The sequence below is a fragment of the Physcomitrium patens genome, chromosome 4 (genome assembly GCF_059467195.1).
Source record: "Physcomitrium patens ecotype Gransden chromosome 4, ASM5946719v1, whole genome shotgun sequence".
Classification (NCBI taxonomy): Eukaryota; Viridiplantae; Streptophyta; class Bryopsida; order Funariales; family Funariaceae; genus Physcomitrium; species Physcomitrium patens.
In genome coordinates, this window is record NC_143413.1 from 11,456,818 (window position 1) to 11,519,786 (window position 62,969).

A 62,969-nucleotide genomic window follows, 5' to 3' on the forward strand; every position below is an offset into this window, starting at 1 on the left:
CAATCTACTTGAAGGTTATATTTTTTTAACTACAATAAACCTAAAATAATTGGATTAGAAGGAGATCTAATAATATTAAATACCAAAAAGCTATTATGACCATTGGTTATTATTTTTGTAAGAAAGGTTTTGTGAGTAATATCTCTAGAAGACAATGGACGACCATCTATGATTTCTACATGAATAAATTTAGTTTTCTTCATTAAAGATATGCTAAGTCTTTTAGCAAATTCTTCTACTAAAAAATATGCTAAGGCTTTTGAATCTAATAAGGTAGAGGCTTTATAATATTCAAGTCTTAAAATAATATTTAATGTAAAACAAAGAAAGAATTCTGAGGAGAGAATAGGATCTTCATTAAGTATTGTATAAGATTCTAGCCACATAGTTCCTATTATAGATAGATAAATTTGTTTTTGAATATATTATATTTTTTATATTCATACTCTTCATTTTATAATTATATTGATTCTTTAAATAATATTGAATAGTATACTTAGATTCTCCACAATATATGAATAATCATTTTTGATCGTAACGAGTCTTTTTTTGCTCAATAAAAGATTTGAAACATACCTCATCAATTTGCATATCTTCTACTTTCAAATATATGTATTGAAGAAGTATTGGTGTTTCCATTGAATTATAGAAATATTGGGGTCTACTTATCTATCTCTTATATCAAAATTCAAAAAATTGATTGTCATACTTTATAGCAAAGTCAATTGTTTGATTCAATGTTTGAGGATTAGATAAGTTGAACATTAATTTTTTTACCTCATATTATAATCCATAAAAAAATTGGCTAATATGTGCAGCATCACCTCACTTGATATCAGTTACAAATTATTAAAATTGTAAAGCATATAATATTACGGATTGATTGCCTTATTGCAAAATATGGATCTTATTAGTAGCAACATGAGTTGTATCATATTTTCCATACATGGATTGAAACTCCGCCAAAAAAGCCTTCAAATTATCTATTATTGGATCTTGTCATTTAAGAAAAGATCAAAACCACGATAATACTAAACTTAAAAGAAGTGTATTAAAGAATCTAACTTATAATCTTAGAGTTGGATAGTTTTGGGATTGAAGTTCAATCACAAATTGTACTTAATTGATAAATCTTTGAAACTTATATCTTGTGCCATCAAACTTCTTAGGTAGGATAATTCTTAGTTTTTTAGTATGGAAAGATGTTCCACTATAGGAAAAAAGACATGATTTGGTGTAGATATTGAAGCAGCTCCAATCATATCTATATCTTCACTTCTTGCTATTCTTATTGCTTCTTGTGGTGGTAAACTTAGTTAATGCATTGCAAGCATTAAGTCTCTCAATTGCTCTTTCATTTGTGTAATTGCACTCTTCATTTCAACAAGATCTGCCATGATGATACTTAGAAAGAAAAAAATATATCTAATTTTGCTCAAGTCCTGTAAAAGAGAGAACTAGATATCAAAGAAGATACTAAGAATAATATCAATTTAAAAGAGAATAATTTGCAACTTCTAATATGCTTATGTCTTATCAAGAGAAAGGAGTAATCAACTTTTAATCAAGAAAAGACAAGGCCGTGATATTAAAAGTGTACTCTTGTCAATTTTTCAAAAATAAAAACTTAATAAAAGTAAATAAAAAAGTATAATAAAATGAAAATAAAGAATTATGTATATTAAAAGGAAACTAAAATGACTATTACCAAAAGAAAAGAAAAATTAGAGACTCTTGAATCTAGACTAGAAGTAAAAAAGGAATTGACAAGAGTGAAGAGGGCTTCATTCTTCCCTCTATGTAGCTAATTTTTTGGCCAATTTTCTAATCTATCAATCAACTACAAATATGCACAAAGTCAAATACGTGTCTATAAAGCTTCTAAGAAGCTTTGTCACAAGATAATATCAAATCTACTTATATTTATTTTCTACCTATTATTTCTTATCTAGGTAAATATGTATGTATAAAACATCTCGTAACTCAATAAAACATGTGATTCTATAATTGAAACTAAGGTACAAATCTTTACCAACAACAACATGGAAACCAAGCTCATCTTCATCTAAATCAGGTTTACACAACTCCCTTTGTTTTATAGAAAGCAAGTAAGACAAAAAAAAATTGTTAACTACTTTTGCAATGTCACAACTTGCACCAAAGAGAGATCAATGTCTTAGGATGTAAGCATGCATATAAGAGAGAAGGCACATATTTTTTAGCAATTACTATGTAAGACAAGGAACTATAGTTTTAGCTAGAGAAGGCTCTAATTGCTAGAATTTTATCATATTATGGATAAGAATGAAATTGATTAGTGGTCATTATTTGTGCAATAAATAAAGTTCCAACAAGAACATCTACTCCATTAGCATAGAAACGCATGGCTATTAAAGGTGGTTGGTAATGGACTAAAATTATAGCTCTTATTTTTTTCTAAAGAATCCATATATGATTTTGATTCTATAAATAGCCACATATACCACATTGTGAAAAATCCTAGAATTGCATTCCACTAAAGTGATCTTATTGAAGAACAAAACTAGATTCAATCTACTAGCTAGTGAGGAACTTGAATTGTAATGAATTATATATTGAAAAAAAAAGGCAACAATCACAAACACTTAAAAATTGAAAGATTCTAAAATTGAAAAGAAAAAATTAAAATAATAATACACTTTGAAACTATTTCTGAATAGTATTGTAATTAAAAGATATTGCTCAACTTATTGAATAATTTTAAATAAAATTTTATTCAAATCGTTAAAAAATTATATAATTCTTTGTTTTATCATTTTATGATTTATTTGATAAATGATATCTATAATTCCTTATATAAAGTATTATTAGTAGAATATTCTGATGTTTAATATCATTTAAATAAGATTTTAAATTCAATAGAAAAATTATTTAATATAAGTTTGGAATTTTTAAATTTTAAATTTTAAGAAAAATTAAAATAGCAAATCTAAAGAGAAAAAAAAATACCATTTTAAAATATATTATTAATTATAATTTTCATAAAAAAAAATAATTAAAAAAATAATCAACTATTTCAAATTTGACATAAAACTATTGAATTTTCTATTAAAACATCATCTCAAATTCTAATATTTTGAAGTTCTAATTAGCATTTATAAGTAGATTGAAAAAACTTATAAATTGTTAAATCATGCCATAGCTTGAGTTATTCCATTTATCCTACTAAGTTCTTTAAATTCTAAAATTTTAGACCTTGAAATATAAAATAAATAAATACTATTATATTGCAAAAATATTATATTCTAAATTTAAAAATTATAAACTAAAAAACTCAAATTTCTGTATTTTAAATTTTAAATATAAATTCTAAAATCTTTGTCTAAAAACTTATGATTTTTTTTATTTTATATTTTAGTTATTTTTAATTGTTATATAAATCTAATTATTAGATTTACTTGAAAAATAGACTTATTTTATTCATGCATATTTATAATCAATCAATCAATTTGCAGTTTTATTTAGCTATAAATGTTTAATCTTTTTATTTTGATTCATTATGCATAGGAGTCTTTGTTTCATTTGAGTAGGTAACATAATTTTTCTTTCTAAATTTTTTCTAAATTTTTTATTGATATTTATTTTTCTTATTTTTCTTCTTATATGAAAATTTTATCAATATACTTTTCATGTATTTTTATTTAAATATATTTTTAAGATATATATTCTTTAATTAGAAAAAAATCAATTTAAACTAGTTTATAATTTTATTTATCAAAAAATGTATAATTACACCAGTTATAATTTTTATAATTTTTTCTTATATTTAAGATTAAAATAATTATTTCTAGATAATTTATGTAGTTTTTTTTATTTTACTTTCTTAATAGCAATGACAATATAATTGATATGCTTTTGATTTGCTTAAGTCTTCACTAGTCTCAGCAAAGTTATAAAATATTAGATGATGTCATATCTTGAATTATATAACTTATCTAATTATGTATTCAAAATTCATTACTTATATTTTAAAAAGTTAAAAATAAATAAAACATTTTATTCCATTCAATTTATTCAAATATAATTCCAAAATAATGATGGTTCTTAAATATTCTAATTTTTTATTTTTCTTTATTTTAAAAAATAATTATGTGAGTTTTTTAAAAAACTTGGTTGTGAAGATATTATAATTTCAATAAGAATTCGGTTTAAATATTTACAGTATTATTTTTTATGTCCTTATTCCAATTCTAAAGTGATTTTTTAAATCCTTTTTAGAGATGTCTAAAGGATTGGGATAGATCTAAAGTATTTTAGTTATAACTTCTATTTTTTTACTCTTTTTTTCTAATTATTTATAATGTGGTTGTAAATACTCTTGTATATAAAATATAGTAACTTAAAACAGAACTTTATACATATATATATATATATATATATATATATATATATATATATAATCATTGGTATTATATGTGAGATTAGTAAATATTAGGATTTATATAAATTAAAAAACTTCAAACTTAAATTCTTATTAATAAAAAAACTATAATTTTAAATAATAATAATAATAATAATAATAATTTAAATGAAATAAAACTAAATAAATAAATAAAAATATATAAAATCTAAAACATGGTTATGATAGTAATATGTATAAATCCTTATTAATTACTAAATAATATACCAAAAAATCCTCTAAATTCCTTCATTCCAATAACCTGTCTAAGAAATTATATGATTCTAAATTTTTACTATAAATATATTTAAATATTCTTAATATAATTAAGAATATACTTTTATAAGTGAAAGATTGTAATAAGAATGTTTGCACCAAAGAAGTTAATGGTAGCCATCTTCATATAGCACTAATTACCTTAGACGTTAATAATTCATAGCATCTTAAAAGTTAATAAGAAGTAATTTATTACATAAGTAAGTATTTTTGTCTTTATTTTTAAAAAAATTCAAATAAAAATTATTAAACTTAATTAAATTCTATATATCAATGAACTATTAAATAAAATTTTAGATATATAAATGAGCATAATTAATTTTAATCTTTGCCATAGAGATAATAAAGTTTATACCACAATATTTACTAGCTATTATAAACAAGATATAATTTACACCACAACTTTTCTTAGCTGCCATGCTATTAATGTTGTATTATTCAAAAATTCTAAATCTTAAATCTTAAATTTGGTATTAAAAAAATTTAATAATTTAATTTAGAGAGAAAATTACGTCAATATTTATATTTAAATACTTTTATTAGTAATTTATTACTTAAATACAAAAAAATTAAATATATATTTTTTTGGTATAAAGTAGAATATTTTTATTGTAGTGGTTAGAAACAAGTTCATCTATTTTTCTTTGTAAAAATATTTTTAACTATAAAATAAGATTTTTTAAAAGCAACATTTTTTTAATATTTAGTGATATGCAATAAATAAAATTGAACATTTATAGAAGGCCAAATATATAAGATGTGCAATATCAAAGAATATGGTGTAAGTCGTATCAATATATTTTAATTTATAGATATGTTACAAAAAAAAATTAAAAAATTATATAAAAAAATATTTAATTAGAGAGTCTATTTGATCATCTAAATATTTATTAAGATTTAGAAAGGCTTATAAGTAAGAAGAGTCTTGTTAAGTTTAAGTCATTAAATTAAAGTATTAGCAAGTCTTGGAAGCAATTATCATGGTTGATTTAGTATTTTATCTTAATTATAATAATTAGAATTTAGTTATTGAGATCAATATTTAAATTGGTCTTCTACTTATAAATAATATCTATTGAAAGTTCATAAATGTAAGGTGGTAGGTAGAAGAAGCATGAGAAAGAGACCCCATGAATTTTTAGTCATTTATGTTGAAAACAGGATTTATTTTATTGTAATAACAAAATCACCAATATAGGATAAAATTGTCTTAAACTTATATAATAATCTTTAAAATACTATAGGATTTTTTATAATTTTTTTATAATTTATTTAGAAGAAATTTTTTAAAAATTAGAACATGTTTTCAACTCTTTGATAATAATGATTTTTCCATCTCAAGAAACCATGATAAAGAAATAAAAAATAAAATAAAATAAAATACATAAAATAAGTATATATGAATATATAAATGTGCTATCTTAACATAATTGATTCTTTTTATAAATTTTAAAAAAACATTTATGTTTGTTCAAGACAATCTCTTACTGATAAAAATATGCAAGAATTCTTATAGGTGAGGCTCTAAATATTTATTATACCACTCCAAAAAAAAAATTGCATATTATAATAACTTATAAAATATAAAAAATTATTTAATTTATATGTAGTATTCTTTGAGGCTTTAGGCATCCTTCCATCTTTCTTTCTTTGTCTCCTTCTTTTACAACCTTACTAAAAACTTTCCTTTTTTACCATCACCAAATGACATAATAACCAATATATTGTCATTTATATAATTTTGATATGTCTCTGCAACATTTAATTGTTATATATATATATATATATATATATATATATCTGCATAGTTTTTCATCTTTAACATTTCCAATATGATTTTTTTATTTTAGATTTATGTGAGCACACTAATAATATTATTAATTAATTAAAATAAACTATAAATTTAAATTTTTGATTTGCAATCCCACTTGCCTTGGTAATGTCTTGGATGCTCTTTAAAGGAAAATAAATAAAACAAAAAAAATCAAAATAAATAAAAAATAAATTTTTAATTTTTAATTTTTAAAAAATCAATACGTTCTAACGAATGACATATCAGTTTTCTTAAAGTTAAAAACTAAATCCAGAAACCATAAACTCAACAAATACAAAATCATATTAAATGATTTGTAGCCTAATGTTGGTGCACTCAAGGGCGGTGGTGACCTTCTAACAAACAACGATGGATGAACGCTAGCCGAGCAAATACGGATGAACGACAACCGAGACGAAGAGAGATGAATATTAACCGATAAGCCCTGGGCCTTAAAATGCCGGTGTGGGTGGGGACCATCCCCTCCATCGTCTCCCTGCTACATGTGCCCGCCACGGACCCAACGAGGGGGATGGCATCCACGACGCTGTGCTTACGCATGTCGGTGTTTTCCTTCTTCGGCATGTGGGTTGGTGCAGGGACCTAAGCACATCTGGTTGGGTTGGGTCTTATGGAGGAGGGATCTAAAGCGCGCTCTGACGCCCCGCCTGGCTCTTAGTGTGCTGCCGTAAGGTGTGCGACATCTGCGACGTGCTAATATAATATAATTTCATATGGTACGCCGCCGGAAATCCTGATAGGTTCCTGACTACACCCTGGTCTGGATTCTTCACGGAGTACTAAGTGCTCCTGTGTTTATTCCAGAAGGTCTTTCATCTCAAGCAGGGTAACTAGAAACAAGTCTAGGTGGAAAGAGGAACATAGGATTTCACTGCGGATTGATTATTTCTTCTTTCGTCCAGGGACTGTGCTTAGAAGACTGCGACATTTCCAGAGATTCTTCTTCACAGCCATTCTCCACACACGGGAATAGTACAAATTCTCATTGAGAATTTGCGATGAGGCAATGAAAATTCATGAATTCGGTGAGAAAAAGTGCTGGGTGATTCATTTAGACTTACTCGAGCCTAACTTCGAAGAAGTTAACACGCTAGCTGCACGGCCATGGCGGTAGCCTCTTCTCATTTGTGATGCTCAAATCGTCTGCCATACCAATGAGGATTAAAGCAAGCTCTGCGTTTTAATTGAAGATCCTGTTGTACAAAGTGAGGGTCGCCTTTCACTTTCAATTAACTGAGAGATGGTTCCAGCACTCAACCTCATGCTGGTAAAAGGCGGATTGGATCCATCTATAATTCTCCTTGGCAATATACTAGGTGGCGAATTGAAAACAAGTAACCTAGCGATTTTCAGAAACCCGAAACGCATCAGAATACTCGTGAATTAGGTTCTATTTGCTTCGTTTAGAAGTGCTAGATTTACCAGAGAGTCTGTCAAAAAAATAAGCCCAGGTTCATCAGATGCAAATGACGATTTCTGTAAGCCCAACGAGCACAATAAAGGGCTCTGAGACGGTTTGATTCCTCGCTAGTTCATGTCCAACATTAACATAAAAATTATCTGATGGGAGGACCGAGGACAGCCGTATCTGTGGAGGATGGTTTCTGTTACGACGTTGCATCTAGGGCTAGAACACAGAAATTGTCGGTAAAAACCTAGCAGGTTGACGAGTGTTGAAAAAATGATGTCCAACGATGCGAAACTCAAGTGCGCCAAGCGTGAAACTTCCACGAAACTCTACGCAGACTACCGAATTACTCCCACGACACAGCATAGTCTCAGCCTAAGTTGTATACATCCGGCGAGGAGGGCTTACGTCCGACTCCTACAGATCCAGCGCAGATGTATCCGTATATACAGATCCTTCGCCCACTTGGTTCTTCTGAGCACCCTGTAGGGATCACAATTAAAATCCAGTTCTACTGAATCTTCTTCTCCTTGGCAGGAGCCCTAGGAATCTTTTGCAGAACAGCATCATCCAATTTCTTGAAGTGAACATTGGCAGCGTGGAATGCATTCGAGGCATGATGGTCGATTATATCCTCATACTTGTCATAGACAAATGGAACAACGTGCAACAAGATAACGCCTGCCGTCGAAACGCAAAACATTAGTATCGTGAGATACCTGTGGGATGAATAGTTCCACCAGGTCAAATTAAACCAATCAATTTAGAATGAAGTCGACGACATCATAAAACATACCAATCCAGATGAGGGTGAGTAAGTTGAACCACGAAGCGACTGTCGAGACCACCCACAACAAAGTAACAACCTGAACAAGTGGTAACGGCGTCAGACTGAAATAATTGTATGGCAACCTTGGAATCTGAAAAATGGCCACTTAGCAGAGATGTGGAACGAGCAAGAAGACTAGAGCCTACAATAAAGATTAAAGTCAAACAGGTACCTTGAAGAATAGCTTGAAGTCGTTGCCTAATGCAACGTTCCGGGAAAAGCGTAGAGCTTTGTTAAGTTCATCCCGGACACAGCTGGCTGTTCTCATCACGAAGTCATCAGACAAAGAAAATTCTGGAACCGGCGGTCCGGCCCTGAAAGCAGAAAAAATATTGCACAGTTAAATACCGGTTTCTACATGGAATCCTGATCCATTCACACACAATACCAGTAGCTCATCACTGATTGAAAGAAGAAACCCACCGGTTTAAAAGAGATGAAACGTTCGCCCAGACGAAGAGAATAGCGAGAGAAAACATGAAAATATTCGACAAAAGCGTGAGTAGTGTATATCCTGACTTCTCAAGGAGGCACCACAGAAGGGTGGATCCGACCAAAACTGCAACAGAAGTGTTTCTGTCTTTCCACAGGAAAACATCAGCAGCTGCGTGAAACAACAGACGCAAATAGTTACTACGACAAGGTTCCAATAACCGTGCGATGAGGCATTTGTGTCTATCGCTCGAACTCAGCAAAGATTTCAATCCCAGAAGCACCGTCTCAACCCAAACTGGAGGATAAAACAAGGGGCTTGTAGAACCATAGGTCACTTCGGTCTTGAGATAGCTACTTCGCACGTCAATTTCACGCCGTTCTCCAGTGAATACTCAGAACTCTAAGGCTTCATGCAGTCTTACCTCGGCCTCCACCTAATATTTGATGTACGTTTTTATCCTTAGTCAAAAATCGCTTCCCAGGTCCATACTCCGAGGCAGGGGCCGTATTAGAAGCAGGCATTTTATGAACAGTCTGAGTCACAGTGTCCATGTCAGACTCCGCAGTGGAATGAGTGAGATCACTTCGTTCGGACATGGCTGCTGCTTGCATGCGTTCGTCTCACACTGCAGATCTGCTGATTCTAAATCAAAGCCAAAAAAAAGTTCGTGAGTGCATGAAAACACGCAGACCGACAATCCAAGCAACCGACCAGCTTGACAGCTTCCCATGGTGTCAAGCGAAACACCACTACACATTACCGGCTCCCACAGAACACCACGAATTCTTCCGTACTTAAGGACAGCTTCCTCTGCAGGTAGGATCCAGCTTCAACCACGTGTAATAATCATAGACAATACACAAATTACAGCCACGAAGGACCCAGCACTCTCGTAGAAAAATTCTTAACCTGATTGAACTCATCACAACCCAAGCCACCCCAAGAGCTACACCCTTTCTCAAAAAGACAAAAAAAGGCAGAGAGAGGCTCGACCTACACTGCGCGCACCAAAACCCGATGTCATTACCCTCTACCGACCAAACCGTCACGCAACCCAACAAGAAAAAAACGCAACGATATTACTCAGTACCTGATAACAGGGGCATGGAGCTCAGATCCAAGAGAGAAACTACACACGGAACACGAGGCAAAATCTCACCTCGCAGGCTTTACGCGAAGAGGGCGAGAGCGAGATCCAGCAAGAAAGGCAGCCTTGGCGAACCAACACGTTGCTTGACGGCTAGCGTGCAGGTGAAGGAACACGAAGACCGAGAGCGAGAGAGAGAGAGAAAGAGAGAGCAGGAGAGAACGGCGATGACGCCGAAAAACCTAGCCTCCGAGCTAACGGAGAGGTAAGTTGCGGCAAGCAGATCCTTTAAATAGAAACAGAGCTCCATCGCCAACTCCCGCTTCGCAATAGGACCCCACCCCACTACACCTCATGGGCCCTACCGAAGGAGAGAGGTGGGTCCTATCACCGTGCTATGATAGCTTTCGAGGAAGGAGGAGGGACCTTTGCGGACGCTTTCCATTGGAGGGACCGTCCCTTCACGCCGCCGGTTGGAGACGCAGGCACACGTCATATGGCGGCGGGACGGGCGAGACGGTTGCGTCGGGGCAGCCGCGCTGCGGGCTCGGCGGCTGGAGCGGTTGGGGCGACGGAGATTTGAACTTTGAACTGACTCGATCGTTGGGGTGATTGGACGCCGGTCAGTGGATTTATTCTTTCGTGCTGCCCAATGTCCCGCGGGCAGAAAATGTGTGTGTTGCTGGTGGTATGATTTTTCTGGGAGAGGTGAACTTAGGGTTTGTTTTGCAGCTTAGTGGTAAGTTTTGATGCACACCATAAGACCACGGTTTATTTATATATATATATATATATATATATATCAAGTGGTTTAACAGTAATAAATCATAAAATTATAAAATTATAAAATTATTTTTATGTGTGTGCGTGAATGTGGAGAACTATGATATTTTTTCATCCAAGCTACTGGATGCAAATTCACAACAAAAAAAAAACATTCAAAAAATTGCTACCTAAGCTCCAAAAAAGAATAATTTACAATATATTTTAACAAAATTATTAAAATAAATAAATAAAAATAAGTTAGTAGGGAGTTTTTGGAATGGTTTTTTAAAAAACCAAAAGAATGTGGAATGTTTTAGAAAGATATATATATAAATATGCACACACACTCACAAGAACCCAAAAGTTTAAGTCGTGAAAGTATTTACAGCCGATAGCAAGTATCAACTGATTTATTGCAATCATCTTTAAGTTTTTAAAACTTCTAAACTATGTTCAAAAGAATCACAGCTCCAAGAATATTATAGATTAAAACTTGGTAACAAATAAAGTGATGATTGTTGTACTCTGAATTGTACAATACAAGCCTCATTTTTTTTGTTTTCTTCTACCATGTGTGTATGTATATATATATATATATATATATATATTTGTAAACATTATCTATCTCTTATTGATGTTACTTTTCTGAAATATTTATTTTAAAGTTAACTTTCATGACCACTTTGTTTTTTCTACAATATTTCGGAAGTATTAAGTAATTTTTGCAATGCTTTTTTTAATCTCTGACTTTTACTAAATATAAAAAATAGTCTTCATTGGATAATTAGGGTATCATATGGTATGTCCAAGATTTGATTTGAAGCTGGGAAATTTACAAATTCAAATTCGAATTCAAATTAAAGTTTTACAAGCCTTGACATGATAGTCATATTCATGCAAATTTTAAGATATTAAAGCTTTTGTTGCAAAAATGACAGAATTTTACCAACTGATTTTGATTTGATCAAATTTGATAAGCACTAGTACAATGTTCATATTGGATAAAAGTATCATTTTACATTTGGGTGTCTTGTACTTGAGTTTTTAGTCGTGTGAAATGTTTTATATTACTTAGAAACCAATCTAAATTGTCTTTAAAAAGATTGCAATTGTATAAAAGATGATAGTTTTAGTTTGCTAAGCAACATAAATTTGTACATAAGTTATACTAATAAGCAATACTATTACAATGATGAACCATGTTTACTTTGAAAATAATTAACTGGAATTATTGCTTAGCCATCTGAATTATTTTTAAACAGATATTCATAGATGAGATCAGAATGGCGCTAAAAATTAAAATTTAAAATTTAAAGTAGTAATTGTAACTATCCACTTCACAATGAAATTCTAGATGAAAAACACACCTCATTCAGTAACTTAAAAAAAAAAAATAAATAAATAAAAAAAATGGTTTATTTTATTTTGAATTTCGTTCCTTCCCTCAAACAATGCAAAAACTTGATTAAAATTTGCACTCATGTGTATTTTGCCACTCAAAAAAGTGTTTTAAAGAACACAATTCAACTTCAGTCTCATTTAGCAACTCATGTTGTCAGAACCCGATCTGTTTATTCTCTTTGCAAGAATTTACACAAACACATCAAGAACAGAAACATCTTAAATAAGATTTCAACAGACGTCATATATTTGATGTTTATTTTTAGTGAAAATATTTTGTCAAACAATAACACCTACTCAAAAATATGATACGATTATTTTTATGATTAGTTTACAACATGAACTTACTGTGCAAAGTTTGCTGCTGCAAATTCGAACCATGTATTAGTTTAAGGGCTGATACTCCAATGAAATGTGTCAGAAGTGAGACTCAATAGTGATATGTAAACTAAACCAAAAGGTTTTCAGCTATGATTTGTAAAAAAAAAAATCAGTAATAATTTGTAAAAAAAAAAAAAACATCTTTCAATATATTTTGTCATATCTCACAATATACTTAGGATTGATGAATAAAAATTGCATTGATATACTACTTTTGGTAGTAAATACAAGCTTGTGCATGAGATAATGTTAAAAATAGCAATGAATATAAGATTGTTCTTCGAATAATTTAATAAGTAATCACTTATTTGATGTAGGGATGATTTTGTAGTTTTAATTTCTGCAATTTTTTCAGAAATAATATTTTATTCGATAAAAATTAGTTTGAAACACTTTGAAAATTATTATATCATGCATAATTTTCTTTAAAATATTAAATAGATATTCTTACATTGGAAGTTCCTAAATACTAACAATCATTCAATTATCCAGTAATGAACTACTTTTTAATATTATACACTCTCTAGTTTCTCACTAATATATATATATATATATATATATGTGTTTTTGAAATAATAGTTGAAATACCAATGAAAAATTAAAAACATAACATCATTTGCTTGATTTTTAAGTAGCATTCAGTATTATGATTATGTTGAAGATATAAAGGTGGTCCAGTAATAAATAAACGAATTAGTGATGATTAACATTCATTACATGTTTAAAGAATAATTTCACTACAAAATTCATTAATGCTACAAACCAAATATGACTGTTATATGATCATCGGCATCCGAAATTGGAACTTTCCATGTATCCACACTTAAACCATTGTTTGTTGAAGTTATGCTGTCAACTTTTTTCTTTAACACAATCAATGAAGCAGATTTTAACTTCAGTCTATTTGGATTACTTATGTAGAAGTTTCTTTGTGTAAAAGTTTTTGACGATTGCCTTAGATAGGTTGTGCACACACCAAATTCGTTATGGATTCCAGATTAGTCTCTTGCATTTAGACTTGATTGAAAATTCTATTGCAACTGAAGTGATGGGACAATTCATAAAGTTACAATTCAACTGATGCCAGTTCAGGGCATCATTCCAAGTCTTAAATTATTGCTTTTCTTTGAAACACGTGGTGCATGAACACACGTTAGATTCAAAATCTTATCATATCACCTGAACTGAGACAAATTTCATCCTTTTTCATTTCTGTTTCAAACTTCCACAGCAGGTGTTGAACCTCAATCGTGCAGGCATTGCAACTGTTGTGAACAATCTAAAAACATAAATAAGGTACATGCTCAATAATTGAGTTCACAGTGGCGTTCATTTAAAATCACTTTTCTTCATAGCCGGGGCACAGAAGGTGGTAGAGCATATGAACTCGGTTGTATTGACACCCTAAAGTGGAACAATCACATTAACTCCTGGATGGAAGAGAAAAAAAAGGTCCATGGATTCAATTCGGGAACAATGTTAGGAAGCTCACAAGTCTGTAAGTTCCTTGTCACATCATGAACCAATATAAACCTTCGGAAACTTCAACCTTCTAAGCTAAATCGTGGTAAAGACGAAGCTGTGCGGGGTGCAAAAGGTGGATCCACTTGAAAGGGAATTTCCACAAAAAACCTAGAAAGCATGCGACGGTCGAAAAAAATCCATGGCACTGATTAATGAAGCACCTAACTAAATGCAGCGTATTACCCGGCAATGTACACTTGTTATCCATAATCAGAAAACCAAACCAATAATTGTGTCCTTCAATTGCGGATGAAACATGAAACACACTTATGCAAAAACGCACCGACAATTGAAAAGATGGGCAGCGATTTGTAACACCGGCAGAGCCAGCGTACGTAGTGTCTTTACTTTACAGATGGATTTTTAAAATTACACAGGGTCTCCTCGTATACCCTGAAAAAAGGAAGGAAAAAAAGAAAGAAAAAAAAGGACTGAATACGTCTCGGCATACCCTGCTAGTCAAAGCGTTTCAAGCACAGGACATCAGACGATGGGTCTATGCTCTGGCTACCGAATGGCTTCCAAAGAAGACTGACTTCATCAGAAAGCATTACGGGGTGCTTGACTGCAACAGCCTGCACATTTTTCCCGACAAGGAGTAGCTCTCCCCAAACATAGCAAAAAAAAAAAAAAAAAGAAAAGAAAAAGACGGCAGATATCACAAGCCCCCGGAAAAACATTTACAATCTAGTCTTACTCTCCAAGGGCAGGCTTCTCCTGGCACCTATTCACAGGAAGACATAGTAGCATCAAAAACATGCAGACTGTTGTCATCATTTATGATGCAGAGTTCGGGCGTACATCCCATGTCCCTGCTGAGAATCTCAACCGAAGCTCACAGTTGGCCGATGCTTCTTTGGAGAGTCCACGGGTGCATGTGTCTCATGAAGGATGGTCCACATGGTGTGCACATCGTCATACCCACAAGAAAGCACATCATTGTACAACTTTCCCATGCCGCTTCCTGAAGATTATCACAACCAGGTGTAAGAAAGCAGCTCTTTCCACATTTACATTTGAGCAATTCAAGCACAGACACGACATACAATACTGTATGTATCATTCCCTAACCGAGCACTCCTGCTTGATTTTTGACAGCTTCGATATAGAAAACAAAAACTAACAGATTAACAGCGTATAGATTAAAAGCAAGTATACCATACATCCCATTTCCTTCCGAATATACATCCTAAATAGGCATGGACATGTGTAGAAGAAAAATAAAAACAATATTCTACTTTCGCAGAAGAGTATTTTCTCGGGCGCCTTTCCCAGAAAGGACACGAGCTCACACGGCATGCTCCTTAACGCAAAGCCATTTGGGCTATCAGCTTGGTTATCCCATCATTTTAACTTAGCTTCGTATGTTCAAGCTCCTATACCATGCGACCAGACTCGACGAACGATCTCTATACCCGTTTCTGAGTAACCCAATCACTAAAATATCATACCCACCAGTAATGAAACCATTGCCACATAGTAAACTACAGAGACTTTTAACAACCCGACTGGCTCAGCACAATCCCACAATTTCAGATGATCTACCAAAAATCAGTCCATCGTAATCATAAGTGCACACTCCCAAAATTCTCATCCAGGCCTCTTACCAATCAAATCGAAGTGCAATCAAAACTAAGGACATGTATTCGCAAGCGTCGGAACAGAAGTTTATGCATCACATGACGACAGATTACTATAAAGTGAACCTAGCAGTGGAGTGATCTGGTTTCCTAAGGAATCGAGAGGTTGAATCTGTACACGTGAACGGTACAAAAATTATGAAATGATTCATACAGGAAATTTCTCCACTGACCTCGCTTATGCTTGCGAGGACGCAGCTTGGCGAAAATAGCTTTCCACACCCGTCTGAAAGGGGTCGATACCTTCCGTAGCCACCTCATCGTCGCTCACAGATTTGAAAACAAGCTACCTTCCAAAGTACTCCCAACCAACACTGCGAGCGAGTAGTCAAAGGACTACATGCGAGGGATTCGTAGGATGGTTATCATAATTCTTCTCAATTTCACACCTGACCTTCAAAAATTCCTCAATCCGTCGAAATCGTAAGTATAATGACTGGCAGTTTGTCAAACATACGTAGAATGTCTATTATTCCACAGAAATTCACCAAAGAATTATGAATATTCTTATTCGTCTTTCGTGCAGATGAGCACAAGCTACTGCTGCAGGCAGTGTATGGAGAAAATTATTTCGAGGAACATGCATATCAGTTGATTTGACTTCTGCCTATGTGACCTATCTCTAACGGATTTATTCCTTTCAACTAGTTTACAACAAACGCTTGCAAAATTACATGACACAAGCTACTTTCTGACTGTGACACAATCCACAACCAAAAACCATCACAAATTCGACACAGGCTACTCCACGAAAACACGCTACAAAAGAAAACTCGTAACTACAGGACTATATGCTCGCTATTTCACCACCACTAAACGAAGCGATCTGCGTCACCGCAATTGTAACTACTTACACCACCTGTGACATAATTCAAAAAGAAGAGAGGACGGAGAGATAGGAAACCAATGAAATCCTACCTGCCTCCAAAACACCAACGTAGCTAAGAATAAAAGCGGAGCACACCTCCAAGGCTCACGAACTCAAAACAGCCTAAAAAGGACCTTACAACAGTAACAATCCAAGCCAGACTATGCACAGCACGAAGTTCAAGCGACGAGACGAGATATGAGCACTAGACTACTAATCCAACAAGGAAAGAGAGAGAGAGAGAAATGTCAAATGTGGAAGGCCACGAGAGAGAGGGAGAGCGAGAGTCTTCTCACTGGCAAAATGAAAAGCTAACCAGACCTGATGAACGAAGGGAGAGAAGAACACTACTCGTGCAATCGATATCCCTCAATAAATCTAATAAAACAAAGATGTCGTAGCAACCTACTCCTATTACCACTACTATTACTACTACGACGACGACTACGACGACTACGACTACCACCAGTGTCGTGCGGTTCTACCAACAAATTGATTCTAGCGAGTAGCGAAGAAGTAGAATAAGAAGAAGCGAAACGAAGCGGAAGAGAGACCTGTGGTAGGAGGAGCGGGGGACACTGTAGCCAGTGGGCTTACCTGCGCAGGCTCTCATTCAGCTATGAAGAAGCACGAGGGTGGACCCGCCATAGACATGGTCCTCCTGCACACCATCGCCAACTCTGTGACCACAGCTTCCCTCTCCCTCGTCCTGTCTTTGAACACAGCGCATCCACTGCCCCGCCCTCTCCCTTTGTTTACACTGCCCTTCCCGTCGAGAAACTATCCCACGCTGGTAACCAGGAGGACGAATGAATGAATGTTCATGTTATTTCATCCATCTAAATCGAGGATCCAGGCAGGTCTGATATTCTTTGGTGTACGTGCGACAGAGGGGTGGATGAGGCCAAGTGGAGGCACACACGCACTATTTTTCAAATAGTGTAGCAAACATATGTCGAATTTGTAACCGGATGGGGACAATTGGGGGCGAAAACTCTGTGCACAGATGTCACCCCGTGGATGATTCATTATGGATCATATTCATCTGTTTGGGTATGAACTTGGGGGTAGTTTGGCCAAAGAACTTGTACTAGTGCCCCCCCCCTCTTCATTATTACCACGCGCATGATTGGGACTCCCCATCTGCCCCTTTTGCCTTTTTCACTCCCCCCCTCCCCCCCCCACGTTTTTCGACTTTCTGCCCCCTCGGCCTGCCCCGTGACTGCCCGTTCCTACACCCCCAGTTAGTTTCACTCGTAGTTTAACTACCTCTTCCACCTTGGCTTTTTATTAACCTATAGATGATGGTGTTGATAATAATAGTCATAATAATAAAACCCAGGACCAAGCTTCAGGAAATCACAATCCATTCTGTTGAGGAATTTGTCTTTTAATCTAACAATAATACAATGATGGTCATGGGTTTATTATCTTTTTTATTCTACATGATAATGAGCAGCACTGTAAGGGCAATGGTCAGCAGCTGCTCTTAAACACCTGGTGCTATTGAAAGAATAATAAGAATTGAGGGAGGGGGGAATGAATGGGGATATTGGTTTCTTTTTCTTTTCTCTCTTTGGCATGTGATTGAGGCTGTGTTGCAATCAGTGAGGCAAGGTGGGGGAGGTTGGAATCCCCTCAGGGTCAGACCTATTTTCTAGGCAACCTGTCTGTATTCTATTTTACATATGCTTATAATACATGTAAAAAATATCATAAGCATCCTTTTGTATATGATTTGGTTTTGGCTGGATTGTATTGCCAAAGTGGTATATTGGTAGGTGTTGAGGAGGGGGGGGGGGGTTGTCAACAACACACACACTCTCTCATCCTCCCTTTTTGTCCTTCCTAGGGATGCATACTCTGGATAAGTGTTGGGAATTTGTTGTGTCAACAGGGCAGGGGGAAAAGCAGAAAAAAAACCACCAGAAATACCACCACCCAGGTTTGAGGTTTTGAGGAGGAGAAGGGTTGGTAAGGGAAGGGGTTCTTTTGCTACTGCTTCTAGAATACCTAGCATGCACCAGGAGAAGGAGGAGGTGGAAGTGGCTTGTGTGGCTTGTGTGTGTGTGAGTATACATGTGTATGTATTTGTGTATATATATGTGTCCAGCATGTGTTGAGCATGCCAGGTACAAAGGAGGGATAAATTAGGTTTCATTTGTCATCATACCCCTATCAATACTGCTACTAATGTAACCCACCCAACATTAGGCCTGCCTGATTGTCTTAGTGTAACAGTAGCTATGCTTCAGTGGGTTAGCTTAGTAGTACTAATCAAGGGGGAAAGGAGAGAGAAAGACACTCACTCACCTCGTGCATGTGTGCAAGTAGTATGCTTCTCCACAACCCTTTCCCATTCCTCCCCATGAGAAAGGCTCTGCCAACACCCTCAAGGCCATCACCACCTCTTCTACTCAGGTTAGTGACCCACAACCTTATTATGATCCTATAATTGTCACCACTATCCAAGTGGTACTTGCGCACATTCTCCATACACTTCTCATCCCCTCCTTCAAAGGAATTACTTTTGTGTGTGTGTATATATATAAATATATATAATTGTTGTGTGTGTGTGTGTATATATATATAATTGGGGTGGAGAATAGTAGAGATATTTGTTGTGTTTGTGATTTACAAAAATGAGTTGATTGGCTTTAAAACAGTAATAATAAATGGTAGATTTAAGGCACTTGTGCAATTATATTGAAATGGGTTTTCATTTTAATGAAATGTCATCAAGAATCCAATTAATCCACCACTGTTCAACAAATTATGTTGGATAAGCATTAATCTAGCTCAACAATGTAACTAAAATAAATAAATTCCACTGAAAATAGTGTTAAAAGAAATAGTGGACATCTTACACATCAAAAAACTACTCCAGCATTACTGTATATTACCTCATTTTCACAAACAACAATATTGAAAATTTTATGTTTTTTGAAATTATCATGATTGTTATTGTTGTATAAAATCTTTCCCTTTAGCCAAAGTTTCACCAACAAATAGCTGTACAAAAATCATTTTTAGTGGCATTACATTTCTTATAGGTTTTATATGAAATTTTGGTGCTTGAAATAAGCTCCAGGTGTCATGAATGGGCATGACACCTAGCTTGGCAAAGATGTGTTGATGGTCTTGACTGTGTTGATGCTTGGTTCATGACATATACAAATTATATGTGTGTTTGTGCGTGTATGTGCATATCCATAAATATACATATATTTTGTAGACTAGAGTTGCAGTTCAAGAAAATTTCCAAATCACACTACACAAGTTTCACAACTCAAGTGAACATATTATTACTTTATTATATTTTTATGTTGTGGGTGGTTTGAGCATGGTATTGGCTACTATATTTTTGAAGTAATCATATTGTCTTATTCAGAGGTGGCCATACATGTTGCCCCCCCCCCCCTTCCAATTTGTTCTTTTATGGGAGGCATACACAAAAGCCCATGTCCCCACATTCCAAAATAAATGTAAAAAAACACGACAAAACAAAAGGAACAATTCATTTTTGTTCCAACAGTAGAAATCAAGTTCTACTCCTTAGAAGTGGATATAAATATTTACATGTATATTCATATACACATAGAAACATGTAAACAACCAATCAACCAACTTCAACAACCATTCTGCAAAGGTATAAGAATCTCATCCCAGGAGAGAGAGAGAGAGAAGTTCCAAGGCCCTGGAACATTCCTTCTGTGAAAAAGCTATGAAAAGATTAAAAAAAAGGATCACAGAAACAGGGAAAAAGTAGACATAAAAAAAAAAAAAAAAAAAATGCCTTCAGGATCATGTACACTGAAGGCATCTTTTTTTCTGGACATCACTGCGTTTAAAAACAAACTGAGGAAAGTGAGCTGCTCGTTCGTTCACTCAGCCAACGCATAAATTGTTTTTAGACGAAGTATTGTTTTTTTTTTCGTGCATGGGTGTGGGCAAGGCTCACCGACCTTCGGGCAGATGTGGGGAGACTTTGTGCACATTGCCCGCTGCCCCTCCAGGGGTTTCTAAAGACGCAGGGGCATCTTGGGCAGGACCCAACCCGACCCGGACCGTCCCGTCCCTCCCCCCACTTGACCACAAATAATGCCACTTCCCTGAGAATGATAATTTTGAGAAGTGAGAGGATGCTCCCATTCAAAGGGTCGTTGCAAGTGGCAAGTCATGCAAGAAATGAAAATCAGAGGAGGAAGAAGGAAATAGGAAAGTATCTAATTTGTTTTTGTCTTGAGGAAAGGCTAATTAACGCCGCATAAAATAATAATACCCGGGGCTCGTGGTTCCCAAAAAGGACATGATCCCCCCCCCCCACCACTATTAGTCTGGGTCACGCTAATTCAGGTCGCCAATGGCTGCACAGCGCATTTTGTTTTTCCATGATTTATGAGGAAACGCGGCTTCCAACCCTTTTTTGCCCCTTCTAGGAGTTGTCGGTGATCATGGGGCTTCGATGAACGGATTTATTCATAATTCTTCATCGTATCTATCATTCATCCTCAAAATCATTTGCCGAGGTTTTTCTCCACGTTAGAAATCTGCAAACCGTTTTTCACACTTAATCCCCCATTTGTTGTTACTCAATGATGGTAGATTTGAAATATTTTGTTTCTATTTATTGTGTAACGGCATTCATTCGCTTTAGGTTAATATTTATTCAAGTCTGAAGTTTGGGAAAAGTAACAGAAGTTCTCACTTTTGTATTTATTTTTATTTATTTATTTGTTTTGTTTCCACTGGTGTTCATCATCTTGCAACCAATCATGGAATGTGAAGTTTGTGGCTGTTTGTGGGTGTATTATAGCTTACCATGTCATAGTATTGATGTTCGCATTTGAAGGGCAAGCTGCTTACATGATGCTATAGTTCTTCTCAAATGCTTTTTTTACAGATTATTGCTAGGGTTACTGATTTGTACAACCAAGCAAACCCAATTAATGTGGAATATTGAATATATTTAGGTCAATTGTGGAAAGAGCTTGTTGGGCACATGCCAGAGGGGTAGCATTTGCTTATGTATTATCACTTATTCATAGAAAATACATCAATGACTATATATTCATTATTCATATTTTCAAATCTGGCTCTAACAGTACATTATACTCACACAGAGACTAGACAACTAATATCAAAATTGAGAAAAACAATATACTGTTCAAACTGAACCAACTGTTGTGTTTGGTTGTGAATTTATATTTTTGATGCAACTTTGTGTTGACAACATGCAAACTGATACACTCTGCAAATATACATGCTTATCAACCTTCTTATTATCACAATGATTTTACTCTTGTAGCATGATTGATTTTTCCGCTAGTAATATGATTCTTTCAACTGTTTTTTTTTTTTTTTTTTCTAAATAAACAATTTAAAACAATGTGACTTTAAATCTATTTTTAGTAAACATTACACAAATTGTAAACATGAATAATAATTTTTTTTCTCACAGATCTTCACGTGTGGATTTCATTATTATATTTAATACTTGTACCTCATTATAACTTTCTTACAATATTCTCTGCCTTTGCATGACCCATGTTCCATCAGTAGTGCATAAAAGAATATAATGCTTGGTGATAGTTGGAAACCTCAATCAAAAGTTTAAAGTTAAACAAACTGCATTGCAAATTGGTTATAAGAACACCAAGGTCAAATTTGAAAACCAAAATCCATCAATTCAATTATTAAAAATAAAACAGGGTTGATTCAAATTAGTCTAGTTTTTATGGAATTTACCAATAAATTTGATGAGCTACCAATGCTAAACTTGTATTGTTGTTATTATTCTAAGTGAGTTAATGACTTTCTAAAAAACCATGTAAAGAAGTTTAAAGTTTTTCTAATATATGAAGACAAAAGCAAAGTGGTATTTTATAATAAGATTATTATGATACATTATTGAGAATATTTCTAACATCAATTTTACATATTTAATATATTCATGAGTCTATTGTTCCATCCAAATTTATTGTTATTTTTATTAATTTGAAGATTCATAGCACAAATTTAATTTTAAATCATTATATATATATATATATATATATATATGTTTTGGTAAGTGTGTCTTGTCTTTTACATGGTTGTATGTGATAAAATAATTAAAACATCAATCACTTGCTCATTCATTCACACACACACACACACACACATCTACACATACATTCACTCCTTATCTTGAAAACATACTAGTGGTGAGCCATGACTAAAATTAACTGTTAAATAATTTGAGTAAATACACATACAAACTAGAAACTTTACAGTATATCAATTACTTACTTTCATAGTAATAATTGCTCAATAGATTTACATTATAGGTTGGTATGCAGTTCAGGGTGAGGACCAAAAAGAAGATTATTAATTTCATGAAATTAGTTAAAATTTCACCATGGGCAGTGTGAACACATCCCACAAATGTTAATTTGAATCTAACTAGTGATTGATTTGGTAAAGTTTTAAAAAATACAGTAATAACTCGAACTTTACTTGGTCAAAAAAAAATTGGGATTTTCTGGCACACATACATGTAAATAGTAACTATCATGAAGACAGTATCTGATTTAATAACAGAGTGAAAATTAGAAAGCATTTGATGGACAAAATTTTATAAGTATTCACGTAAATGCTAATAATAACAATAACAACTAAACAAGTTAAAATAATAATAAAAAAACGATGAATGCAACAGATGTGAAAGGTGACATCACTGTGCCCTAATTCCCACACAAGTTTTGGAAACCAGGCATTTACTTGGCCAACTTTAAAATCCATTCTAACCTATTGTCTAACATTGGTGGTGTTCCACATACTTGTATGCCCAAACATATGTTACAAGGTTAGCCCAAAGTGCACTAAATTAGAGTATGACAATATTTTTATAACTTGATATGTTCCACGTGTGATGATGCAATGCCTCCTCCTCATTGGGCCCCCTCAAAGCCAACGGAGCATGAAAAGAGTGTAAGAATTGGAAGAGAAGAGGCTCACCACATGAAAAGCTTTTTTACCTTTTTTTGGGCAAACTGACTTTTAGGGTTTGGAGGTAAGATGGACAAAAGGCAGCCACTTGGCAAGAACAGTGGTGGAAGGCCTTAAATTGTGGACGGGAAGGGAAAAAATGGAAAGCATTACTTTTTCTATTATTATTGGGGTTAGTCTTTCTGGACGAGAGAGAGAGAGCAAGCGAGAGTGAGAAGCAGAAGCAGCAGCCGCAGCCAGAGCAGGCACCTGTTCCAGTACAAAATCCAACCACCATGCAAAAGGCTTCATTGACGAATTCCGCCGCAACTGTTCCCTCTCAACTCTTGGCCACAGGACAATTCCACATTGGGGGTGACTGGGACACAGCACCGTTCCAAACCCAGAACCCTTGCCTTCCAAGCAATATTCAAAAGTTTATTATTCAATAGCTTTGTTGCAATTTCTATGCAGAACTTGTCCACCTCTTTTGCTTACTGCAACTCATTGAGTACAGTGGGTAATTTTCTTTCTATTTTTTTATTTTTATTTTTTATGTATACTATTATAATATGAGTAGATAGTGCCAGAGATTTTATTTATTCATTTATTATTATTTTTTGGAGGTTCTGTGACTCGTACAATTATCCAGCCCATGGAGGGCAACAATTTGTTATTCTCTCACACAATACTACATGGATTCATGGGCATCATCTTTAATGGCCACTTCTGGCTTGAGTTTCCCAATAAACTCTGGATGGAAAAACCCTGGGAAGTTTTTTATTTTTATTTTTAATTTTATTGTTTTGTGCATTCCCAAATTTGATGGGTTCTGATGGTGGTGCTTCTTTGACCTTTCTGTATGTAGCAGTAGGACAAATTAAACTGGGTTCCATCTTTCTCCTTGACTGAGCAAATTCGTCCCCCCACCCCCTAAAGAAAAGAAAAAAAAGAAAGCCATTCTCTACTTACTTACACACAAGTCTAACAACTCTCTTTATCTCTCTTTCTCTCTCTCTTTTCTTTTTCTGTTCTGTGCTGTTCTTGTGTGGCAGTTTGAGGGTTATTTAGTTCATTGTATTTATCTGAAAACCATGTCTCTCACATTTCATGAATTTGATGGTGTCAAAGATGGAGATTCTTGTTGTTTTCAAATTCTTCAAAAGTAAAAAATTGACATAACTACCTAATTCAAAAAATATGTTGGTGCTGTGGTTGACTATGCCTATGAAACATTTCTTATCAATAATTCATTGTTCAAAATCAATATATTTAATTTGGGATTTATTTTTCCAGTTTATTAACACTAGTCAAGTTCCTTTGTTTCTAAATTAGATTGATATCATAAACACCAACAACCTGGACATGCAAAGTAACAAATGTTGTTTCCAAATCCAACACTAGAGCATCCATGTATTTATTTTTAAAAAAAGTAAAGTAAAATCTGTAATTAGGATACAAACAAATGATAGAACAGACAAAATCATTCACTAGCAGATAGCAATTCCCAATCCCTCTTCTCAAAATACCCACAACCACAACATACACAATCCCCCCCCCCTAAAAAAAAGGGGGAGAAAGTAGAAAAAGTCTCAAACTTTTACTTTGAGCCAAGCCTTCAGACACCCTTTTGCACAATTGCACGACCGGGGGACTAAATGTGATGCAGTGTGACCCTTGCTTTTGGACCTCACAACCAATCAAAACTCCAGGAATGATCTCTCGAAGGCAAAGTAGCCACAGAATCTCCTTGCAGTGAACGAGTGTGAATAGGGTCTTAGGTGGGAGGCAAAGCACATGGATCACATGTTAAATGTGCTGGTGGAGGATGGTGAAGAGGGGGTTAGAGAGAGCTGGGGGGGGTGGGGGTCACCAGTCCTATTCTGTCAGGGAGGGGGGCGATTCCATCATGGAATGTCCTGATGATTTGTGGCCCCTCTTTGTGGCTTCTCCTCTGCTGCTATCCCTGCCCCCCACCTCTCTCACCCAATCACTGCTGGTCCTCATTAAGGGGCGGGGTTTTTTAATATTAATTTATTATTAAATGTATGTATATCTATATTTTTTTACACAGAGACTAGTTCTGAGGACTGGACATGAATGGGGGGGGGGGATTTATTATAATAATTAGAATAAGAATAATAATCCCTAAGGGCCCAACTTGACTTCTCCCCCATTATGGAGCCCTCTGTGTACCCCATGTTGCTCACACTGCTTTCTCCCCCTTTTCCTATCTCCTTCAGCCCTTCCTTCCTGCAGCCTTAATTGACATTGTCTCCACATTTATATCCATCCCATATATCCATCCCATACATGTATTGAATGTTTGTGAGCACCAAGGAATATATTGGTAATTTCTTTCATGATATTTTTATGTTATATTGCTTCCACCCTGTTTGGGTGTTTATGAAAACCAGGGATTGTATTTCTAAACTTTCCATGTGTTGTTATTTGAAAGATAATGAATTGTTCAAGATCTGCTATTTCACTTGAATGAGAATAAATAAATAAATACATTTTCATACATACATATTTGAAAAAATGTGTTGTAAAAAATAAAATAAAAGGAACAATATCCTTGAAGCAAATAAGGTTTACATCATAAATATGTATATATATATATATATATATATATACATACATACACACACAACTAATAATCTTTAATGTATTTTTTCATAAACTTTTAAAACGATTGGTTGGCCTGAATATATTTGGAACATGTATATATATATACATACATACATACATGCATAGAGAGAGAAAGAGAGAGAGAGTCAGAGTAAATGAACATAAATTTAAAGTTATAATTATTTGACATGGATCTTGAATATAATGTGAGTACAAAGGTAGATGACTTATTTCCAACCACTTAAGAATTGTAGCATATGTGTCGTATGGATATGATAAATTAAAAAAATTCTTCATGTAAGAAAGTAAAATTAAGAATTTAGTTTATTTTCACATCGTTTTGCCTATAAACAAAATTAATGTGTATTTTTTTAGGTGAAGATTCTATTCAACACAAACTTGTCATATAAATTAATCTAATTCTAACTAATGGTTGGTTATAAAATTATAAATACTTGATTCCTACAATTAAAAATTGTGGCATGTAAATATGTTTTCAAACTACACTTCATATCATGCCACATAAGGATGATAATATGTAGATGAAGCAATCAGAATCAAAACATCTAGTTATAAATAATCAACTAATTCAAACTGAGATTTTCGTAATAATTTTTTTTCTATTTTTGTTTATCTCCAAATCCTTGTTCACTCATCCTTTCTCTTATAGCTCCCCTCAAACAACTCCTTGAAGCCCTCGCTCTCCAATCTTTGATTGCATAGGTCACACAGTTTTTACATGATATGGTATCAAAATGTGTTGCAATTATGTGATGTTCATAGCATGGATAACTACTGCAATTGAAACATGGACTATATAAAGGTTGTATAATTTTAAAACAGACTTCCAAACAGAATATGTGTGCTATTTATGAGTTGCAGATCAATGTATGATAAGGGCAAATTTTAAAAAAAAGATCCAAAATATTGTCTCTCCATGTGCACTCTATGTTGGAGTTGATGTGCCTTATTGATGTATTCAACTTTGTGACCCTACTATAGCCCAAAGTGTACAAGCTTTGATACGTAGGGCTTACCATTGCACTTTTTGGCATGTGACCATCCTTTCTTACACCTTGTAAGTGAGTTCTTCTACTACATTGCATTGATGAGAGCTTTTAAAACTTTTCATCCCTTCTTGTTCCACCAATTTTTTCTATTTCCATTCTTTTTGTTAAATTCATGCTCTTTCTTTTTCTCTTGTCTATTTAAGATGCAATTCATGGATTTTATGCATAGTACTCATATATGCCTCCAAAGTTAGTATTAGTAATTTAGAAAAATACACATGAGAATTCACATTGAATTTTCTTAGATTGAATCTTTTGGTAATGATGTGTAGAGTTATTTATTTATTTATTTATTTATTTTTGTGCAAGATTAGTTCAACTTTCCAAATATCTAATAATCTTTGTATTCCTTGAAATAAATCTCAAATGGTATAAAGACCCATGTATTTAGAGGTTGCATGAGTTGAGATGTGTAAGATGGTAGGATTAAAATGTCTATTCCTATGTCTTGTATTAGTTTTATTTCTTCAATTGTCACGTAGATTGCATGTCCATTAAGAATCAATAGATGACTTTAGGTAAAAGAAATGTCACAAAGTTCTCCTACTCTCTTAATAAAGTAAGAAATCCATGCAATGAACAAATAACTAGTCATCCAAGCCTTGGATTGCATTACCATGGTTCCACTTGGCTCACACCGCTTTTTATAGTTTTGGCAAAAACTCTTCTTTCTAGAGTTGTAAAAGGATGGTTTAACTAATCCTATTGTGCTGATGTAGACCAACATTGAAATTCATTATCTTTGATTAGGAATTATGAGATGTATTCAATGATCATTTCTTTGAACTATGACAAGTGTTCCACCATTTCTTCTCACTTATACATTAGACTTGTCACAATTTTGCATTTTTTTTGGAGGATACTTGTGCAAAGAATATAACTTACTTAAATTATTATAAAAACTTTGCACATTTTCTTTGTATAATATATTTGCTTTAGAAGATGGAAGGGCTTATATAACCTTCAACATGAACTATAAGTAATAATATTTAAATCACCTCAACCATTTATTACTTCATATTTTGATTTTTAAAGGAGTGTATTGAGTCCTAATTATTTCAAAAACTTTCATTTTCAAAGTTGTAGTACTTAAATCGAAGTCCTTGTTGCAGATGGCTACATTGTATTCCACAAGCTTGTTCTCTTTCTCTACAAGTAATACTCCTTAAATTCTCGTCTTTCTAGATATTCACATATCATAACACCACTTCTTAAAAGTTGAATATGGAATATAATGATTTATTGTTGTTTGCCCGATGCTTGTACCTTAATGATGTTTTGCTAAAGTCACTATCATTTTCTCATCATTCTAAATATAAATATATATATATATATATATATTACCTTGACTATGTCAGTTTAACGTTGCATTCATTGCAATGGTTGGAATTGCTAGTTACCAACATCTCCTAATATTATCTAAATGCTCATGATGTCTTCCATATTAGGGTTGCTAAAGAACATAACATTGCTTTCTTTCTTCATCTTTGTTATATCTACAACTCCACCACAATTATCCCTCTCTTTGCTTCAATGGCATCTTTTTTGCTTGTTCAAAATTCCTTTGCTCCAACTTTGCTTGCTAAGACTTCTTTTGCTTCTCTCTATTTTTTTGTTAACTTCATCATTTCAAGAAATTTTTATGCTTTGCAATTGCACAATCTTAATTGCTTTATAATTGTCAATTTGAGTCTTGATAGAAGAATTAGGCTCACTTTTGCTATTGAATTAATTATATTTGCTACTAGTGGAGCTAAATTTAAATTGCTTACTTTGAGTTGGTATGAAAATATCAAATAGTGCCATACTATATTTTAAAATGTGCAATCAAGCTACCAGTTATTCTCTTCCTTTTCTACTTATGCAACCATGTACCAATTAAACAATCCAAATATTGGCTTAAAAAGAAAAATTGAAAAAATATGCACAATTTGGTTTGCACTCAATCTAATATTCATTTCTTTTGCTCTTGCTTATGCAATTATGTGCCAATTGAGGAATCCATGCATTGATCCTAAAGGTAGAATTGACAAAATGTGCACAATTTAATTTGCAATCAAGTTGCAAAATTGCATAAATTGCAAATGTGAGAAATATGAAAGATGTATTTTATTTCTAATTAGAAAGTGATCAATGACCTCAAGTGAGCAGTTCCACTATTGCACTAATAATTTTCATATTATCATCCATACCCATTCCAAATACAATTAATTTTAAATATTACTTGTGACTAGCGATTAACTTAATAAGCCTTTGCCCTAGCTTCAATCATAAGGTGTCAAAATTGATCATTATTTTCAAAGTTGATTAAAAATAGACCATCTTATTTGTTGAAAATAAGACATGGTCAAAAATGGATTGTCTACCTTATTTATATACATTATTATAATAAGTTGTTGTTCTATCAATATATTTTAATCCATAGATTTTAAATCTAATTATAGCAATATAATAATATTAATTAATTAAATAAATATACATAAATGATAATTAAAATTAATATCATATTGGTTTTTAGATCATATATTCATAAGTTTGCTAACATTAGTAATCTAACCCTTTTTAACAGGTCAATACAATATACAAACTGGAAGTTGGACTATTTAAGATTACATTCGAAACAAGTAATAGATTAAAAAAAATATGGTATTTTTATTATTAGAAATCTTGCTTATCGTTGTGTATTTTGCAAATTGGAAGACAATCATTACTGTCATTATTATTACCAACATTTTTCTTCAGTTGGTAAATGTTATTTTAAAGAAAATGGTATCAGATTCAACTGCCTCATATCAAAGAATTATATGATTATAAGACATTGAATTTGTATTCATTCAAATTGACCTAAAATTTTACACTCTCGTATGTTCATATTGAACTTTCATTTACAACTATGCGCTTTAAATGTTAAAAGGTAGTTACTGTCCTCCAACTGACAGGGAAATGAATGAACAAACGCAATCAGTTTACATATTGAATCAAAGTATGATCTAATCAGTAAATACGAATACTACATTATAACACTCGTTATTTTCATGTGACTTTTGTTTTGACAGTAATGAATATTGCAGTATGGCATTCAGCACAATATTCATTGTTTATTGTAAAATATTTATAAAATGTGTATATATATATATATATACACACACACACACACATAGCAAACGTTGTTTGAGCAAGTTAAATTTAAAATTAAAAGTAAAGTCTATATTATGTTGTATATTATGCGAACACACACACATAGCAAACGTTGTTTGAGCAAGTTAAATTTAGAATTAAAAGTAAAGTCTATATTATGTTGTATATTATGCGAACACACACACATACACAGTTATATGGTTAAAGTGGACGTGGTTGTGTGAAGTGTTTAGGGTTTCGTGCAGTAATTAGGGTTTTCAGCTTTTCGTGTTTTCGTCGTCGTCGTTGTCTTGGTTTCGAAACAAGAGTGTCACTCATGACGTTAAGGTCGATTCATTACGAACGAAGCCTCGATCTCCATGGCAATAGTCGCATCGGTCGTCCCTTTCCGATGCCTCACAATCCGTGGAGGATTCCTCAACGCATCAAATTCTTTCTCGTCAATCCACAGACGGTGTTTACACACGGCATTTCCTTTCATTTTCGCAGTCGTTTCGGTGAATTATCAAGGTCAAGGAAGCACTTACTGTTCTTTTGACCTGAATTTCATTGAAGGACGTTCGGAGAAACTGTTTGCCGTGCAATTTTCCCCTCGCAAAGACCTCCAGCGTTGGATACTTTCTCAGGTGTTACATGGAAGCGAAATTTTGGATTCCGTCGTCTGTACAGCGGCGGAATTTGACCCGCTAATTTCGGTTCTCGACAAATGTCCGTTGTGGTGGTTAATTGTTCATTGTTACATATTTAGTAAGCGTCTATTTGAAGAAGTCGTTGTGGGTGTAAGCGGGTATGGAGAAACAGCATATGCTAGTTTTGTGACGAAATTGCAAATTCGTATGTTTTTTTGGCAATGATTGGAATATGCCGACTATCCGACTTTTCAAGAATTAATTTACTATTAGAAGAGAAATTGCACTTCTTTCGGAACGGTGTTAATTGTGAAAGCTCGTGTTTACACTTAACGACAACTACGTTTCTGAGATTGTGTTAGACAAGAAGGCTAAGGTTTCGAAGGTGTCGTAAATGCGAAGAACCCTATGTAGCTTTGATAGAGTGGGAAGAGCTTCATTTGATGCTCGAAGAGTAAGTGAAGCATGCTGGCTTGGCTCTTGAAGGGTTTGAAGAATCTTTTTAGGCACCGTAGAAATCGTACATATCGAGAGTGATGAATCTGTCCCATCAAAACTTCAAAGAAGCTTTTGGACGATTCGACACTCTCAACCTCAATAGCCGATGTCTGTCGCACGCTTCCAAATCTTTCGTTAGAATCCGACACCAGTCATTTTGAACTTATCCAAACGACCTTGTTTTTTAACTAGTTTTTCTTAAGTTTAAGATGATAACAATAATTTTAATATATTTTAATAACTAGTATACCTCATAGTTATTATTACAATTTCTAGTCTGACACTAGAATGAAGCATGAATCGTTTAGCTGTTGCGTAATCAACATTTCCATGATGCTCAACTATATTCCCCTGGTAAAGAACCTGGATTTCTGTTTTATGTTTTTGTGAAATATCCGCTCTCGTCTGCTGGATGTTGAATCCAAATGATGATAGCCTTTACCTGTGAAAGGATAAAAGAAGCTGGACGTTTTGGAGGCGACTGACGTGAGCAGTGTGGGTGTCTTGCAGTTCGCACCTCCAAGTTTTGTTAGGGTGGTAGATGGTGATAGTTACCGCCGGATTCTGTAGCCGCTGTCGTGAATTGGAAGTGATTGACCAGTTGAAGCTGCTACTAGATTCAATAGGCTTTCTCTCAAAACTCAAGTCACTTGACGTCTCATGGAATAACTTGAAGCTTTTGCCTTCTGGTCTTGACCAATGCAGGAGGCACTTTATTACTTTCAGTATTTGTAATGTATATTTTTCAATTCCTATTTTTATTTTAATTTAATTGCTGTTCCTCCTGCTACGAAGTAGACACGAGAACAATGTCTCGTTGAAAAATGACAGTAATCCTTTTTTAGAGACTCATTGATTCATATTAGTTGTTTGATGATTTGTGACAGGCCTTCGGAAGTCCTTCCATGGTTTGTCTTGCATGTAAGACGGAGTTGGGGCCGATCCGCAGCGGTCTTATAGAGTTCATAGCAAACTCCAACCAGCCAGAATGAGTCCTTTCAATTTTGGAATTCAAATGTCAAACCTGCAGGCTCTCTCTGTCTACACTACTACAAATTTTCCTTCCTGCCACTATCGGTTGAGGAGCTCCAAGCTCCGCGATTCCTTGATGTCCATTTCAACAAGCACAGAGAGTTACCTCCCACAATTGGCTCTCTTACCAACCTCAGCACTCGATCTCAGCAACTTTCGGGACTTAGCAGCTTTGCAGGGCTCAATAGGTGAGGTAGTACCTCAGACACAACAGACCTCAGTTTCAACTACTCCAGAAACTTCCCACTTCCATTGACAAACTCACAAACCTGTAGAATCTCGACCTTGATGCAAAATTATTGATGGTCCTTGTACTGAAGGTTGTGAAACAAGACCACAAGCCATTCATGAATTACATGGCATAGCTTTGAACCGACAACTTGAAGCCTGATGAGGTGAAGAATCTCGCCACCTTCCTAATGATAAAAACAAAAACAAATCAAAATACTGTTGACAGCCACTTAAAGCAACAGTTGTAATTTGCCCTGCTCTTACGTGCTCCAATTGCGTATGATTCTAGTTTTAAAAACCTTAATTTTATTTTATTTATTTATTTTTGAATAATTTCTGCATACAAAATAGATTTTAGCCTCTGGAAAGAATATGGATTCATGAAGGTTACTGTCAGCATACCACCAGATCTTAGATGTGTCCCACTTGTGACTAGTTTTAGGGTTTAGACATGGAACGTGAGAGGTTCGTTTTTTTCTCACTGTTACATGGAGCACGAATCATCAGTATATTTAAACCCATTCCCATGACATGCATAAGAGTATGTGATTATTATGGTTGTCTTGAAATGGAAGGAGTATTTCTAGGGCTATGGTGCTCTTTGATTTGATAAAAGTGGTGCCAAACCTTCGATCAAGGACTATGGTGCTCATCGATCTGGCACAAGCAGCGCTTAATCTTGAATGAAGGATTGAAATAGCAATTTCTAGACTCAAGGATTAATTTTTGTCCTCTTTGAGTAGTTGGTTGTTTCTACTGCATGATTGCCCTGGTTTCATTTTTGGATTCATGCTGCTATCCATTACTAGATGTTTTACAAACTCTAAAATTTTATTTTTCAATTTATTTTACTCTGTTCCCGGCCTTGTTTGTTTACGTTGGATGCAAAGTTAGTTTTTATTTATTTATTTATTTATTTTCTAAGCATTACCTCAGGATGTCTCTTATAGTCATTCAAAATCTCTGGGTGTACCAATTTATTTTGATTTAAAATTTTAGATCAAACTACTCCAAAACCATCCATTTTCATGCTAATAATAATTATATAATAGGCATCATCAAAATTTCAAAAATGCACGACTTGTCTAATGAAGAGTCTTTTTGAAGTTTTTACATGTAATGTGAGTTTGGTAGAATTATAAATTTAAGTCAGTACATTAAAAGTGGCTCTTACCAACATACCTACTCTTTATTATTTATTATTTTTTTAAAATTAAGGCAATCAATAGTTGTTTCTCAAGTCTGCTATTGTTAATTCTTAGTAATAAATAACTAAATAAATAAGTTATTAATTATTTTTCTCCTTTTAAAATATTTTAAACAAACAATACTACTTTTTTATATGAATTTGTTTTGATTTTACATGACTTTGTGCATACAAGTTAGTGAGTTGAATTTCCTTAATATTTTTTATGTGTTTAATTTTTAATGAATAATTAAAAAAAATAAAATTAGTACATTGTACTTAGTTTGATAGGTTACTGTACTCAATATTTGCAAATGTACTTAAAATTTATCTTTTTTTTCATGGGTATACAAGATTAGATCATTAAGCTTGCTCTAAGATTAAAAAATACCAAAAAATGAAAGATTATTATTAAGATACTTTTTTTAAAAACTATTTTTACATTAGTTAGATTCTAAAAACTTTGATTTAAGTTGTATGAAATTATCATTATTAATTTATTTCTTAACTGAAAAAAATTAACTAGAACTTAAAATCTGTTGTTTTTTTATATTTTTAAAATTTTATTTATTTATTCTTAAAATATAAAAGCAAAATTTTAAGAACATAAAAAACATTTTTTATTTTTACAATCATATAAATAATTTAAAAGATATAAATATTAATATTTTAATAATCAAATGCTCTGAAAGCTTATTAATTTTTTTATATAGTTGTATTATCAAGTTTGGTATGTATATATATATATATATATATATATACATATAAATTGACTTAGATCATAGCTTAAGCTTATTTTGTTGGTGGTTGCAGATGGAAAGAAAAGATACATGCAAGATTGTAAACAAAGTATGATAGTAGTTGGAAAAAAAGACTTTTAAGCTTAAAAAAATAAATTTATACAAATCACAAGGATTTATTGTAATGCCTATGTATAGTGTGTCAATTATTATGTACTTACTAATTATAATGGATATACATATAATTTTAGTTAGAATAGCTTAAAAGCATTAAATAAGTTCACAATCAATCTAAGAGCTTGAAAAAAATTCTAATAGTAAAAAAATAAGTTTAAAATATAAAATATTAATAATAAAATAAACATAAAATTAAAAAATTAAATTTATTTTATTATGCATATATATAAATAAAATACTATTTTTAGTAGGAAAGAACTTTAAAGATAAGTATTATTAGTTACAAAATTTTATTTCAAAATTATTCATCATATGTTTTAAGTTATTGGAATTTGTTTAGAAACTAGTTCTAATATTAAAAATAAAATATAAAAATCTCAGATTGATTTTGACATTAGAAACTTTAGTCATATGATAATTAGCAATATAAGTAACTAAGTGAATTACAATTTAGAAAGTAATTAAATAATAAAATAAAATATTACTTATAAATTATAATGATATTTTAATTAAAAATAAGATATTTTTCCATTAAATATAGAATTAAAGATTATCTGAGAAGAAAGTTATTACATTTTTATAGTAGTAAAATACAACTTACTAGTATAAAGTCTAGATACTAACAATAAGTTGATTGCTGTCATTTGCATTACAAAAATAAATTAATTAATAGACACTTTGAACTTTAACTTTTGGTATTAAAAAAAAAAAAAAACTTAATATCAAAACTAAAAACACACAAAAAACTACAATATTATCTAGTATATGATCAAATCTAACATAAGTTGTAGAAATCTTGATATAAAAGACATAGTAGTTGTAGAAACAAATGACAACTTGTATGTACATAAAATTCAACATACTTTATGAGGCAACTGCCTTATTACATATTTTGATTATGAATTTTATAATTTAATTTTAATACTTAAATAATCAATAATAAAATAATTTATTTAAGCCAAAGTAAGATATTTAATTTTAATAGGCCAAATATGGATTTGATGATCTTAATAAGTGTGTATATAATAAAGATTTTTTTTAAAATTATTATTTGCATTATAAAAAATTCCTAACTATGCTTATAATATAAAGATATTTGGTAACTTGTTAATTTTTAATTAAAAATAAAATATAAATAAAGATCAAACTTCATAAGTTAATTATCTTGTTTAAATTATTTTTTAATAGTTGTATGAAAAACTTGAATATCTCAATATATATTAATAAAAATATATAAAACCTTAAAATTAGTTTTAAACTAAAAATATGGTTATATAGTTTTTAATAATAAAACCATGTATTATTATTTTGATAATACATAGATTAAAAAATAGATAAATTTATGAGTTGGGTTTTTACTATTCTTATAACTATTCCTAGATGGTTGCTGTATGTAAGTGCCATCAATGCATCTTAATTAGTGGATTGGTTAAAAATATAGTTTTAAGTCATTCAATTATATAAATATTAAGATTAGAGAATATTTTTGACTGTTTAATTATTTATTAGAATTTAGAAGTATTTATAAGTTATAAAAGTCTTATTAAAAGAAAAGTCATAAAAATGGAATCTTAGTAAGTCTTGGAGGCAATTATCTTAGTTAGTTTAGTATTTTTAGTTGTTTTTAAATATAAAGGATTAGTTATTGAAACCGATATCTTTATTGATATCCTATCTATATTTATTACTTATAAAAATCCTATCAATGATTAGTTACTAGTTAGAAGAAGCATGAAGAGAACTTCATATCTTTCTAGGTAATTATTTAGAAAATAAAATTTTTAGTGGATGGAAATTGATTTTATTATTATAAAAAATCATCAAGGTAAGAAAATATAAACTTAAATAAAAATAAAAATTATAAAAATAATATATTATTTTTAGAATTTATTTAGAATTTATTTAGAAGTTTTAAGTATTTTTATAGAAGATTTCAAGATCTTAGTAAAACTAAGTTTTACCACTTTGGAAGCCATTATGAAGAAATAAAGCAAGATGTGAAGATCATACAAGGTTCTTAGGATAATTGGATGTTTTTAATACCATGGTAAAGTCAAAAATGCACAAATATTAGTTTTACTAGTTGAAAATAGGAGGACCAACAACTAGTCAAATCCTTGTAAAAAGAGAGCTGCACAAGTTCCATATTGGTTGAAGTACCTTGGATATAGGTAGGAAGATGAGACTAAGGCCTTATGGCCTTTCTTAAAAACTCATATACACTACTTGTGATCGTTAGTGAGACTCAAATTCTTGATCTCTCAAGCAAGTTATACTTGAGATAAAAATTATTTATTTAATTTTTTATTATTTATATTCTATATTTAACCTATTATAATTTATTCATAGTAATTTGAATTTATATATTTTTTATGTCATTAAAAAGATAAAAAATTATCTATTTAAAAATATACTTTTTAATTTTTACTTTTATTTTTTATTGGATGAAAATCCAATAAACAAACTATGACTAATTTTTAGTGTACAATTGCTTGATTGCACTTGTTTCACTTCTTTTGTATTGTTTTTCTTTTGCTCTTGTTTTTAGCTACTTCTACTTTATACCACCAATTACAAGTAATTTTTAATTAAGGCCATCTTATAATTTGGATTGAAAGGTGAATATTACCCTTATAAAGTCAATGTTCTTAAAAATATTTGTATTTATTGTCAACGTAGTTGTTGAGAGGTGTAAAAGTATTTGAGTTGAAATCAATGGTTGAATTTTTGGTTAGAGAGGTTTCAATTTGCCATAGAGTTTATTAAGGATTTGTTTAAGATTTAAGATTGATTTAGGATTTAAAATTTGTCTAAAATTTGATTATGTTTTTTCAGGATTAGTTATGATTTGTTTTGAAAATTTTAGAATTTGATTAGGATTTGTCTAAAATTTGACTAAGATTTATCAAAGATTAATTAGATTTTTTTTAGAATTTAATTATTATTTATCTAGGATTTAATTAGATTTTTTTTAGATTTTTTTAAGATTTTTTTTAGATTTTTTTTTTTGGATTTGTTTAGGATTTGATTATAATTTCTAAGATTTATTAAAAGTTTGTCAAGAATTTATCTAAGTTTTGATTAACATTCAATTAGGATTTTTTAAGATTTTTTAAATATTTTTTTATAATTTATTAGAAAATTTAATTGGACTTGATTAATATTTGATGATATTTGTTAAGATTTAATTATAATTTACATATGATTCTATCACAATTATTAGGACTTTTAATTGTAATTTATATATGATTCTATCACAATTATTAGGACTTTTAATTGTAATTTTCTTTTACCTTCTACAGCCATGTACCATGTGCATTTTCAAGTAAGACTTCACATAATACAACATAAGTGCTGAATCCAATATGATAACTTGAGGTAGGAGGTATTGGAATTTATTTATTTTTATTTTGATTTAATGGAGAACAAGAACAAGAATTTTAAAAGAGATATGGAAAGAGCTTCAAGTGGAGCTTTTAATGAAGTTTTTACTAAAGAACAAAGTATGTACATGGATCCAACCATTGTAAGTATGTTTTAAGATTTTACATTATTTATGCAACAACAACAAAGCAATGATTGCAAGGAAACTTTGGCAACCAAAGTATTGTAAGTAATGGTTAACTAAGTTGAATAATTTGATGGAAGGGATATTTAAAATTATTGTTAAGAATTGTTGAAGAATTTAAGAATTTTAGAGAAGTACTACTATAAAGCGAGATTATAGATGTATAAAAAGAGAGGTACTCTTAGAAGTTGTAAGTGCCTATGAAGTAAGTTATATTGGTATTTTTTAAAATAGAAATATAATATACAAGAAAGTTAAAGATTTAAAAAATAAAAAATAAAAATAAAGAAAATATATGATATTGAAAAAAAATTATATAGGTTAGATATATTAGAAGATAATGAAAGGATTTTAGATATTTATGAAGAAAATAGATTGGAAGATTCTTTAAAATTAATTACATCCATTAAATTAGGAAATGATGATAAGATTAAAAAAATTCATTCAAGGGAGGTTTATTCTTTACTTGAATCTTTTCAAGCATTTGAAGTTATTGTAAAGATAAAATATAAAATTATAGAATAGAATGTAAAATTTGTTATAAAATTTTTATCAAAAGATTCTATAGAATAAATAAAAGAAGCATCAAAGAAAGAAAGTCTAAAAGATTCAAGGAGTATTGAATATCAATATACTTTTGAAAATTAAAAATTAGATGCGATGGTTCGTTATTACCAACAAAAATTAAATATTAATTTTTTTTTTTTACAAAACAAGATAAATCATTTACTTTTAGACCTTATAAAATAAGATGTGTAGATCCTAATATTATTTTTCCTATAAATATCTTCACAATATTACATGTGTCTTGGAATTTAAGGCCAATTTTTGTACCAAAGGCACACTTGTCTAAATTAATAGAATTATTGAAAGAAAAGATGCTAATGAAGATTTTAGAGCCTTCTTTTGCTTCATATTCTAGTGGTTGGTTTATGGTGCCTAAAAAATGGATCATTATGTTTTATTCAAGATATATAGCTAGTAATTGTAGTAATTATTATATATATATATATATATATATATATATATATAAGATCTTTAATAGATGAATTTACTGAAGTATTTGTAAAAAGGATAATTTATTAAATAGGTGATTTATATTTAGACTACGATCAATTTCAACTTACATATAGAAGTAGAGATTTAATAGTGATGACAATGCTACTTGGAATGCTTAAAATATATATTATTTCATAAGGTGCTAAAAATTCAATTGCACATATAATAAATAAAATGAATAAGGTATTACGCGACTTCGTTACAAAAAAAACTATGCCTTTTTTAGATGATGTTTCTATCAAAGGATGTAAAAAAGGAAAAAAAGATGAGACTTCAAATAAGAGGGGATATTACAAATATATTTTTGATCACATATAAGATTGTGAAAAGATTTTATCTCAATTTGAAGAAACTCATCTTATACTTTCAAAATCAAAATCTACATTTGGAATATAAGAAGTCATTATTATTGGATATTTGTGTGGATTTTATAGAAGAAAATCAGATCCAAGCAAAATTGATGCAATTAAAAGGATGTAAGATATATGTGACTCTTTAACAAAAGTATACATGTTTTTAGGAACTTATGTATTTTATTGTATATGGATTCCTCATTATGCTTATATAACAGATCCATTAGATGAATTGTTACATAAGAATTGTTGATTTAAATAAAAAAAAATTATTGAAATAATAAAAAAGTTAAAAGTGATATTCTTGATACCTCTTATTTTAAGAAGAATTGATTATGAATATAATAAATAAGTAACCTTTACTATATATATTAGTCCTATTGCTATTAGATGGATTGTGGATTAAGATGATTTAAGTGGAAACAAATTTGTAGTTTAATTTGAAACTAAAGCTTAAAGTACTCATGAATGTGTATATTTCTAAGTCAAAAGAAAACTATGGGGAGTTGTTTTTGCTATAAAATTTGAAAAATATTATTTGATTGGTACATTGATAAAAATTGAAATAGATTGCTTATCATTGTTTAAAATGATTACTAATTGTTCAACAATAGATATTGTAATACTAAGATGGATTGCTTATATTAAATTATTAAATCCAAAATTTAGACATGTTGTTGGAAAAGACAATTTAGTAGCAAACATATTGTTTCAAGTAAGATATGAAAGAAAAGATGAGATAGTTGAAGATATTGATGATGTAGGGTCAAAATTCTATTTAGTATCAAATCTTAGCAAGGAAGATAAGTTATTTTTTAAAGAACTTTATAAAGGATAATTATTAGATATTTATTATTATTTAAATAGCTTAACTAAATAAAAAATTGGTCTATAGAAAAATTTAAATAAATAAAAAAAAATATGGATTTTTGCTTCAAGAAGGATTCTTATGGAAGAGACCGAAAAAAGAGATTGGAATACCATAATGAGTGATAGGCAATAAAGAAGATTAATAAAAATTATTAAAAGAATTTTATGATAGTTTATGGACAAAACATAGGAAAATTTGGGTTACTTTTGTTAAACTTAAAGAATAATATTGGTAAAAAAATATGCCTCAAGATGTTCTTTTATTTGTAGAATCATAAGAAACTTATAAAGTATATTCTAATATATTACATCAAAATAGATTATATTGAACATATCTTTTAATTATTTATTTTAAATGGATTATTGATTTGATTATTATGTAAATTGGACTATGAAAAATGAAATATTTAGTCTTACTTTGTGAAGATTTATCAAACCAAATAGAAGGTAAAGCTTTAACTAATGGCATTGAGAATAAAGTCTATATAAAAAAATTGTAGAGTTTTGCTTGAAGCTGTTGTTTGTTGCTTTTGATATATAAGAAAAATCATTGAAAATTGTGAAGAATTAAATGCACAAGAAGCTTATGAATTCTTTGAAAGATATCAAATTAAGTTATTATTGACTATTACTTATAATCTTAAAAGAAATGAAAAAAATGAATGTAGTCATCCACCAATTGTAAAGCCATTAGTTAAAGCTTGTAATGAAAAGATTAGAAAATGGCCTTAATTTTTGCCATTTATATTGTAGGTTGATTGAAAAATTCATAGTTCAATAACAAAATATATGTTTATTGAGCTCATAATAGGTCAAAAATCTATTATGTCAATTAAAGAGAAAGTATTGAATTAGAATATGCTATCATAGGAAGATGAATTAAGAAGAAAAGAAAAAAACTTTTTGCTATTAGAATTCAATAACTTGAGCAAAGATCAAAAGATTTTCAAATAGTATTAAAAAAATTACAAAATAAGGAATGGTTTGATAAGCAACATCAATTGAAATCTAAAGCAATTCAAGAAGATGATTGGATTTTAATCTATGATAGTAGTTTGAACAATTAACATAGTACTTTAAAGAAGTTTTTTAAACAATTATTTTGACCATATGTAGTAACAAATGTTCATAATAATGTAACTTATTCATTATAAGAATTAGATAGAATAAGGTTAAAAATACTAGTTACAAAAAATAGATAAAGATATTCAAATGAAGATATATCAAAATAAATATAAAAGACCTTATTGAAGACATAAATCTTTTAAGACAAGAAGATGATTTTGACTTAGATAGTGAAAATGTTGAAAAAGATTTAGATGAAGACATGGAGAACATAATATAAATCAAATAAGATTTGGATTATTTGGCTCATATTGAAAGATGCACACGTTCAAACAAAATGGATGTCGTGTTGTAACATGGCTAATAGGTAAAAGAATGAAGAAGTATTATATTATAAAAGATCTTATTTCAAAATATTATAATAAATTATCTTAAAAATATAGGTAATAGTCAAAAAATAATAAAATTAAAAGTGCAAATATTATCTTTTTATAAAATATACTTCTACTTATTTTGTAGGACCATAAATAAAGCAAAATAAGATAGATTAGAAAAATAAGCAATATAGACATATGTATAAAGAAGATAGGAGTTGATTTTAACAAATATTACTTTAAGAAAAGAAGAATTGATACTTGGAGAGGACCAGTTGCCAACCAAAGTCAAAATCAGTCCCCAAGGTACAAAACTATGCACTTATAATAATTCTAGGGTTTTTATGCAAATCAAAGAGTGGAATTTAAGAAAAGACTATATAAAAAGTTTTTTGAACATAAATTTTGAGAAATTTGAGTTTGTAATGACTTTATAAGAGCTTTACAAATTTAGAGTTGTTTTGGAGAATCTAATTTTGTAGAATAAACAAAAAAATTATATTTGAGAGAATTTTGTAAGTTTGATTGTAGATATATAAGTGATAATTTTTGGGTTTGTAATTATAAGTTTTTTTTATTATATATTATAAATTTCAATTTAATCAAATAATTAGATTGAAGGTTATTGAAGTTCAAGTGGATTGAGGTCTCAAAAATGAATTTTGAAGGTCACTGACAATTTCTAAGTTCTTTAAAAATTTTCTAGTTAGATTGAAGTGAAATTTATATGTATAGATAGTAGACTTGATTTTCAAAATATATAAAAATTTTGAAAGGTATTTAATAATAGAATTAAGAAATTTTTACTTAGAGTGATTGATATGAAGATTGAAAAAAAGATGTTGGCTAATACTCAAGTATATGTTCGAATTTATCTTCTATTTAATAAGTTTGATCTTCTTAAAAATATTTTTCCTTTTTTTTAGCTTAATTGTTGAGAGGTGTAAAAACATTTGAGTTAAAATCAATGGTTTGATTGTTAATTAAGGAGATTTCAATCTGCCATAGAATTTATTAAGAAATTTTTTAAGATTTAAGGTTGATTTAGGATCTAAAATTCGTCTAAAATTTTATTAGAATTTTTTAAGGATTTTTTAAATATTTTTTAAGATTTTGTTTAAAATTTGTCTAAGATTTGATTAGAATTTGTGTAAAATTTGATAAGTATTTACTTAGGATTTAATTAGAATTTAAATAGGATTTGTCTAGGATTTCTCTAGTATTTGTTTAGGATTTGATTAGGATTTGTTTAGGATTGGTCAAAGATTTTTCAAAGATTTTCAAGGATTTGTCTAAGATTTGATTAGGATTCAATTAGTATTAATTTTGGATTTTTATTTTTTATTTTTTATAATTTATTAAAAAATTTAATTTGACTTGAAAAACATTTGATTATATTTTTTAAGCTTTAATTAAAATTTATATATGATTCTATTAGAATTATTAAGACTTGTTGTTACAATTTTTTTTAACCTTCCATTACTAGGATCCCTATGCATTTTCAAAAATGATTTCATACAATATGACAACATCTCATAGAACTTCCAACACATACACATAAATTATATATATATATATATATATATATATATATATATATATATATATATATAATTTATGAGAGACATATCTTAATTTGCAAAGCAAATTTTTCATATGCATGCTACATTGTTAACTTTTACAACAAGCTATCTATATGTATAACACATAGCTAACTTATTGGCTAAGTTTTTAATCAACAAATTAATTTTAAATATGTATAAAATCAAATACGCATCTATGAAGCTTCTATAAAGCTTCATTATAAGGTAATATTAAATCTATCTATATTTATCTTTTATTTAATACTTCTTGTTTGAATAAATATATATGTCCATGATATTATCTCTCCTTCTATGAACAAGTTCTACAAGGAGCGATCATCATATGTTGAGAAAGTCTAAAATGTAATAAATTATATTTAATATATATTCTAATCTTTATTTTCTTTAATAGTGGTTGATAGGTCATTTCAACCATCAATAATGTCATGTTTTAGGGTAAGAGGATTATCTTATTATTTGATCATTGTTGAGGTCTTCGTAATATCTTTCAAATAAAATATTAATAAGACCATCAAAAGTTGATCCTATCTCCAATAAATTCACCAAACAGCAAGAATCTCTTTCAAGATCATGACATCATATGCATTGTATCTTGCTACCAATTCAAGAAAGAACTTGTTATTCTTGAGAGTCTTTATTTTGATTACATCATCTTCAAGGTTGTGAAAATTATAATGTCTCATCTTATAAGTTAGCAAATAATAGATCTTGAATTGAATTTGCTAGCTGTTCAGTATTCTATCTTTAATCACTACAAATACACAAAAACTACAAACAAAGATAGAAGGTAAAATAAAATCTTTCATAAATTTTATTTCTTTTATAGCGAAGATGTCATAAACATATATATTAATCTAAATAAGAAGTATTAGGTAGAAAGTAAATATAGATAGATTTTATATTAGCTATTTGCAAAGCTTTTTTGAGAGCTTCATAGATACATATTTGATTTTATACATGTTTATAATCAATTTATATGTTAAAAAATTGGCCAACAAGTTAGCCATTTATTGCACATGTAAATAGCTTATGGTACAAGCTAACGATGTAGCATTGTTATGTAGTAACATAATTACATGGTAAAAAATGAAAACATGGATGTTATTATAGAAGATCCTAGTAGAAAGATATAGTATAAAAATAAGGATAAAAGATAGAAAGGTAATAAAAGTTTAGACTTAATGTTGTTTTTTAGAAAAGAAGTTTCTATTTGCTTTGTAGGAACATAAATACCTCAAATCAAAGTAAATAAGATAAGTAATTGATATAGACATATTTAGAAAAGAATTATCATTAGGTTCAAGTAAAAATTATATAAAATTACTAAATCTTGATACTCCAAAAGGACTAGTTGTCAACTAAGATCAAAATCAAATCCTAGGCACAAAACTACATACCTACAACAACTCAAGAGTTTTTTGGAAGATTAGAGAGTAAGTTATGAGAGGAAAATTGCAAAGAAATTTTTAAGCATTGGTTTTATGTCAATCGAATTAATATTTAGTTTTTGGAGAATTTTTAAGATTAGTGATATTCTTGATTGGATTAGATTTTAAAAAATAAAGTTATGTTTATAAAATTAAAAATTTCTTGAGTTTTGTATTATGTGTAGAAATAAATTTTGGATAGAGTGTTGATGTGCTAGTTTTAAATATGTGTAAAAATTTTAAAGACAATTGAATGGTTAAATCAAAGTATGTGAAGATTTTTGTGGATTGAGGTCTCAAAAATTAGAGTTTGAAGGTCAGTGAATATTTTTAAGATCTTTAGCAAACTTTCAATTGGATTGAAGTAAATTTCTTTTTTTGTAGAGAGAATAGACTTAATTTCTGATAATTTAGGTGAATTTTGGAAGAAATTCAATGGTTCAAGAAGGAAATATTAGTACTGAAAGTTCAACATTTAGATTGGAGTAGAAGGCCAACCAACACCCAACTGAAATTTAAGATTGATCTTCTATTTGGTAAGTTTGATCTTCTTCAAATTTTGTGTACTTATTTTTAACTTAGTTTTTGATAGATTCATAAAATATTAAGTATGTTTAATAATATAATCAATAGATATTGAGGTTTTGAATTGCCTTTGGATTAGGTTAATTTGTCTAGGATTTGGTTTAGGATTTAGGATTTATTTAGGATTTAAGGCTTAATTAGGATTTGATTTAGGATTTACTTAAGATACATTAAAAATTCAATTAAAACTAAAGTAGGATTTGGTTAGGATTTATTTAAGATTTATTTAAAGTTTTTCTAATATTTCTTTAAGATTTCTTGTGGATTTTTTTTGGATTTCAATATAATTTCTTTAAGGTCTACTTATTATTTTTTTATGATTTTTTTATAATTTCTTTAGAAGTTCTTTAGAATTTCTTCATATTTCTTCTGTAATTTCTTTAAGATTTCTTTTGGATTTGATTAAAGCTTGATTAGTATTATTGAGGTTTAATTGGAGTTTATATAAGATTCTATTAGAGTTGTTAGGATCTTGTTGTTGCAATTTTCCTTCTACCTTCCACAACCAAGTGCCTAGTGCATTTTCAAGCAAGACTTCATGTACTATGATGGCATGCATATAGAAAAATTCTCTTGTAAGTTAAGATATGTGTTTTGCAAATTAGACACATGTTGGAAGTCCTATAGGATGATGCCACATAGCTCTTAATTGGATAATATCTATAGAAGCAAGAGTGAGGCCTTCTTCACTCTTGTCAATGCTTTTTTAGTTTTTAGTCATGTTTTAAGACTCTTTAGTCTTATTATCTTTGGCAATAGCCTTTCTATTTGAATATTATACCATCTTTGAATGATTTTTTAATTTTTTTGAGTAATATAAGAATGTATTGAACTTTTAGTTCTTTAAGATTCATATTCTTGACAATTTGACAAAAATCTAACTTGTTGTCTTTATTTTGTGTTAGAAGTGAATAGGCTATCATACTTCTATTGTTATATTTTGAAGGTTGCAAACTACCTACTTTTAAACTCACCTTTAGTTTTTTAACATTGATTTTTTTTCTTAAAGAAAATAGAATACCTTTCTTTATAGAAACTTTTATTTGATATTAGAGGTTGTGGATTACCTTCCTCTAATTTAACTTTTAGATTTTTTTGAATAGTCTATAAAAGAAAAAATCATGGATGCTATTCTTAGTAGAAGTGAGAATAGATTTATAACTATTATAGATCTTTATAAGTATATCAACACTTTGAGGGTGAAAATCTTACATATTTCTAATATCAACTATGGAGCTAATATTTCAATACATATGAAAGAGATCAATAACAAAGTTCAAAGTCTATGCCAAAAAGTTATGTAATTGAGAGAAGCAAATAAATTAAACTCATAACTAAATCGAAGAAGTCTTATTACTCCAAATATAAGAGATATAAGGATAAGTATGCATAAGAAGTTTAATGGAACAATATCAAAATTTTGAGGATTTCTACAATAAGTAAAGCTCTATCTAAAGTTGCATCATTTTTAATATTCTAATGGATTTACTCAAGTTAACTTCATAGGTGTACTTTTCTTTGTAAGTGCTTATACTTGGTTTGTACCTTTGATGGAAAAAAATCTATGTCTTTTTTATGATTTGAATTCATTCATAGAAGTATTTGAGGCTATTTTTAGAGAAAGTAATCAAAAAAAATAGCAGAGTCTAAATTTGTATCTTTACAACAAATATCATGTTTAACCACTGCATATACTATAAAATTCCAAAAACATACTTGTAATGTAGATTGGAGTGATAAAGCCTTTATCAATCAATTATAATATAAATTAAAATATAATATCAAAGATTTATTATTGACAATGCCAAGTATAGGTTTATTAGAGCAATTTATTATTGAAGCCATTACATGCAACAATTAATTCTTTGAAAGATGCTAAAAATAAATATTTGGTTAAAGTTGTACAAATCTAATTATAGCAACAATCTCTAAGTTTACAAAAGTATATTCATTTAAACTAGAATCTATGCAAATTAATATAATATATTTCAAGCTTCTTATTAAACAAGAAAAAACTTGATACCATCAAAAAGATTTATGCTTATATTATAGAGAATCTAAGCATATTACTCAATATTATCTAAAAAAGTAACACAACTACAAAATAAAGAGTATGATTGCTAAAAAGAATAATGTATTAAAAAATGATTTTTTCCAATTATAATAGGAATTATATAGTTAAAATCTTGCATAATACATAGTAAAGATTTTATTCTCTCTTTAGATCCTTTATCTTATTTTATAATAGAAATTTATATGCATTTATAAGAAAAAATCAAAAGTTGATTTTAGCCAAAATTATCTCAAGAAAAATAAGAATTGATATCAAAGAAGACTAGTTGCCAATTATGGACAAAATCAGACTCTAAGGTACAAACCAAATACCTATGCTATTTCGAAGGTTCTTTTATAAATCAAAGAAAAGAACTTGAAAGCAAAGCAATTTAAGATTCTTTGAAAATTAATTTTGAAGGATTTGAATTTGTAATGACTCTATAAGAGCTTTGTAGAGTCAAGGTTATTTTGGGTGACTATAGTTTTTATGAAATATAATAGGGTTGATGTTTTGAGCAATTTCATGAATTTTGTAACAAATCTAGGAGTAAAAATTGGAAGTTTGTAAATAAAGTTGTGTTTAATTTGTGGTATGAATTTGAGCTTAATCAAAAAATTAGATTGAAGGTTATTATAGTTTAAAAAGATTGAATTCTTAAAAAATAAAATTTAAAGATCAATGAGAGTTTCTAAGATTTTCATTAATTAGTAAGTTGGATTCAAGTAAAAATTATTTTATAGATAATAGACTTGATTTTTAATATTTGTTTAAAATTTAAGAGAAATTCAATTATTTAAGAATAAAATAGAAATATTAGGAGCCTACTATTTTCTTATAGAAATTAATTTGAGACCAAAAAATCACAAAGCCTTTACTTTGCTAGATTGAAGAGCCTCAACTTCTTTTACAGTCAAAGCCTTTGTCAAAAAAAAAGAAATATTTTTAGCTAAGAAAAATAAATCCATACATGTAGAAATCATAAATGGTCATTTGTTATTCTCCAGAGATATTGCTCATGAAATAATTCTGTTAGATGTAGCAAGTAAAGATCATAATAACTTAGTAATATTCAATGTCATTAGATTCTAATTCAACTCAATTATTTTAGGATTATTGTGGCTAAGAAATATAAACTTCAAATAGATTGAACTTCTTGTAACTTTGATTTTTTTTGTAATTTATTCTAGGATCCTACTAATCAACTAAAAATCCATAAGTTTAATAAAACCAAATCCTTGTTGATAGGAGCAAGAGCTTTTCTATATACAACACAAGAAGAGAAATTTTTTGCTAGATACTCCACATTTATTTTTGATGAAGAAGAGACTTTAAGTGGCATTCCAAATTAATACTAAAATAATCAAAAAAAAATTAAGAAAAAAAATGCATGTTTTCTTCTAAAGCATTGTCTCTATGATAGTTCCATTAATCTTCAAGACATAATTCAATCCACCATTTAGACTAATCTATAATTTATTACAAAATAAATTGATTGCACTGAAGGAGTACATTAAAAAAAATTTGGCCAAAAATTTTATATGCTATTTTAAATCTCCAACAAAAAACCTTATTTTATTTGAAAAGAAAAAAGATGGATCTTTGCAAATGTATGTGGACTATTGAGAATTCAACAACACCACCATTAAGAATAAGTATCCTCTACTTTTGATTTTAAGACTTTTTGATCAATTCAATCAAATAAAGATCTATACAAAAATAGATCTATGAGGAGCATACATCCTAGTATGCATAAAAAAAAAGATAAATAAAAGATTCTATTTTGAATAAAATATGGATATTTCAAAAATAATGACATGCCTTTTGGACTCACAAATGTACCAGCTATATTTCAATATCTTACGAATGATGTCTTTTGAGAGTTTCTTGATGATTTTATTGTTTATTATCTAGATAACATTTTAATGTGTTCTAAAATTACAGAACACCATGAACTTTATGTTCATTGCATACTACAAAAACTTAGAGATATAAGATAGAAAGGTGTATATTTCACACTATTCAAGTTATTTTTTTAGGATATATCATTTCAAATGATGGCCTTATGATGGATCCTAAAAAAATACAGACTATCATAGATTAGAAGGGTTTCAAAAATAATTAGAGATATGTAATATTTTTTGAAATTTACCAATTATTATCAGATCTTTATCAAATTTTTTTCAAGTTAATACTCTTTTTATATATTTAATATATAAAGACAAACTTGAATGGAGTAAAGAAGTTGAAGTATCTTTTAAAGCCTTGAAGACAACATTTATTTTTGTACCAATCTTATATTATGTTAATTTTTCTAAGATATTCTTTATGGAAATATACACATCAAAATTTGTTATGAATGTAGTATTTTTGCAAATGGAGGCAAATAATAAGTTCTATCCAATAGCTTTTCATTCCAAAGAATTTTCAACAACCAAGATTAATTATAAGATCTACAATAAAGAACTTCTTGTAATTATGGTTCATTTCAAAAATGGCATCATTATCTAGAAGGCTCTTTTATTCTAATCACTATATATATATGAATAACAAGAACCTCAAATATTTCATATCTATATGTATTTTGAATCATTGCCAAACTAATTGAAATATGTATTTATCAAGATTTGATTTTAAATTACTTATCAATCTAAAAAATAATAAGATTTGTTAGATGCTCTTTCTAAATGTTCTTATCTTGCATTCAAAAAAAGAAATGCAACTTTTGATCAAAAAATAATAATTATCTTGAAGCCAGAGCATTTTCATCTATGAATAATGAAATCAACATTAACAATTGATTCAACCTCTCTTAAGTAAGTTCAATTGAGTATATTCTTTGATCTTCTTATTTAGGATATTAAGGATAATTCTTCTAAGCTTCATAAAAATTCTAGGTTCAAGTTCAAAAATAATATATTTTATTTCAAGGAATAATTATATATTTTAAATGCCAAAATATGATTACATATTCTTCAAGCTCATTATAATTTTTTAGCAATCAAATTTTTTGGATACAATAAGATATTGAAACTAATATCAAGAGTTTTTTTAATGGTCTCAAATATGAAAGGTAGTCAAAGACTTTGTACAATCATGAGACATTTGTTCAAGATCAAAAATTCTTCATCATCAATCTTATGGACTTCTTCAGCCATTATCTATTCCAAAACAACCACGATCTTCTATTTCTATGGATTTTATCATTAATTATCCAATATTAGTTTTGTATGATTCTTTATTTGTGATAGTAGATTGCTTTACCAAAATAGTATATTTTGTACCATATACAAAATCTATCATTGATTAAAAAACAACCAAGCTTTTTCTTCACAATATCTATTACTATCATGGATTGTTCAAAGATATTATATCAAATAAGGAGACTTAATTTATATTAAGATTTTAGAAAATCCTTTTTAAAATTTTAAAGGTGGACGTAAAGCTATCTTTAATTTTTTATCCTCAAATTGATTGGCACATAAAGTGCATAAACCAAGTTTTGAAGCAATATTTGAAGTATACTATCAACTACTAATAAGATGATTTGACAATTCTTTTATCATTGGAAGAATTTTTTTATAACTATATAATACATTCTTCTATACAATAAATAACTTTTTATGCTAATTATGATTATCATCTATAACTTGATGCTTTTGACTTCTCAAAAGTTGATAAACTTCTAATAGAAGATTTAGCAAATTATTTATCTGAAATTTTGCGATAAGGGCATGCAATAATTTGCAAGTATCTTGGCTAGAAGAAGCTCATATGTATCCCTCTCCTTATTAGTGGGAGGTATTACTCACACTCGACAATGTTGCAAAAGTAATCTCCACCATTGCGACATGCTTGCAAAGACTTAATACTCTATTGAATCAACAAAAAAACATAACTAGAAGGCTTGATTGAATTGTTTATATCATTGTGCAAAGTGCAAGATCTACATAGTGTTGAGACTCTTATCATGATTGATGGCATCTTCAATACCATCTATGGATCTTAGTGTGTTGCTCTCATGAATGTAAAGGCCTTCATTCAAAACCAAGACAGATTTATCATGAGCAAATTGATTGATTTGCCTGCATAAGAGGCTAAACAAGTAATTCATTTGGTGACAAATTTGTTTGTTGATCTTATCAATGACATCTCCACCATTATTGCCCAATGCAATTGAAACAACAATGCCAATGAAGATGGCATTCCCAAAGTCCTACTTCATGATTTTTATGGATTGTAAATGTTTCTTTTACACATTTTGATTTCTTAAGACAAGACATAATTGGAATTGATTAGATGGGATGCTTAATCAATTAAGGATATTGAGAACAACCATAGAATAATGGTGCACACCTATCATAAAGAGAGTGCCTTCAAAGACACCATTGATAAGTGTAATGACTATTTTCTACAACTTCAAAGGTTCTATGGCAAATTAGCCTCCATTTTTCTTAATATTAGCATTGTTGAATCCAACTTCTTTGCAATCTTTGTGATTGGGTGGAAGATAGACAAGTATTGGTAATATCTTATTGACTTCTTGCTCGAGTATTTTGCATTCAAAACAATTTAACAGAGTCTGTAAAATCTGATGGACATGGATGTTTTTGGACAGCTCCATATACGACTTTCATCCATCCCTAGTTCACCTAAAATAAAATGTTGCCACGACCTTAGAATAAGCTAACTTAGGTATTCAGGGCTTTCCGTAATTTAAAGTGGCCTAGTAATGAGGCATGACTAGGAAGAAAGCACTAAACAAAGATAAGAAGATACCCACGATGTCGTTCAACCAGCGTGCAACACTAGGGAGAAGTGAGTTGCACAGTTGCACCAAAAATGCGAGGCACACGTTAGCCAAGTACCAAGTATTTTACGATACATTTAACACAGATAATCCTGACACCTTCAGAAATCCTCCCAAAGGTGAAAAAAGAATTCAGTCACCAACTTCAGTTCCTTCCCCAAAAAATAAGATGGAAAACAGCCTAGATCCAGCTTCTGGAAAAAGATAAAAGCCTGCAAGCTACTTAAGATGAGGTACTTCGATTTCCGAGTGCCTGGTGGGTACAAGCCGGAAGATTAAGTCATACTGATTTTTTCCATCCAAAAATTGCTATTTGCGATCTTCAACTTACGACTCCAAGGTTCTCCCACCAACAGTGACGCGCGGGGCTTACCAAAAAGTAAAAGAATCTCTGCAGGAAACTTCAAGCAGAAATAATAGAAATGAAGCCTGGAGGTATCTGCAGAAGACGAGAGCCATCCGCTTAACGTCCAAGATCTCAAAGCTACGAATTTTCAGACAGTTAAGCTGTAATTGAAACAAAATTCAATAAACATTAATACCAAAGACTGTTGGAACTCTGATGTAAACATCTGAAACAACAGAAAAAAAAGTAGTGCTAAAATTCTGGCCAAATTTACAGAAATTGCCAGAAAAAAGTCATAAAAATAATAAAACTCGCAACACATAGTTCACAGTGATCAAACTCAAAATCATGATGCAAAGTTACAGCAAAAATCGAAACTAAGAAATTGGAGTTCGCACTTACGGGAGCTCAATGAAAAGACTTCGTGTGAGCCGATTGATCGGCTTCAGTTGGTGTAGGTGCCTCCACAGAACACCGCATACTAGGTGGGAAGAATAATAATGTATACATCAAAAATATTGAGCACACATCAGAAGCCCAAAAACAAGTCCAACCACCTTGAAAAGGAGGACTCCGTGTTTGCAAGTTATAATTCCAGCCTCGGACATCCAAAAGCTATTTGGTCCTCAAAGTTACTGTACAAAGGTAGAATTTACCCATACTACATCCACAGTACTTCCTTTGTTCATGGTATAATATTGAACAAGTGACCCTACTTGCGACACCTTAGACATACACAAAATTATCATGGCTATTGGGGACACTAATTGCCCCTCACTGACTAATTTCCTCTGTCAAGGTTTCCTCTATGTTGATCACCTCGAGTTGCCAAACGGTCTTGAATCCCACATTCTTCGGGGTAGGCCAGTAACATGAGCATGCAAAGTACCTGATGAAGGAATAGAATTATCTAGAAAAAATTAATGGGGTTAATTGTACACAACCTGAATCCAATACAAAAGGGTGGATCTGGGCTGTTGCTATGATCTTGGAGTAATCATGCTGGATGGAGTAACAAAGAACAGCCTCCATAGTAGATGTTAGCTGAAGCCCCTTTCAGAGACGTGTTTTGGAGGTCCTATCCAATCCTGGACCTCAAAGGAGAAAATGTTGCATCTGCCTCTTTCCTGTCTTGCAACGACCTCTTCCTGTCTATTTCCTTAGGAGAAGATTTCATTCTCTCTCTTTCAGCGTCTTTGGCATCTTTCTCAGCTTTTTTCTTCTCCATCTCTGTTGCCTTAGTGTTTTCTTCGTATGACCGTTTGAACATTTTCATAAAATTGAACAGAATTGAAATAACTGTAAACCGTACAAAATAAGAATATTAGTGAAATAATCTCAAAAACAGAATGTAGTAAAAGCAGAAAATCCTTACGCCAAGCCTAAAATGAAGTCATTTTCAATGAGTACCTTGTTCAAATGGACATCTCGCCGGATCCTCGCCGAAATATTGAGCAAGTGAATCTGCATTCCTGCCCTGTAACACCGCATTGCTTGTCATTGCTATGCAATCAATACAAATACCAAATGCAAACTAAAACCACATCACAGAAAGGTTGCAGGCCATTGGCGGTAGTAACTGATATGCTCGTTCACTGTAAGAAAGAATCTTATTCCATGAGAACACCAACTATTCTGGGGAACAAGTGTATTTTTATAAAGAGTTCTAAAGACCTCAATCCAATATCTTCTGCAATACTTTAACCAATGAAATCTGACGATAAAATAGGTTTGTATCAGAAACCACTGCATTCACAACAGCTGATGGAATGCTACAATTCTAAAGAAAGCCAAATTGGATGAGAAATCCTACCACTTCAAGGTACAAAGAAGCCAATGCGCGTACTTCGGACTCTGCTGTTTTAAGAAATTCCTTAGATACCTGATCACAAGTTGGGAATTGATGAGTGAATCCGAAGATAGTCTGAAAATGTAGAAAATATAAGAAAAGAGCCTTAAACCATCAGATACTTCAGGAAAAATTCCACCACACGACACCCACAAAGATACAACCCACATCATAGCAGCTCGTAACTTTGAAATTCACCTGTAGTGAAAGTCATTAAAATTTATCCACTTATTTGCAATAATCTCTAATCGGGTTATAAATATGCATTATAAGCATCATGATACCAATTAAGTACAGCTAAGACATGCCTGCCGGAAACCCGCAGATGCAGGACCATCATTCTCTGACATAGCAATCTCTTGTTCCACTTTCTCTAGACCCTTGCTCACTGCTTGCATTTCCTCTGCCAATGACTTCAGTTGAATCTGAGAATCCACCACATATGTTAGATCGAGTTGGCAAGTTTAATCATGCAGGCTAATGGTTGCTGTATCATATCTTGTAACAATCGCAAGCCTAGACAGTTCTGTACATTAAAAAATACTTGGACAGGATGAAAGGAATTTCCTATTTAACATAAGTAAGTTGTAGTTTCAAGGGCGTATATAGACATCAAAGCAGACTTTGCTGATAACTGGTCTATCCCGGAAATGAAACAAAATGAAATTATGCACACTCTCACACACACACACACGCAACCACACGTAAAAAATTAGTACAATATAAATAAGACAAGTTGTCATTTAAGTACCTTAGTTGCTGCTTCCAGATCTTGTAAATCTTTGTCAAAATCAAGAAGTTCTGGCAACTTATCAGCTACAACCTACATAATCCACAAATAATTAAACGTGAGCAGCACAAAATAAGGAATAAGTTCAGGAGCGTATCGCATTTGAGAAAAAGAAAAGCATTTCCAAAATTAAGAGATTGAATAATGTCATCCTTCGATATCTGCAAACAGTGGATGAAATATAGATCACCTTGCACAAATAGTGCATGAGAGTCATTCTATTGTTCCGAGCACGAGTATCAGTAAGCTTAAGAAGGCTGTCCAACTTGAAACCAATGGCAGAGCCTGTCTTTCACATGTTTCAAGTATGTTAGGATCTAAAGGAAACATGTAATCTGCTTCACTACCAGAATCCCACAATAACAGAATCTCATAGAGGATATAATATTAGGCAACCAAGAAGCTGCTATATAACTGTAGAGAACTCTTGAAAAGTCTAAATGTAGGTTCAAAAGATTCCAGGACGTTATGTGACAAACCTCGAGCTGTTCCAGAATTCAAGGCATTGCCAAGGGACAGGATAGTTTGCATTACTCGTCGCAGCTTTAAAGATTCTCTGACCTGGAACAACACGACGAACATAAATACTAGCCTTGATCATGTCAACACAACTCTACCAGAATCTGCTTAGCTTTCCAGGTAATGTCTTCTGCCATTCGTTGAAAACAATACTCACAACCATGGAAGTCACAGCAGTTATTACCACGTCACTCATTTGTCTATCTTTGACAAAGAGCTCACTTCATTATTCTGAAACGCCGCACCTTCTCTGGACGTGTTTCTGACTCTGGATCTTAACAGGTAACACAAATCTACGACAGCTTGAGGAAAAGTGAGAAAAAAAAATTACACTCACCTGTCTTGAAGCATTGTTTACAACCAATAGATTGTCCCGCAGCTCACTAATCTGCGATATGTAAGAAAATTAGTGGATAACACAGAACTGGTTAATTTGTGACACTCGCTTGCACAGAAAGATGCAGTCTACATAAGCCGTGCATGGACTAAAAATGTGGCTTGGATGCTATCCCATTTGGAATGTTTGTGTTAATAATGGCAACAAAAAGGAATTTTGAAGGTATCCTTGTTACGTGGAAAAGATTTTGTATAAATGCTTACGACAAAATCTTCACGTACAGTGTAATACACAACTAGTTAACATTAAATACTCACCTGTTGACTAAAAAGGATCTTGAACGAAAAGACACGCAACTTGGCTTCTATCCTCGGAACTCTCATCATTTCCAAAAAAAACTGCAAACAGCCAAAGTAATAAACACGATTATTATACGGACATAATCTAATTCTCGTTTGAACAAACTATTGTTTCCACTTCAAGGAATGATAACCAAAAAATTGCAATAACCTGAAAAAGCAATCACTAATACCATTGATAAAGATACATAGCCAGGAGAACACAACAAGAAAGTCCAAGATGTACCTGTTCACATTTTCCAAGGGTATCTTTGTCACCAGTAAAGTTCTGAAATAACACAGAAAACATTCGTAAAGTAATTACAAGTAGAATAATGAGTATGCAAAATTTATAATCATTGATATCCAATCACCTTCGTGATCAATCATTAAAAACACAACAGCCATACAATTAAAATGTTAATTAACTTACTCTCAACATATCCATCTCCTCCTTCGTTGGGCAGAACTTGATAAGATTTTCCACTTGATCTGTATCCAATACAGCTGGGTCCAAGGCAAGAACTCCACTCTACACATAATATTAAGTAACAGAAATAAGATTCTACTCTCATAGGGCCAACCAACAGCATGCCAACAAGGAATCGCAATACCTCAGCTCAGTGTTTTGCAAGATAGCCATCAAAAGTAGAGGAGACGGTTTTTCAGACGACTTACTATCACTTCTGCCAACGGAACTTTGACCTTCGTCAACATAATCTCGCAATTGTTTGCCCTTCGCATGTCAACCTGCACAAAAGATGAAAATTTAATAGTATAAAAAGATTACCTAGTTGCCTGCATTGACTCAAAATATTCAACACGAATTCACATTATCACACAATTTTGGCCATTCTAGGTAACATAAACTGTAAGCAGAACCGAGCCGTACCAAATGAATTTTTTCTTGCTTGATAGCAGTCTTTTTAGCCAGCTTATCTGCTGCAGCACCACTTGAGGCAGGTGCTGCTGCTGAAAATAATGCCTCCAATTCCGACATATCAATATCAGGTGCCCTGTTGATTCAGAACTTCGTTCAGAAGATATGCAGGAAAAAATTTAAAATAATACTATCTTGAAACGTCTCACCTTCAAATATCCATTCCAACCTACACAGGGCACTAGCCTTTCATTTTCTCTAAAGCTAACCATTGAGCAAATCAACAAAAATACGAAGTACGTAGTAGTTTTGACATTTCAGAAATTTTAGAAAGTTTTACCTTGCTGAATCCTGCTGTTTCTGATAGTCTGCCCACAAACTCCCCTGTAAAGCACGGGTAACCTTGACCCAATGAAGGGGTTTCAAGGGTGCAGGTTTCTTTGTAATTGGTGCGGCCACTGGAGCAGGCGCTCGAGCTGGCGGGCCAGGTAGACTTGCCCTACCTCTGCCTGCGCTTGGTGGTGGAGGAGGGGGTGGACCACCGGGACCCTTACCTCCTGGTGGTGGAGGCGGAGGAAGAGGACCGCCAGGCCTAGCTCCTCCTGGAGGTGGTGGAGGTGGAGGAGGACCACCCACACCCCTGCCTCCAGGTGGTGGAGGGGGAGGCGGAGGACCACCTGGCCTTGGCGCTCCTGGGGGTGGTGGAGGTGGAGGTGGACCGCCCACACCTCTGTCTCCAGGCGGTGGAGGTGGTGGCGGCGGAGCATCAGATCTTCCAGGTGGTGGTGGTGGAGGTGGAGGAGCACCTGATTTACCAGGAGGAGGGGGTGGGGGAGGAGGACCAGGAGCGCCACTGTTGGGACGACCTCCAAATGGAGGAGGGGGAGGAGCAGGGGCACCACTGTTGGGACGACCTCCAGATGGAGGTGGGGGAGGAGGGGGAGGAGCAGGGGCACCACTGTTGGGACGACCTCCAGATGGAGGTGGGGGAGGAGGGGGAGGAGCAGGGGCACCACTGTTGGGACGACCTCCAGATGGAGGTGGGGGAGGGGGAGGAGCAGGGGCACCACTGTTGGGACGACTTCCAAATGGAGGTGGGGGAGGAGGGGGAGGAGCAGGGGCACCACTGTTGGGACGACCTCCAAATGGAGGTGGGGGAGGAGGGGGAGGAGCAGGGGCACCACTGTTGGGACGACCTCCAAATGGAGGTGGGGGAGGAGGGGGAGGAGCAGGGGCACCACTGTTGGGACGACCTCCAAATGGAAGTGGGGGAGGAGGAGGAGGCGCAGGGGCACCACTGTTGGGACGACCTCCAAATGGAGGTGGGGGAGGAGGGGGAGGAGCAGGGGCACCACTGTTGGGACGACCTCCAAATGGAGGTGGGGGAGGAGGGGGAGGAGCAGGGGCACCACTGTTGGGACGACCTCCAAATGGAGGTGGGGGAGGAGGAGGAGGCGCAGGGGCACCACTGTTGGGACGACCTCCAAATGGAGGTGGGGGAGGAGGGGGAGGAGCAGGGGCACTACTGTTGGGACGACCTCCAAATGGAGGTGGGGGAGGAGGGGGTGGAGCAGGGGCACTACTGTTGGGACGACCTCCAAATGGAGGTGGAGGTGGAGGAGGAGGGGGAGGAGCAGGAGAAGGGGCTGCAAGGGCTGAAAGGGCTGTCGCACCACTGGAACGATCAATAGCTGAAAGAATAGGCACTGGATTAGTTGTCTGCCCAGCAGAATCATTTTTAACCCCTTCTATTCTTCCCATCGATGGTGACTGCGTTCTAGAAAGAATAGATGGTTTGTGAAGACTTGTATCAAATGAAGTTGTACGACTTGGTTGTGGGGTCAAGTTAAAATGCAATTTTCTACCACCACCCCCATCCTTAGGCGAATTTGGAGCAGACCGAGAGTCGGGAGAATTAAATCCATCTCCAGGAATCAACTTCTCTAAGTCTTGAAAACCATTCTGTGTCATTTGCTGAAGAAATCTAAGCGCAGCATCTCCATGTCCATCAACCCAATCCCCACTGCTAAAGAGCTCCTGTACTTTGGCAAATGCTTCCATCGGGAGAACCTCTTTTTCTTCCCCACCCAGCATAATCACAGGAGGTCTTTTCGAAGGTATAGCTTCGGTCTCATTGAATAACACCTGTGGATGAAACATGACGAATCGTTTATAAAATTACACCTCATTCAGTATTGTACGTGTAACGTAACCAAACATATTTCAATGACAAGCTAGCATACACCTGCTCAGTAAAACAAAGAAAAAAAAATGCTACCTCGGCTCTGAAGTCTTTTGGAAATCGCTCTTTCGCGTTCCACACTATATCTATGTCATCACGCGTCAGAATTAGTATATTCGATCTAATGAAGGCTGTGTTAAACATGATTCGAAACATCATTCCCTCTCGATCTGTTTCAGGATCCAGGTTTATGCACTCCAGAACCACGTCACCTCTTACTGGGCATTGGACGTCTATCTTTACAATTTCACAGTCAACCTGCATGACACCAAGAGTTACTTGACATAATTTAGTCCAAAACAGTATTGTGTAAACAACCCAACTCTAAGTATTACGGTGATACTTCGAAGCCGATCATGATGACAAGATGGTCAAAGATCTCTTCCACAAGATCTCAACACCACTGTAACAGAACTTCAGAAAACTCATCTACATACTGTTTTGCTACGAATCTAACCAGGCAGGTACAACGGAAAAATAAAACTGGTATGAACTAACCTAAGCATCCAGTTTTCAAACCTACCGAGAGTCCAGACAAACTTCAGCAAAACTCCGGGAAAATTAATACCTGACGATATTGCCTAACTCTCTTCTTATTCTGTGAAAAAAGCATTTTCGTCGTGCGATTCGCCTTCAGCCTCGGATCCTGGCCATAAACACGTACGAGAGGTCTACATCCTCCCTCTGAGTCGAATGTTGGAACTACCCGAAACATGAGGCAATCTAAGGTAAGTGCCCGATCTTGAGGTGGCCATTCCGGAGTATTGTTTCGTCTAGCAACATACTGTAAGTATCGTAACTGTGAAGGAAGAGGATTAAGGGGTGAAACTAAAGGTAACAATCCCTTGGGCGCCTCTTTATGCAGCATATCCAATGTCTTCAGCTCCCCAGTGTGCAGCTTCCTGTAAATGAGAAAGGATGCAAGAATAAAAGCAAGCAAGGGCCACCCTCCCCTCTCACAGTGCATGAGAATAATGTTCTGGCTGCCTTCAAGAGACAACCAGCTGTCACTGGAGCGAAGAAAATGATGAATCATTTCCATGGATAAAACAGGACAGCCCTCGTAATGCCGAGGGTAATCCATTACCGTCATGTCATACTGTGAGAGAATCTCCGTCAGGTGACTCTTTCTCTCCCCTTCCCTAAAATTGAACACGAGGTAGGAAGAATCTGGGAACTGCTCATGCAGCTGTGTAGCAATCTGCCGCATGTAAATTTTATATGTCTCATCCTCAAATACGTCTGTCGAGAAGCACGAATCAAAAACTGCCACAGAACGCAACAAGGAATTTCAAGATAACAGCATTAAGTTAAATTACACATCCCACCTTGTCAATGGCACTTCGAATTCACAAAACCATTATCAAAAAATTAACTGAAGGTGCTGTCTCTGACACGGTTTCAAAATTGAAGATATGCCAATCGTTTATTAACCTCTAAGAGTACCACTACAAATAACAGACGAAAGCGTATCTACTAGTGGATACCAAATAGAACAGACAACTATCGTCCAACACAGATACTATCGCTGTTAATTTTCTTCAGGGGAAATTTCAAACCAACAAGAAATAAAATTCGAAACTAAAAAATTTGGTCTTACATTTTACGCAAAAGTAGTGGAATCCTCTTTACAAAGAATCTACCATTGTGGATAATCGAAGTGAGAAAAATGTGAAAACAGCTGGCTTGGGCGAGACTGAAAGAGAAGTTTGATCCACCAGATGAACCGAATGCAAATTAACGTTGCGATCACTTAATTGCGCAACCATGGACATATATGCCTTCATCCTTGGACAACAAAATTAGGGCATGGAGCACAGATACGTACCGTAGACACGCTCAGTAATCTCCAAAAGACCATCTGGTGGTCTTCTGTAAAAGAATCGACGGAACAAAGACATATTCCCATGCACAAAGGTATCACTGGCGAAATTGTGACTCTTTCTTAGTCCTTAGCTATGACTACGCCTTCGCATTCTATCAGTATCCTTAGCTCATTTCCGCACCAAAAAGAGGAGGGGCAGTCAATGATCAGATTTATAAATGAACCAAGCTAGGTATCGCTGTCAATCTCGCTGTGCTCAATTGTGTCCACTATACGCAAATGGCTGCTGTGGAAAATTACTAGGTTAGAAATCTCTTTCTCTCGCGCTCTCTTTCTCTCTCTCCGCTCTCCCGCTCTCTCGCAAATAGGGACAATGATAAGGAGGAAGTAAATTCGTAGATTGCAAAGCAATTTAAACAAAAGCTTACAGTAATCAATGCTTGGTGCAGACCCAGATTTACTGGCCGGTTTCTATAAATAGGATAATTCTAAACTTTTGGTCAATTACTCAATAAAAAAATAAAAATAAAATTGCTGCAAAATATGCCACAACAGAACCTGAACGAGCCAACTTCGAACCTAGATCAATTGAGGGCAATCAAGCAACGACTTGAAGCTAACCAAAACGATACGTCTTACAGTTTCACAATATCCAATCTCAAAGCCATCTGCAAATCTTCCACAGAGAGACCTATCCAAGGATCCAAAACTCAAATCTGCATACGAATTTATCACTGAACCCTAGAGGATTCACAGCAGCTTCCAAGTGCAACACCACCGCTTCAGAGAGAGCATCATCCCGCCGCTCACAAATCCATCAAACAAGGCTATCCTCCCGCTATACCGTTAGAGAAGCACAATGACTTTCCAACATTCGCAGCACAGAACCG

At 32.3% G+C, this 62,969-nt stretch overlaps 2 protein-coding genes and 1 long non-coding RNA gene across 15 annotated transcripts; all 3 read right to left on the minus strand.

The window, feature by feature from the left end:
- Positions 1 to 7,703: 7,703 nt before the first annotated feature.
- Positions 7,704 to 10,621, minus strand: LOC112281827 (reticulon-like protein B10). Of its 8 annotated transcripts, none has more exons than XM_024518748.3 (6): positions 10,381 to 10,621; positions 9,643 to 9,854; positions 9,209 to 9,389; positions 8,958 to 9,099; positions 8,753 to 8,822; positions 7,704 to 8,637 (listed from the first exon to the last, which is right to left on the minus strand). In XM_024518748.3, exons 2-6 carry the CDS (start codon positions 9,830 to 9,832, stop codon positions 8,468 to 8,470), a joined length of 753 nt encoding a protein of 250 aa, XP_024374516.1. In that variant the 5' UTR covers positions 9,833 to 9,854; positions 10,381 to 10,621; the 3' UTR covers positions 7,704 to 8,467. The 8 variants fall into 8 exon arrangements, with proteins under 8 accessions (XP_024374516.1, XP_024374512.1, XP_024374515.1 ...); XM_024518744.3 differs by having other exon boundaries at positions 9,643 to 9,863; positions 10,381 to 10,608; XM_024518747.3 differs by having other exon boundaries at positions 9,643 to 9,857; positions 10,381 to 10,561.
- A 4,056-nt stretch (positions 10,622 to 14,677) lies between these two features.
- LOC112281826 (uncharacterized) lies at positions 14,678 to 17,625 on the minus strand. 4 transcript variants are annotated; one of them, XR_012217391.2, is made up of 3 exons: positions 17,485 to 17,625; positions 16,193 to 16,413; positions 14,678 to 15,343 (listed from the first exon to the last, which is right to left on the minus strand). It is a non-coding gene; the product is annotated as an uncharacterized LOC112281826 (long non-coding RNA). The 4 variants fall into 4 exon arrangements; XR_012217393.2 differs by having other exon boundaries at positions 16,193 to 16,408; positions 17,485 to 17,622; XR_002969700.3 differs by lacking the exon at positions 17,485 to 17,625 and adding an exon at positions 16,938 to 17,386.
- Positions 17,626 to 53,833: 36,208 nt separating this feature from the next.
- LOC112281343 (formin-like protein 3) lies at positions 53,834 to 62,302 on the minus strand. 3 transcript variants are annotated; one of them, XR_016502619.1, is made up of 17 exons: positions 62,083 to 62,302; positions 60,823 to 61,520; positions 60,291 to 60,512; positions 58,353 to 60,157; positions 58,025 to 58,148; positions 57,811 to 57,882; positions 57,566 to 57,664; positions 57,380 to 57,421; positions 57,112 to 57,192; positions 56,795 to 56,845; positions 56,418 to 56,499; positions 56,129 to 56,227; positions 55,900 to 55,971; positions 55,457 to 55,573; positions 55,113 to 55,181; positions 54,710 to 54,776; positions 53,834 to 54,598 (listed from the first exon to the last, which is right to left on the minus strand). XR_016502619.1 is itself a non-coding variant. In XM_024517746.3 (17 exons), the coding sequence occupies exons 1-17, from the start codon at positions 62,153 to 62,155 to the stop codon at positions 54,378 to 54,380; spliced, it is 3,990 nt and encodes a 1,329-aa protein (XP_024373514.2). In that variant the 5' UTR covers positions 62,156 to 62,302; the 3' UTR covers positions 53,834 to 54,377. The 3 variants fall into 3 exon arrangements, 2 of the variants coding, with proteins under 2 accessions (XP_024373514.2, XP_090105880.1); XM_024517746.3 differs by having other exon boundaries at positions 56,129 to 56,223; XM_090249754.1 differs by lacking the exon at positions 62,083 to 62,302 and adding an exon at positions 61,855 to 61,991 and having other exon boundaries at positions 56,129 to 56,223.
- Between the last annotated feature and the right edge of the window lie 667 nt (positions 62,303 to 62,969).

What these genes read in the sequence shown, in the direction of transcription:
- LOC112281827 (XM_024518748.3), bottom strand. Translation starts at nt 9,832, where the DNA reads ATGCAAGCAGCAGCCATGTCCGAACGAAGTGATCTCACTCATTCCACT. An exon ending in GTTTCATCTCTTTTAAACCG is followed by an intron (nt 9,100 to 9,208) that starts GTGGGTTTCTTC and finishes TTCTGCTTTCAG; the next exon opens with GGCCGGACCGCCGGTTCCAG. An exon ending in ACTCACCCTCATCTGGATTG is followed by an intron (nt 8,638 to 8,752) that starts GTATGTTTTATG and finishes TTTCGACGGCAG; the next exon opens with GCGTTATCTTGTTGCACGTT.
- LOC112281343 (XM_024517746.3), bottom strand. Translation starts at nt 62,155, where the DNA reads ATGTCTTTGTTCCGTCGATTCTTTTACAGAAGACCACCAGATGGTCTT. An exon ending in TAAACAATGCTTCAAGACAG is followed by an intron (nt 56,500 to 56,794) that starts GTGAGTGTAATT and finishes GTGTTGTTCCAG; the next exon opens with GTCAGAGAATCTTTAAAGCT. An exon ending in CTTCTTTGTACCTTGAAGTG is followed by an intron (nt 54,777 to 55,112) that starts GTAGGATTTCTC and finishes GCGGTGTTACAG; the next exon opens with GGCAGGAATGCAGATTCACT.